This window comes from Mus musculus, chromosome 9 (genome assembly GCF_000001635.26).
Source record: "Mus musculus strain C57BL/6J chromosome 9, GRCm38.p6 C57BL/6J".
Taxonomy (NCBI): Eukaryota; Metazoa; Chordata; class Mammalia; order Rodentia; family Muridae; genus Mus; species Mus musculus.
This window is the reverse complement of record NC_000075.6, coordinates 20,562,064-20,623,011: the sequence shown is the minus strand read 5'-3', so window position 1 is coordinate 20,623,011 and position 60,948 is coordinate 20,562,064. Positions and strand designations below refer to the sequence as shown.

The following is a 60,948-nucleotide window of genomic DNA, read 5'->3' as shown; positions in this document are numbered from 1 at the left end:
AAATTGGCAGAATTCTCATATTGGTTCCCTGAACTGTAGAGTGAGGGCTATTATGGTTGGAAAGGCCAAATGGAAGCCTTTAGAGTTGCCTCTGCCAAAGAAAATAGTGAATCAAAAACAGTATCGTATTCCTGGAGGAATTGCAGAAATTACTGCCACTATCAAGGACTTGAAAGATGCAGGGGTGGTGGTTCCCACCACATCTCCATTTAACTCTCCTATCTGGCCAGTGCAGAAAACAGATGGATCATGGAGAATGACAGTTGATTACCGAAAACTAAATCAGGTAGTAACTCCAATTGCAGCTGCTGTACCAGATGTAGTTTCCTTACTTGAGCAAATTAACACATCTCCTGGCACCTGGTATGCGGCTATTGATCTGGCAAATGCCTTCTTCTCAGTACCTGTCCATAAGGACCACCAGAAGCAATTTGCTTTCAGTTGGCAAGGCCAACAGTATACCTTCACAGTTTTGCCTCAAGGATATATTAACTCTCCTGCCCTGTGTCATAATTTAGTTAGAAGGGATCTTGATCGTTTGGATCTTCCACAAAATATCACATTGGTGCACTATATTGATGACATTATGCTGATTGGACCAAGTGAGCAGGAAGTAGCAACCACTTTGGACTCATTGGTAACACATATGCGTATCAGAGGATGGGAAATAAATCCAACCAAAATTCAAGGACCATCTACCTCAGTGAAATTCTTAGGAGTCCAGTGGTGTGGGGCATGCAGAGATATTCCTTCTAAGGTGAAAGATAAGTTATTGCACCTGGCCCCTCCTACAACCAAGAAAGAAGCACAACGTTTAGTGGGTCTATTTGGATTCTGGAGACAACACATCCCTCACTTGGGTGTGTTACTTAGGCCTATTTACCAAGTGACTCGGAAAGCTGCTAGCTTTGTGTGGGGTCTGGAACAGGAGAAGGCCCTTCAACAGGTCCAGGCTGCTGTGCAGGCTGCTCTACCACTTGGACCATATGACCCAGCAGATCCGATGGTACTTGAGGTGTCTGTGGCTGATAGAGATGCTGTTTGGAGCCTCTGGCAGGCCCCTGTAGGTGAATCACAGAAAAGGCCTTTGGGATTTTGGAGCAAAGCTCTACCATCATCTGCAGACAACTATTCTCCCTTTGAAAAACAGCTCTTGGCCTGCTATTGGGCCTTAGTGGAAACTGAACGTCTGACAATAGGACACCAAGTCACTATGCGACCTGAACTACCCATCATGAGCTGGGTACTATCAGACCCTGCAAGTCATAAAGTGGGACGTGCACAGCAGCAGTCTATTATCAAATGGAAGTGGTATATACGTGATCGGGCCAGAGCAGGTCCTGAAGGCACAAGCAAGTTACATGAAGAAGTTGCTCAAATGCCTATGGTTTCTACTCCTGTTACAATGCCATCTGCTGCCAAGCATGCACCTATAGCCTCATGGGGTGTTCCCTATGATCAACTGACTGAAGAGGAGAAGACTAGAGCCTGGTTTACTGATGGCTCTGCACGTTATGCAGGCACCACCCAGAAGTGGACAGCTGCAGCATTACAACCCCTTTCTGGGACAACCTTGAAAGACACAGGTGAAGGGAAATCTTCACAGTGGGCAGAACTTCGGGCAGTACACATGGTATTACAGTTTGTTTGCAAGAAGAAATGGCCAGATGTACGATTATACACTGACTCATGGGCTGTAGCCAATGGATTGGCTGGATGGTCAGGGACTTGGAAAGATCACAATTGGAAAATTGGTGAGAAAGACATCTGGGGAAGAAGTATGTGGATAGATCTCTCCAAATGGGCAAAGGATGTGAAGATATTTGTGTCCCATGTAAATGCTCACCAAAAGGTGACTTCAGCTGAGGAGGAGTTCAATAATCAAGTGGATAAGATGACCCGTTCTGTGGACAATCAGCCTCTCTCCCCAGCCATCCCTGTCATTGCTCAATGGGCACATGAACAAAGTGGCCATGGTGGTCGAGATGGAGGTTATGCTTGGGCTCAGCAACATGGGCTTCCACTCACCAAGGCTGACCTGGCTACAGCTGCTGCTGATTGCCAGATCTGCCAACAGCAGAAACCAACACTGAGCCCCAGATATGGCACCATTCCTCGAGGTGACCAGCCAGCAACCTGGTGGCAGGTTGACTACATTGGACCACTTCCTTCGTGGAAAGGACAGCGTTTTGTTCTTACTGGAGTAGATACTTATTCTGGTTATGGATTTGCCTTTCCTGCACGTAATGCCTCTGCTAAAACCACCATTCACGGACTGACAGAATGCCTCATCTATCGTCATGGTATTCCACACAGTATTGCTTCTGACCAAGGAACTCATTTCACAGCCAGAGAAGTACGACAGTGGGCTCACGATCATGGAATTCACTGGTCTTACCACATTCCCCATCATCCTGAAGCAGCTGGGCTGATAGAAAGATGGAATGGCCTTTTGAAGACGCAGTTACAGCGCCAATTAGGTGGTAACAGCTTGGAAGGCTGGGGCAGAGTTCTTCAGAAGGCAGTATATGCTTTGAATCAGCGCTCGATATATGGTACAGTTTCACCCATAGCCAGGATTCATGGATCCAGGAATCAAGGGGTGGAAAACGGAATAGTTCCACTTACTATCACTCCTAGTGACCCTCTAGGAAAATTTTTGCTTCCTGTCCCCATAACTCTAGGTTCTGCTGGCTTAGAAGTTTTGGCTCCAGAGAGGGGAGTGCTCCTACCAGGAGCTACAACAAACATTTCATTGAACTGGAAGCTCAGACTTCCCCCTGGTCATTTTGGGCTTCTAATGCCCTTAAACCAACAGGCTAAAAAAGGAATAACAGTGTTAGGAGGGGTGATAGATCCAGATTACCATGGGGAAATTGGATTACCTCTTCACAATGGTGGTAAGCAAGATTATGTCTGGAGTGCAGGAGATCCCTTAGGGCGTCTCTTAGTACTACCATGTCCTGTGATTAAAGTCAATGGGAAACTACAACAGCCTAATCCAAGCAGGATGACAAAGGACGCAGACCCATCAGGAATGAAGGTATGGGTCAATCCTCCAGGAAAAGAGCCAAGACCTGCTGAGGTGCTGGCTGAAGGTGAAGGAAATACAGAATGGGTAGTAGAGGAAGGTAGTTATAAATACCAATTAAGGCCACGTAACCAGTTGCAGAAACGAGGATTATAAAGTAATATGAATGCCCATTGTAAATTTACTAATGCGTTTGCGATTGTACGAGGGATAGTTATATCATGTTAGGCGTATTTACAACCTTGTTATTGTTTCATGTGAACATGAGATATTATTTGTGTCAAGTTGACAAGGGGTGGATTGTAGTGGCTATTCCTGGTTGTCAACTTGACAATATTTGGAATGAACTACAATCCGGAATTGGAAGGCTCACCAGTGACCCTTATCTGGAGGCTTGGAGATCCTTATCTGGATCTTGGTTTGAAGATCTTGAGCCATAGTGGCTATGGATTCCAGAAGATTGAATCTCCGAGTTAAGGAACACACCTTTAATCTGGGCTATGCCTTTCATCTGGGATTAAAGGTGTGGTGGAACACACCTTTAATCTGGGCTACACCTTTTGCTGGAGACAATATAAGGACATTGGAAGAAGGGAGTCTAGCTCTTGCTCTTGCTCCTTCGCCTGCTTGCTGCGTGAGACTGAGTAACTGCTAGATCCTTGGACTTCCATTCACAGCTGCGACTGAACCATTGTTGGGAATTGGGCTGCCGACTGTAAGTCATCAATAAATTCCTTTACTATTTAGAAATTATCCATAAGTTCTGTGACTCTAGAGAACCCTGACTAATACAGATAGCATTTGAAAAATAAATGAAGAAAATATCTAATAAAAAATTTTAAAAAGAGATAGTTATATCATGTTTAGGCATAAATATGACCTGGTTGTTTCCTTTTGGAAATTAATTATTAATTCAATCAGCAGGTTGAATCAATATGGGACTAGCTGGGAATAGTGTGGTACATATTTGCAATCCCAGCACTTATGAGATAAGGCAGGAGGATTACAAGTTTGGGATTGGTCTGGCTTACATATGAAAATCATGTTAGTGGGAAGCCCCCCACCCCCGACCCCGGCAAAAAAGGGTAAACTTTCAGAATATTAATGAATAAATTTGTTGTCTGGAGATTAAAGGAGGACTTCATATATACTATACTAAGCATGCGTTCTACCCTGGAGCTGTACCCACACAGCAAACTTATACCTGCAAAAGTGCTACTCCCTAGCACACTCCACTACAAATTTATAGCATGCAAGTGCACAGCTCTCTTCTGTTTGGGGTTTATTGTTGAGTTTGTTTGAGATAACTGTTACTCTGGCTAGGATATGAATCACAGAAAGAGCCATTGAGTGACACAGCCCTAATGGCCTTACAGGACAAACCCTAATGTTTCAATCATCAGAAATACAGAAAATTGGACCAGTGAGATGGAAACCTGCTAGTGTTGATATTGGTGTCTGCATTCATGGGTCACATCCAGGAATTGCTAGCTATGATTTACAGCACAGTAGAACATGATGTCAGCCATGTTCATTTTGACTAAATTCCAAAGTGTTTCTGTTTCCACAGTATGAAGTACACAGAAGGACAAATCCCAAAGAAGGCTTATTGCCAGTCTCACTGTTGCTTGGTTCATCAACGCAATCTGATTGTTGCCAGTCTGTGGAGTAGATGTAAACAGAAAGAAGAAGATTCAGGGTTCTCACTGTCTCGGCACGGCCTGGTGGCACAGGAGTTTGCATCCTCAGTGTAAGACTTCTCAGGGTTGTGAAACAGGCATTTCCCATCACTGGTACTCACTCATCCTTCCTTCACTTTCCTCCACTTGTACTCTCATTTTTTATCTGCAAAGCCCAACTATGAAAGCATAACTTGTGTGTGTGTGTTGTTTATGATCAAACCTAGGGGCTCATGCATGCCAGGCAAGCAACCTACTACTGAACTATATTCCAAGTTCCCCAAAAGATATTTGAACACCATTAAGAGCTGGACATAGGTGGGTATGGTGGTACATATCCCACACTCAGGAAGCAAGAGCAGGCAAATCCCTATGAGTTGGAGGCCAGTGAGACCCTGTCAAGGAGGAGGAGAAAGAAGAGGAAGAGGAGGAGGAAGACTATTAAACCTTAAATGTGGCTGCGGTTACCTACTTCAGGTGAATCATGCTTAAAGTGTGGCACCTGGAGAGTATATATCATTAAAATAGGATCTGAGGGTGTGGGTACAGCTCCAGGCTAGAACACATGCTTAGTATAGTATATCTGAAGTCCTTCTTTAATCTCCAGACAACAAATTTATTAGTTAATATTCTGGAAGTTTACTTTTTGCTTGGCGCAATCTGGAAGGCACAATAACTTAGTGTGAATGGTGTTGCTACGTAAGTAAAATAGACATCACTTCAGGAATGATTAGGGCAGAATCACGTGTTCAAAATTAATATAAGAACTACCTAAAATGGGGCTGAGGATGTTCCCAAAGGCCTGGTTTCACTCTCCAGTACTGAATAAAGACTTGGGGTAGTAGTACATGCTTGTAATTACAACACTCAGGAGGTATATATAGGAGGATCAAGAAGAGTTAAAGGCCACCCTCTGATACACAGAGATTGAGTACAGCTTGGGCTGCTTCAAAATTCAGAAGGTCCTGCCTTTGTCAGGGTATAGTTCATGATGTGGCCGTAATTTGCATATACCCAGCACTCATTTTCTCTTGGTTATAAACCACCATTTTTATTGAAGGTTGAACAATATGCAGAGAAAATTGAGTTTGTAACCTTCCTTACCTTAATCATCTCCACTGTGAGATGACAGTGAATGTAAAGAATTTAGCAAAATGACCCCTTTTCCATGTTACTCACAACAGTTTCTCCACTGTAAAATCTTACCTATTTAACAAGTCCTCAGCAAGTAGGGCTTTCATATTTGTGACATCACATGGCTCCAGGGGGAGCTTATAAAATAGTGCACTTTAATGACATTCCAGTGACTCTCATGTGTTTCTTAAATTCATGGGCATCTTGAGAACAAGAGAGCTTTTATGTCTTTCAAGTGAGCTGGTTTGAAGGCTAACCCACACTTCTTTCATTAATAAGGCTTCTCACCAGTGTAAACTCCATTATGATGATTAAGATGTGGAGAATTCTTGAAGGGCTTTCGACATTCTTTCCAACCAAAGGGTTTCTGTTCAGACTGATTTATTAAATGTTCCGTTAGCAGATAAAACTTACTGCATTTTTTCCACACTTTTGATACTTAGTTTCTCTATCATGAATCTGAATGGTGACAGAGGTCTGAGAATGTTGTAAAAGCTTTCCCACATTCCTCACATGTGTAGGGCTTCTCACCTCTGAGTCCTTACATGTTCAGCAAGGCTAGAAGAAACAGTGAATCTTAGTCTCACAAGAGACAGCTATATCTGGGTCCTTTCAGCAAAATCTTGCTAGTGTATGCAATGGTGTCATCGTTTGAAAGCTGATTATGGGATGGATCCCCGGATATGGCAGTCTCTAGATGGTCCATCCTTTTGTCACAGCTCCAAACTTTGTCTCTGTAACTCCTTCCATGGGTGTTTTGTTTCCAATTCTAAGCCGGGGCCTAGCAAACACAGAAGTGGATGCTCACAGCTATTGGATGGATCATAGGGCCCCCAATGGAGGAGCTAGAGAAAGTACCCAAGGAGCTAAAGGGATCTGCAACCCTATAGGTGGAACAACATTATGAACTAACCAGTACCCTGGAGCTCTTGACTCTAGCTGCATATGTATCAAAAGATGGCCTAGTCGGCCATCACTGGAAAGAGAGGCCCATTGGACTTGCAAACTTTATATGCCCCAGTACAGGGGAAAGCCAGGGCCAAAAAGTGGGAGTGGGTGGGTACGGGAGTGGGGGGGGTATGGGGGACTTTTGGGGTAGCATTGGAAATGTAAATGAGGAAAATATGTAATAAAAAATATATATAAAAAAAGAAACAGTGAATCTTTACCAAAGTATTTACATTTATAGGGTATTATCCTGGTGTGAATTCGAATGTGCTTATTAAGGCAAGATAAATTTCCAAAGAGATTTCCACATACCTTATAGTCAAAAGGCTTTTCCCCCATGTGAGTCTTTATATGTCCAGTCAGTAGGTAACACCTCTTGTGAGCTTTCCCACACTCCTTACATTCATAGGGTTTCTCTCCAGTGTGAGTTCTCTTATGAACAATCAGACATGAGGCTGAGGTAGAGGCTTTCCCACGTTCTTTACATTTATAGGGCCTCTCTCCAGTGTGCTCTTGTTTGTCCAATTAGACTTGAGGAGACAGTGAAGTCTTTGCCACAGTACTTACATTTATAAGTAAGTATTCATCCGCTGTGAGGATGAATGTGCTTATTACAGCATGCAGAACGTTCAAAAGACTTTCCAACATACCTTGCAACCAAAGGGTTTCTCTACCATGTGAGTTTTTAAATGTTCATGCAATAGATAACACCTTTTGTAGGCTTTGCCACATTCCCTACATTCATAAGGTTTCTCTGCACTGTGAGTTCTTACATGTTTCCGTAGGTAGGAGGAGGTATGGAAGGCTTTCCCACGCTTCTCACATTTATAGGGTTTCTCTGGTATGTGTTCTTAGATGCTTATGAAGATGCATGGATGGCTTTCCCACATTCTTTACTTTGGTAGGGTTTCTCTCCAGTATGAATTCTGAAATGCTCAGTCATATTTGAAGGAATCATGAAGGATCTCCCACATAACTTGCATACACAAGACTTCTTTCCCGAATGTGTTTATACACGTGAAGAAAGTCCTGAGTGCTTAGTAAAAGTGTTTCCATATTCCTTACATTTATAGGGTTTCTCTCTAGTTTGAAGTGTTCAGTTAGACTTGAAGAAGTAGTGAAGAATTTTTTACATATTTTACATTCATAATGTTTCTCCCCAGTGTGGGTTTGCAGGTGACTATTAAGACTTAAAGAATACCCAGAGACTTTCCCACAAATTTTACATTCAAAGGCTTTTATGGTGTACATTTGATAGGCAGAACTCCCCTTGTAGAACATGTAAAATCTCCTGAAAATTGAGTCAATTCAAAGAATTTTTTTCCATTATGGATTCTCATATGTGCCTTAAAATATAACTGATTAAGGAAGTTGGTGCATTCAACAGATTTGTCCCACAAGCCTGTTTTCTGGTGAGTAACATTGGGGATCACATTAAAGTCTCCTACAAGCTGATTCTACAGAGAAAGCTCCTGTCTCGTGGGAGGGTGCACTCCACACTGATGAGAGTCACAGGGGTTCCTTGAGTTTCCAGTTTACACAATGCCTCTTAAAATATGAGTGCTCGCTGAAGATATCCTTATGTTGCATACAACCACAGAGTTGCCAGTCATTGTGGCTTCCTGCCTGTGGAAGAAAGAATAAATATAATCAATGGATTATTCAAAATTAAGGGCTTCAATAATTATGAAGACAGAAATATTATTAAATCCTCGGTATTCTTATTACATATATAAAACTTCTGCTGTTTTTCCAAGTTGATTGATGAAACCCTAATGTAAGAATCATCTAACATCTGTTCCAACTTTGAAATGGTTCCTAAATGCAGATATGTAGATGCATATATGTGGAAATTCTGAAGCCCAGACCTTCAGTTATGGTCTAATTTTCCATTCCCCTGTACTCAATTTATCCAAAGTATTATTCAATCATATTTTTGTAGATTTTACATTGAGAGATCAATAAATCTATTGCCCATGCCACTGGTGCATATTTTCATTGAACCCATGTAGAAATATGTCTATTGACAGTTATTTTTTGCTTTATCATACATTAGACAGGCTTCTGAAACATGTAAGCCCATCCATGGACTTGGAAAATCAAGTTTTAGGAAAGTATATCTCTCTCTCTCTCTCTCTCTCTCTCTCTCTCTCTCTCTCTCTCACTCTCCCACATTTATTTTGAGGTCGTTAGGGTTTTTATTTATTTGTTTTGTTTTATAAAATTATATATTTTTACTTGTTCACTTTACATCCTGCTCACTTCGCCTGTCCTGGTCCCCGCTGCCCATAATCCTTCCCCATTCCCATTCCCCTTTCCTCTGAGTGGGTCGATGACCCCCTAGTATTCCCCCACCCTGGCACTTCAAGTTTTGTGATGAAACCCAAACTTTTAAGCAAAAATTGACAGTATTCACCATATTAAAATATCAAAGACAGATTTCTTTTGTAAAGAGAATGCCATTTCTCTAAATAATTCTCATTTGTGTTAATTTTCTACCTATGAATTCCCAATTCTTTCATATTAATCATGTTATAAAAATGTTTTAAAGAGCTAGGAAGATGACTTAGCAGATAAAATGATTGCCATGCAAGCCTGACAACTGACGATCAATGCCACAAAGCCGATTCAGTAGCATGCATCTGTAATCCTAGCACTTTAAGATGGAAGGCAGAAACCAGAGACTGGTCAGAGGCTCACGCACTAGCAGGTACAAGAGAGCTGCTGTCTCAACATGGTTAGAGAGAATCAACTCCTGACTTCAGCAAGAGGGAGGGCTATGACACACATTTCCCTTGGCATACTTATACCAGTGTGCACGAGTATGTGCATAGACACACAGACACACACACAGACACACACACAGCACATAAATTAATTGCTTTAAAAATTTGATGTCTACACATGTGGAAATGTGTACTTGGGAACCTTGAAGGATTTGGTTTCATGATGGGTTTCACATTGTTGTATTGCGGGTTTCTGTTTTAAAATGCTGCTCCCCCTACCTATACCATCCTGAGTAAATGCTACGTATTTCTACAGTGGAATCTATAGTCTTTGCAGAGTGTGGAAGCTAATAAACATCCTTGGGTAATTTAACCATTTGCCCACGTTGGAAGTTTGTTCCCTCAAAGTATCTTGGATTTCCCATTCTAAAAACAAACAAAACAAAACAATCATGATAACAAAATGAAGGCTTAGAACAGAGAGCCCTGTTGCAGGAGTAGAAAGCAACAAGTCCTGCCCAGTGTGTCAGGACAGTGGCAGGAGACTAAAGCAGGATGGGTGACTTCAAGGCCAGCCAGGCTCCAGTGTGAGAGCCTACCAAAAATAAATAGATAAAATATAAAAAGAAGAAACTAAATATTGATCATTTTAATTAAGTTAAAACTTGCCAAGGGTAAAATTACGAGTCATAGTTTTAAACAGTTTATTACAAATTGGTTTTCTCTTCCCCTCCCCCCTTTTTTCCAGAGACATGGTCTCTCTGTAGCCCTGGCTGTCCTGGGGCTCTGTAGTCCAGGCTGGTCGTCTTGAACTCAAGAGATCTGTCTACCTTTGCCTTTTGAGTGCTGGGATTAAAGGTGTACACCACCACTGCCCAGCTACAAATCACTTTTTTTTTTAAAGATTTATTTATTTATATGTAAGTACACTGTAGCTGTCTTCAGACACTCCAGAAGAGGGCGTCAGCTCTCATTACAGATGGTTGTGAGCCACCATGTGATTGCTGGGATTTGAACTCTGGACCTTTGGAAGAGCAGTCGGGTGCTCTTACCCACTGAGCCATCTCACCAGCCCCTACAAATCACTTTTTAAAAATGAAAACTGATGGTAAACAAGAACATTATCAAGGAGGAGGAGGAGGGAAGATCTTGACATAGCATAGGACAAAATTGTAAAAACAGAAACATAACAGGGTACTTTGTGAGATCACAGAAAAGTCTGGGCAAAGTGTAAGAAGTTCAGAATTCCTTCCGAGATAAAGGACTGGCACCTGCTGAGGTCAGCTCGGTCTTTGAAAGTTTCATTATAGGACTGGAGATACGTCTTAGTAGCAAGAGTGTTTGCCTAGGTAAGTTCAAGGTTCAATCCCCAATACTGAGTAGAGACAACCTTTCTATATGGCTTGGTGTGGTGGCGCTCACCAACAACTCCAGTACCCGTAAGGTAAAGGCAGAAATATGTAGGGGCCAACCTGGCTGACACACTGAAGCCCTAAATCAAAGGAGACCTCTCCCCACTGTCTGTAAATCTTGCTCCAACCAAGAGATCAGATTGGGTTTGATGACTTCACATCCTACATATAAGGAAACAATGTATTCATGGAAGTGGTTCATTCTGTAGGGAAAAAAAAGGAACAATAAATTTAGGACCCCCTTCTCCCTTTGTGTATTTATGTGTACATAATGTGTATGTTGGTGTATGTGTGCATGTGGACATGCGTCAGGTGCCTTCCTTGATAACTCTCCACCTTTTATACTGAGGCAGGGTTTATTGCTGGACACGGAGCTCATCACTGCAGCCACTGCAGCCGTCTACTGCAGCCCAGCTCTTGTGTCTCTGTCCTCTGAGTGCTTGGGATTATAAGCAGCCACTACGCCTGCCCACTTTTCACCTGAGTTTTGAGGATCCAAACTACAATTTTCATGATGGTAGAGGCAAGTGCTTTATCACTGAGCCATTTCCCTACCTCTGGTGTGTTTTGCAAGACAAGGTCTCATCCTGGAACTTGGGATTCCTGATTAAGAATAGGTTGGCTAACCAGTGAACCCCTGAGATGCTCTCATTTCCACCTCTCAAGCATTGGGATTACAAGTGCATGCCAGCACATCAGCACATCCAGTTTTTTGGGTTTTTTTTTTTTTTTTTTTTTTGGTTATTGTTGTTTTTAAATCTGAGATGGTTTCACTGTGTATCTCTGGCTGTCCTAGAACTCACTATGTCAAACTCACAGAGCTTCTGACTATGCCTCCCAAGTGCTGAGATTAAAGGCCTCAATCACTATACTTTTCTGGTACCACAGTTTTTTGAGACACATTCACACTGTACCTGGAGCTCACTAATTCAGATAGACTGGCCAAGAGCCAAGGACACCCCCAGAAATCCTCCCATTTCCCCCACTCCACCGCAGGAGCTACAGGTGCAGTCCCTACACTTGACTTAAAATTGTACTGAGGGTCTGATCTCAGACCCTCACACTCACCTGGGAAGCAATTACCAGCTGAGCCCCAATCCCTTTTTTCCCCTCTAATTTCTTTATTAGATTTATTCTTTTTATGTGTGCTTTACCTATATGCATGTATGTATGCTCACCATGTGCATATGTGATGCCAGAGATCAGAAGAGGGTATAGGATGCCCCTGAACTGGAATTACAGATGATTGTGAACCACCATGTGCTAGGAATTGAACTAAGGTCCTCTGTAAAAGCAACAAGTGTTCTTAATCTCTAAGCTATTTCTCTAACCAACTAATGATGATGATGATGATAAATTTTTATTTTGTGTATGGTGTTTTGCTTGCAGGTATGTCTGTTTACCACATTCATGCAGTATACTTGGAGGTCAGAAGAAGGCATTGGATTCCCCTGGAACTGGAGTTACATGGGAATTGAGTTCAGATCTTCTGGAAGATCAGCTAGTGCTCTTACCTGTTGATCCATCTCTTTAGCTCCCTTCCCTGTTTGTTTGTTTGTTTTTTTTTTAAGATTTTTTTTTTCTGGGTGGTGATGGTGGTACTCAGCACTTGGGAGGCAGATGCAGGTGGATCTCTGAGTTCAAGGCCACCCTGGTCTACAGAGTGAATTTCAGGACAGCCAGAGCTTTGCAGAAAAGTCCTATCTTGAGAAACCAGAAAGAAATATATTTCACTTTTATTATTTATTTGTGTGTATGTATCTGTTTGTGTGTACACCTGTGTGCAAGTGCCACTAAAGGCCAGAAGAGGGCATCAGATCCCTAGGAACTAGAGTTGCAGGTGGTTGTGAGCTGCCCAGTGTGGGTGCTGGGAACTAAAAGAGCATCAAGCGTTCTTAAGCAATGAGTCATTAATCTAGCTTCTGTATATGTGGGTTTTTTCTTGTTCTTCGAGACAGCATTTCACATTAGGTAATCCAGGCTAACCAGCCCTGCTGTCTGAGCTTCCAAAGTGCCAGGAAGAAGGGTGTGTGTCACTGCTCCTAGCACCGAGGAGCTGTGCTTTCTAAAGAACGTACAGGAAATGCTTCAAAGGGACTAGGCATGTAGGTCACGTTTTTCTAAACATCTAGATGTTTATCTCTGAACCCTAAAACCCAAATTAAGGCTCATGCACATACTAACAAAACCCACTCTGAATCAAACAGAAAATAAAGTGAAACAAAGATACTTGTTCTTTTATGAGAAAATCGACACCAGTATCTTAGAGTACTGTGTATCATCTTCATCACAATGGCGTGTTAAAATTTAGAGGCTAGGTGCTGGATGCGGTGATATAAACCTTTAATCCCGCCAGAAGGTGACAGCAAGTGGCTCTCTCTGAACTCACAGCCAGCTTTGTCTATACAGAGAGTTTCAATTTCACTCAGAGCTACAGAGTGAGACCTTCATCTCAAAAGAAAATTAGAAAGCTTAGCTGCTAGGGCTTAGGGATGTAGCACAGTAGTCCAACACTTGCCTAGCATGTGTAAGGCCTAGGTGTAGCACTCAGATCTGCAAAAACAAACAAAAAATATGATAGATATTCAGTAAATCAAAGGAGGAAATGGATAATTTGCATTCCTAACAGGGTGATGGCACTGATAGTGGACCACATTTTGACAACCAGGATACTATATTAAAACTTACAGGGAGGCTAAGGCGATAGCTCAGTGGATTGCTGTGCAAGTTCGATGACCTGAGTTCAGTTCCTGGAATCCACAGTTGCAGGAGAGAATGGACATGCATACACTGTAGCACATGTATGTCCATGATCACACACATGCATCTGCATACATGTAATTATAAAAAGTAAGAAAACCAACCAAACAAAAATATCTAATATGGGGAGAAGGCTTAATGGACAAAACATCTACTGCACAAGCATTAGAACTGGAGTTCAGGAGCTGGAGAGATGGCTCAGTGGTTAAGAGCACTGACTGCTCTTACAGAGGTCCTGAGTTCAAATCCCAGCAACAACATGGTGGCTCACAACCATCTGTGATGGGATACAATGCCCTCCTCTGGTGTGTCCGAAGACAGCTACAGTTTACTCATATACAATCAATCAATCAATCAATCTTTAAAAAACAAAACAAAATTGGAGTTTAAATCTTCAGACTCTATGTAAAGCCAGGCACAGTAATATTCACATACTCACAAATTATAGAAGTCACCTCATACCCACAATATTCATTTCTAAAGGTTAAGAAATTCACCATCAAGTGGAAACCAAAAACACTATACAGAAAATTCCAGAAATAATTTCTACGATTTATTTATTTTTTTTAAATGTATTTATTGTTCTTTGTGAGTTCAAGGCCAGACTCATCTGCATAGCAAGTTGCAGGCCAGCCAAGGCTACATAGTAAGCCTCCATCTCAAAAAGACCAAAAAACCCAAAAGAAGAAAACCAAAACAAACAATAAATGGGACCAATAAGATAGTTCAGCTCAGCTGATAAAACCAAGCCTGATGAGTTGAGCTTGACCCACTCATACACTCCCCATATGGTAAGAGAGAACCAATACTTGTAAGTTGTTCTCTGACCTCTACAAGTGTGTCATGTGTCTGCACATGTACACACAATCACACAAAAAATAAAATTATGATAAATATGTATAAATTACTGAGATCTGAAGTATGGCTAGTCAGGAATTAGTATGTAGGTATAGATATGATTCTTAAAATTTATTTTAAAAAGTGTATCGTTATTTTTTAAATTCATTTAAAAATTTTCTACTGTGTGTGTGTGTGTACCATTTGCGCAGGTATTTTCAGGGTTCAGAAGAGGTCCTTGGATACCAAGCAGAGATTTAGTTGGTTGTGAGCCTCCATGTGCATACTAGGAACTGACTTCGGGCCCTCTGGAAGAGCAGCAAGCTCTCTTACACATCAGCTATCTCTTCTGCCCTCTCATTACTTATTTTTATTGTCTATATTTATTAGTATTTTGCATGTAATGAGTTCAATTAAAATGTAGTAAAAATTAACAAAAACATTTGCCTAAAAATTGAAGAGGTCCTCTTGAATCACTTAAGCACATATATGTACATACAGCCAATATAAATAAAAATATACATAAAATATGTATCTATAGTTTTTTAATTTTGTTGCCAACGCTTGGAGGAGGAATCCAGGGCTCAGCAGAGGCAGAGTACACATCCCCACTCCTGAGCCTAATCTCTCCTCCCAGCGCTCACCCGTGCAGGTGGCAGGTGCCAGGTCCATGATGTGGAAGAACACTCGGCACACCCTTTAACGTGTATCCAACGGCGAAAATATCATTTCTTTGTGATTTAAAAAAATAAGAAGAAAGGAAAATGGTAAAGGTTTGGAGCCTTTGCAGACAAAACAATTGCTGACGTGCGGCAAAGACCGGACTTTTACGACAGTTTTACGACGCTCCCGACCTCGCTCTTCGCTCAGACTGGGCCAGGCGAGCTGCGACGCTGGCGAACCGGGCTCCCTGCGTCCTCCCACGACTCCGTCCACCTCAGGGCCTCTATGAAGAGGAATCGGTGCCACCCGTGCGGACCTCACAGCCGGAACCGTAAAGATTCGGAGTCGCTTGCTCGCGGAGACTGACAGCCAGAAAGCGGGCCACGCTGACGCTACTTCCTGTTTTGCTTCCTGGGCGTCAGGGCGGACCTCCATTTGTCAGGCTGCTCTGCGCCTCCCCTAAGAAGTCCGAGGCATTGTAGTTTAGTCATTCGCCATAGGTCAAGATCGCCTCCGTTAGGGAAGGCGAGGCCGAAGACCGCCTCAAGGAAACGGCCGTTAGGACACGGCCTGTGGCAGGGATTCGCGTGGGACGGAGCTCAAGGGTAGATGAGGCAGGTGAAGGGACCAGCGTGGAGTGGGCGTGCAGGGTACCACGCTGACAAATGCCTCTCAAAGGCCTTTGCATGCTGTTGAGACGGACGGCACAGACTGCCCTAGAACCTAACCCCGTACCCGAGAAAAACCTTGATCATCTGATTCTCTTGCCTCCACATTGCAAGTGTTGGGATTCTACGCAAGCCAGCCACTACATCGAATTGAACAAATCGAAGTCCCTAAAATCACAGTTCTGTTGATAAATCTGGCAATTCATGAAATGATCCTCATACACCCAGTCCAATGTGTAGATTACTTCTTACTTGAATGCCCTAAGAAACTAGTTTGGTTTTCTTTACATTTTCCTCTGTGTGTGTGTGTGTGTGTGTGTGTGGTGGATCGGCAAGTGTTGTACCACTGAGTATGTCCCCAGCCTTTTATATTTTCAACTACACACAATTTTACTATTTTATTGTATAATTTTGTTTGGGGGTTTTGAGACACGATCTCACAATACAGTCTAGGCTGGCCTTAAATTGCATATTTTCCTGATTACAGGCCTGAGCAAATTGTATAGAATTGTAAAAATTTGTAGGTGTGAAGACATGACCTCAGGGTTTTGTGGGTCCTAGACAAACACACTGTTATTGAGCTATACATGTAGCTCTCAATGATATAATTTTGAGACATTAAAACAATGTACACTTTGGATGTGGTGGCACTGGCCTTTCATGCTAGCACTTGATAAGCAGAGACAGGTGGGTCTCTGTGACTTCACGGCCAGGCAGTGCTACACTGTGAGATCCTGTCTCCAATAAGGGAGATATATATGGAGACCAGAAGGCAACCTGTGGGAACCTGTTCTCCTCTTTCACCTTGCTGGCTTTAGAAATCCAACTGAGGTTGTCACTTGGTGGCAAGTACCTTGGCCCACTGAGCCATCTCACCAGCCCTGTGAACATATTTTGTTTTCAAATATCAATGTTTTTGTTTCTAGGTTCTTACCAAATGATTCAGCGCCTCCTGTAGCTTGTAAAATGGCATTGACATCTGACATTCTTTATTTATTAATTAAAAACTACAGATTTATTCACATTTGTTAAGATTCTTTGTGAGTGTGTGTGTGTGTGTGTGTGTGTATTGTCTGCATGTAAGTCTGTGTACCAACTGTGTACTGTGTACCTACTGAGGACAAAAAAGGTTTCAGATTCCATAGAACTGGAGTTAAAGATGGTTTGTTAGCCAGTATATGGGTGGTGGGAGTTAAACCTAGGTCCTCTGGAAGAACTGCTGAGCCATTGCTCCAGTCTTAATACATCCTCATGTGTTAGGGTTCTTAGCAGTTAACTTTTGTATAATTTTGTGGAATTTTACCTATACATAAGTATGTGCAGTGTACACATATCCAGAGAGGCCAGAAGAGGGCATAAGATTCCCTGGAACTGGAATTACAGATGGTTGTAAGCCACTGTGTGGGTGCTGGGAACTAAACTCTGATTTTCTGCAAAACCATCCACTCTTAACTGCCAAGTCATCTCTCCGGCTTCAAAAAATTATTTTTTAACACTGATTTACCAACACATTTTATCAAGAATTCTCATGAGGGGTTGGAGAGATGGCTGCTCTCCCAGAGGACCTGGGTTCCATTTCTAGTACCTACACGATGGCTTACAACTATCTGCACCTCCAGTCCTAGGGAATCCTGTGCCCTCTTCTGACCTCCACAGGCATCAGGCATTCATGTGGTACACACACATACATATAGGGAAATACCCACACATATAAAGGAATTCAAATCATTAATCAACAATTTCTCATGATACTTTACACCAGTATTTATTGTAGCACCATTCATAATAGCTCGTTATAGAAACAATCTGGGTATCTAACAACAGGGATGGACAAAATATGCTATATACACAAAATACAATCCTTTTTTTGTACTTATTTTGTTGGGGGATGAGGGAGGCATGTGTCACTGATTGACATATACAAGTAGGTTCCAGGTATAGACCTCAGGGTATCAGGTTTGGTGACAAGTACGTTTGACCTCTGAGCCAGCTGGCCAGTTTCACAATGGAATCTTTATCAGTCTTAAAGAAAGATGGCCAGGAGATGGCTCAGTGGGTAAAGGCACTTGCTGCCAATCAGATAGTGGAAAGAGAGAGTAACTTCTGTAAGTTGTCCTGACTTCAACAGACATGTTGTGGGGCACATATGCATGCTTGAACACACATGCACACAAATAAGCACATATAATACATGTTATAAAAACAGTTGTCATTTGTAGGAAAATGGATGCATCCAGGGGTAGTCTTATCAAGTAAATTAAGCCAGTCTCAGAATGACAAATGTTTTTTTCTCATGTATAGTCCCTAGGTTTTACATAGATACATAAAATTATGTATATATATATAAGACATGGAGTAGAAGTGAAGCTGTGTAGGGAAACAAAGGGGACGAATATGGGGGAAAGGAGGGTAAAGAATTATGGGGTAGAATATAATCAATATATATTTTATAGTTGTATGAAGATACTTATATAATACATACTATATACTGTGAAAAAATTTAAAAGCCAAAATATTAATGTACATTTTGTAATATGCTTATGCATCCAGAAGTATACTCCTTTGCTTGTCAATATTCAACTGTTCTTTTGGTTAACTGGTTTTGTTTTTTTGAGACACGGTCTCATTGTATCACCCTTGCTGACATGGAACTGGTTTTATAGACAAGGCTGGCCTTGAACTCACCAAGATCTGCCTGCCTCTGCCTCTAGCTCTGGAGTGTTGGGATTAAAGGTATGCATTACTATGCCAGCTTAACTGATTTTTAAAATTATTATTCTTTTACATTTATTTAGTGTGTGGAGTGGATCAGTGTGTACAGGTAGCTGTCAGAGGACAACTTGCTGGAGTTGGTTCTCTCCTTCCACTATGTGGGTTCCTGAGATTAAACTCGGGTAGGCAGGTTTGCCAGCAAGTTCCCTAATCTGCTGGTCCACCTCCACAGGCAGTATCTCAAAACAAAAGAAAACAATGGGCTGCCCAGAGCTCTAGTGTGGTAAAAGGACTTGCAGTTAAGCTTAGCTACTTGAGTTACATCCCTGGAACCCACAGTGGAAAGAATGAACTGACTCCTGCAAGTAGTTCTGCATATGTGTGTCATGGCGCATGTCAACATTCACAAAATAAATATGTAAAAAAGGCTAAAACAAAGCTAAAAGTAACAGACACTTGGTGCATAGATTTATTATTTTCATCTCTCCGGGTTCTATAGTAATAGTTGTTGTGTATTGTGAGTAGTTGCCTTTGTTTTCTTCTAAGTGTTTTGGGTTTAGCTTCTAGTTCCTTGCTGTGGCAAGTTAGATTATCAACTTGAGGCCTTTAAAAATATCTTTGTGGGCTGGTGAGATGGCTCAGTAGGTAAGAGCACTGACTGCTCTTCTGAAGGTCCTGAGTTCAAATCCCAGCAACCACATGGTGGCTCACAACCACCCATAATGAGATCTGATGCCCTCTTCTGTTGTGTCTGAGGTCAGCTACTGTGTATTCACATATAATAATAAATAAATCTTTAAAAAATATATCTTTGTGTGTCTACATAACCAGTGTGTGTGTGTGTGTATGTAGAGGGAGTGATGGAGGGAGGTTGGGGAACCTCTGGTGTCAGTCTTAACCTTCCCTTTTATTTGAGACAGGATCTATTGGTGTTCACAGCTGGTATGCCAGGCTAGCTGGCCTGTGAGTTTCCTCCAACTATTGTGTCGCTACCTCCCACCAGCCCATAGGAATATGGGGTCAGGCAGCCACATCTAGCTTTACATGGGTTCTGGGGATCTGAACTCAGTTCTGAGGCAGGGTCTGGCTGTGTAGATAACTTTTCTTTTTTTCTTTAAATTCGTGTGTGTATGTGTGTGCGCATGAGTGCATATTTACCATGGTGCTCATGTACAGGTTAGAAGACAAGTTTTGGGAGATGGTCCTCTCCTTTCACTGTGTGGGTTCCAGGGACGGAACTCAGGTTGTCAGGCCTAGTGGCAAGCACCCTTTTACCTACTGAGCTGTCACACCAGCCTGAGCACACGTAGCTTTCCTTCCTAATATAAGGATTGGATAGCTTACATACTCACTTAGCTTTGACCACCTCGATGTAATGTGCTGGGTGTTCATTTTGGTCACTTCAAAGTATTTTTATAATTTCTCCTCATACCTTCTTTCTGGTTCACCATTTTAAGTTCTCTGTAAGTTATTTTGAAGTTAGTTTCCAAGTATTTTCTCTGTTCTTTTGTTTTCTTCTTGGCTTCTAACTCCACCTTCAATTTTTAAAAATTTCTATAGGCTTTGTTGTATGAGTAGTCTTAAACATACATGCATGCATGCATGCGATGCCAGTTTCCATGTAGAGTTCAGAGAACAACTTGTGGGAATCACTTCTCTCTTTCCTTCCTATTAGTTCTGGAAGGCACCTTTATCCATCACCTCACCTCGAGCCATCTCAGCAGCCCAAGTTCTTATTATTGATAATTTGAGTGGGTGTGGATGGGTGCATTCTTCTATTGCATGTATGCTGAGGCTCTGTTATAGTGTGTGCTCATGGCGGTGCATGCCTTTAATCCCAGCATTCGAGAGGCAAAGGTAGGTGGATCTCTGGTCTACAAAGCAAGATCCAGGTTAGCCAGGACTACACAGAGAAACCCTGTCTTGAAAAACAAACAAACAAACAAACAAACAAAAATTGTGTGCAGGTTTCAGATACTTCTCCATGATAAATTTTATTTCATCCTTTTTCTCTTTTAGTATCTTTTTATTTAGTTTGTTCAAGGCAAATCCATTCTGTGAGAAGTTGCTATGAATCAGAGCATAAATGCAAATAGAATATACAATCCAAACAGATGTAGGTCATTCAGGTATGAAGCTGAAGGGAGTGTTCATTCACACACTAGGTACGTCAGAGCTTCATTCCTGTGTAGGTTTTGGGCACTGCTGAAGATCAAAGCCAAGGCCTTGTGCTTGCTAGAGGCCTCCAACCACTTCTGCTACTAAGCCACGCCTAGCTTTTATGTCTTTGAGTCTTGCTATGTACCTTAGGATTGCCTCAAAGTCCTGTCCTCTTGAGTAGGGTTAAGGGACTGATCACCACACACACCTATGTTTTTTCCTTCCTTTCTTCCCTCTTTCCTCTCTTTCCTTCCCTTCTTTCCTTCCTTCCTTCCTTTTAGATACAAGGTAGTCCTGGATGGCTTGGAACTCACAGAGATCTACTTGCCTCTGCCTCCTAAATGCTAAGAAAGATTCAAAGCATGCACCATGCCCAGCCTGTATTTGTTTTTAAAGATGGAGGAAGTTCAATGCATCGTCATGCAAAATGAGATTTCAGCACTGGCTGATTTTTTGAGATGGGATCTCACCATGTTGTCTGTGCTGGCTTGAACTCCTGGACTCAAGTAATATTCCTGCCTCCACAGTAGCTTGGACTCTAGGTTTGTGCAGTGTGCTCAGTTTTGAGTGTATCAAAGCATTATTAAAAAATTGACTCCAGTCTGCTGGGCAGTAGGCCAATGCCTTTAATCCCAGCACTAGGTAGGCAGAGACAAGTGGATCTCTGAGTTCAAGACCAGCCTGGTGTACAGAGTGAGTTCCAGGGCAGTCATGGCTACATAGAGAAATTCTGTAGTCCTGTACGGTGTGTGTGTTTGAATGGGCATGTGGAGGTCCCAGGGCAGCATGAAGAGTCTTTTTCACTTCCTCTCCACCGTATTCACAGAGGCGGGTCTCTCAGCTGCTCTTGCTAGCCAGATTGCTTTGGAGATCCTGCCTTCGGAGTGTTGAAATTACACGTGGGCAGACATGCCCACGCCTCATTTACTTGGGTTCTGGAGATTCAGACTTTGGTCCCACACTGTGGGACAAGTGCTTTATCCATTGAGCCATCTCCCACTCCCACTGTGTTCACTTTATACGCTAGGATTTATTCATGATCTGAAAGTATATTTCAATCAATTATTGCCGTGATACATATCAAATACTACATAAGAACGTCAAATGTAGGAGCTAGAGAGCTGGCTCAGTGGTTAAGAGCACTGACTACTTCCATAGCCCCATCCCCAAGTTTGATTCCCAGAACTCACATGGTGGCTCACAAGCATCTGTAATTCCAGTTCCAGGGGATCCAACACCCTCTTCTGGTTGGTCTCCATGAGAACCAGGCATACACATGATACACAGATATATAAACAAGCAAAATACCCATATACATAAAATACACTAAATAATGTAAAGGTCAAATGTAATGTTAAATCCAGACCTGCAGAGGAAGGGAGTTCGGTTTCCAAGACAACAGTGATGGCTTAACAATGTGAAACTTTATACAGAAGCTGTCCACATTAACTTAGTACCAAGGAAGCAACAAATTAAAGTTTTATAGTAACTCCTCAAAGTCCCTTTTAACATACATGTAATTATGGCTGGGTTGTTTTATTTTTCTGAGTCAGGGTCTCACTACTCTGTATCTCTGGCTGTCTGGAACTCATTCTGTAGACCCAGCTGATCTTGAAATCAAGAGATTTACCTGCTGCTGCCTCCCCAGTGCTGGGATTAAAGGCGTATGCCATCACTGCCCGGCAGGCTGTTTATTATTTTTCATTTATTTTGTATGCGTGTGTGTGTGTTTCTATGGTACTTGTATGGAGTTCAGATGACAATCTTAGGTAGTTGGTTTGCTGTTTCCACCTTGTAAGTCTTAAAGATCAAGCTTGGATAGTCAGGTTTGGTGACAAGCACCTTTCCCCGCTGATTCATCTAACTTGCCCTGGAAGCGTTGTCTATTGCTTGTTTTATGGCTTTATTGCCACTTCGTTTTCTAAAGCCTCTTACTTTCAAGATAGAATTATGTTTTGCTTTTGAGGTAGGATTTCTCCAGCCCTGGTTGGTCTGGAACTTACTACATGGACCTGCTCAAAACCTCTCACTTTGTAACAAACTCCAGCAGATTCAGTGACAGCATTTATCATCAGTCAAACCTTCCCACATACTTTCTCCAAACCAAAGCTGGATTCTCATCATTTTCTACTTCAACAAAATAAAGTGTAGAATTTAAAAATTTAACATAGCTGTTTGTCCTCTGCCACAGTATACTCTGTTAGACTTAGAGGATGGGGTATAAAGTTGTGTTTCAGCACAGATTATAAAGGGATCATAAGGGAGCTGACAGTTTGGGTTCTCTTGCTTGGCTCAGTGCTGGCTTTATTGGATTGTGGGCAACAAAAGTATTGAGTAGTTATCTGACTGTGTCACTAGACACACTTGAATAAAACTGTAGAGCAACCCCACTCAGGCCACAAAGGTTCTGCCTGTCTCCACAAGTGCACAGTACGTTTTACAGGATGGAGATCCATGTAGAATCCTTGCCCTAGGTGGACACAAGAGATATGAACCCTGTCCTTTTCATTGATAAACACATCTTTCTTTCTTTCTTTTCCCTCACTTCTTTCTTTTGATAGGATCTCCTGTCTCCCCGGATGGCACTGAACTCTCTATATAGCCAAAACTAGCCCTGAACTTCTCACATCCTGAGTGCTAGGATTACAGATGTGAGGCAATGGCCTGACTACTACCATATATATATACACGTATATATATGCTATATACATATATTATTCATGTATACATATATATACACACATACACATATATACACACATACACATATGTATATGCTGACCTGGAATTTGTGACTGACCTGCCTCAGCTTCCCAAGCACCAATACTGTAAGTATGTGGCACAATGCAGAGCTATAGATTCTTTTTTGGAGATGAAAATGTCGATGTGCACATATACTTCGACCTAATCATGAAGCTAAGGCAGATTCGTTTAGCTCAGGCATTTGTTAGCAAACAGAGGTGATTGAGAACCCCTCCTCCAATAAAAATACACACACTTGGGGTTTGATCCATTATGCAAGTTTCTCTCATTTTTAAAATGACACTTGTTGGGGAAGGGGGTGGCAGGTGCATTATTGCCGTGGCAATTCTCTTTTACCATCTTGTGAGTTCCAGGAGTGGAACTCAGTTTTCCTGATTTGGGGCATGCATCTTCAACCACTAAGCCATTATTTCTCCACCTGTGGGGAGGGGTTGAATGACCTTCCACAGGGGTCACATATCAAATATATATATATATATATATATATATATCTGTATATGTATATGTATGTATGTATGTATATCCCGCACCTCAGATATTTACATTACTATTCATAATACTGGCAACATTAGTTATGAAGTAGCAACAAAAATAATGTTACGGTTGGGGGGTCACTACAACATGAGGAACTATATTTAAGGGTCACAGCGTTAGGAAGGTTGAGTTGAGAACTCTGCACTAAGCCATCCCTCAGTATGCAAGTTTAATGAACTTTCTGTGAGTTGTGGTTTTGATGTAAATTCTAACTTCAAAGCCTTTTTAGGGCAATATTTTGGAAGAAGACAGGAACCAGTAGCAGGGACGATGGGAGGACAAGATAGAGGAATGAGAGTAAACATGAACAAAGCACACCACAGACATGTATGAAGCACACCACAGACATGTATGAAAACACACCACGGACATGTATGAAAGCACACCACGGACATGTATGAAAGCACACCACGGACATGTATGAAAACACCAACACAACCAATCCATCGTTTTGTTGTTTGTTTTTTCAGGGTAGGGGAGCACATATGTGGAAATCAGAGGACTACTTGACAATGCTGGTGCTCTCTTTTTACCATGTGAGTCTCAGAGACTAAATTCTGGTCAACAGGCTTGAAGACAAACACCTTTACATTTAAGGATATTGAGAAAACTTCTGAAATCACAGAACTAGAGAAATTTGGGATGCCAAAATTAAGAGATCCTTAAAACACCGTCACATGCAAACTTGTACAGCCACATGGAAATTGGTGTCAGTTCCTCAGGAAGCTGGGAATAAATCCACCTCAAGACTCAGCCTTACCCCTCTTGGGAATTTACCAAAAGGACACTACACTGTATGCTACAGAGTCAGATATTTGGTCAACCATATTCATTGCTGCTCTATTTATAATAGCAAGAAACTGGAAACAATCTAGATGTCTCTCAACATCTAGAAAGAAAGAAAACGTGTAACATTTCCACAATGGAATATTACTCAGCTGCTAACGATAAATCATGAAATTTGTAGATAAATTGGATAAAACTAGAAAAAAAATCATCCTGGGTCAACCCAGACCCATCCAGAAAGATAAATATGGTATGTATTCTCTTATAGGTGGACATTACCTGTCAAATAAATGATAACCAAGCTACAATCTTAGAGCCAGAGGGGTTAGGTATGGAGGAAGAGATTAGGTGGGGACAATGGGTCTCCCTGGGACAGGGAAATAGAACAGATGGAGGAGAGAGGACAACCACAATGGGAGCATTGACCCCTCCTGACTAGTGTTCACGATGCCGAAAGATGCCATGCACACTGTCAGAGGACAAAGGGATCCTCAGTGTCACCCAGCTGCAGGTCGCTGGTGTGATAGTGGCACAAAGCGTGTGGGAATGACCAGCCAACATCTGACTGGAGTTAAGGTCTACTCCATGAGATGGAATTCATCCCTAGTACTGCTCAGGTGGCCAAGAACTTGAGACTGGACAGGCCATGAACTTGGGGGAAAACTAAATACTATTGTTCTGCTAAAGGAATACAGCAATGAAATGACTCCTAACAACGTTCTGCTATACTTACAGATCAGTGTCTTGTTCAGCCATCGTCAGAGAAGCTCCCTCCTGCAGTAGATGGGAACAAACACAAGGACCCACAACTGTACAATATGCAGAGAGGGAGAGACCTTGGAACGCTCTGTCGTAAACAAATTCCCCCTGAAGATATTGAAGAGACCAAGGAAAGAAGGCCTTCTAGACATAGCAGGAATGGCACACATAAACTCAGACTATGACACCAATCACAGAGTCTGCACAGGTCTAAGCCAGATGGGTTTGTCCCAGCAGTTAGTGGGGAAGTGCACATAAGCCCCCATCTCTAGTCCTGAAGTCATTTCCAATTGACAACTTCTCCCAAAGGAAAAATTAGTTTTCTCCTATGGAATCTCAATGGACACACAAACCACTCTAATGCCCAGAAGTAGATGGTCAACACAAAATGAATTTAATGGCATTACTGGAGGTTTGCCTTACAGGTCTTTGCATTTATATTGGTTTCTGATTTTGTTTTATTTGATTTCTATTATGTGCAAATGTGTCTATGTTTTTTGTTTTTATCCTTTCGTTTTTTTCTTCTGAATGTTTGTTTATATTATATCTTATTTTATTACCAATCTCTCTCCCTCTCCCTTTCTTTGATAGAGTTTCTCTGTATAGCCTTGGCCATCCTGGAACTCACACTATAGACCAGGCTGGCCTCAAACTCAAGAGATCTGCCTGCCTCTGCCTCCTGAGTACTGGGATCAATGTTGTGTGTGCAAACCATGTCCATCTGAGTACATGAGCTCCGGGGCAGTTGGGACTACACAATAAAACCATATTATCAGAGAAGTTGTATGGGAAAATGTGGAGCCAGGGATATAGCTTACTGATTGGCAATAAAAAGAAAGAAAGCAAAAACCAAACAATGTTAACAATAAAACACCAACCAAGCAAAACTCCACAAAACAACCAAACCTTGTAAGTATAAAAACATAGAGGAGACTCCAAGATGGCTCAGATGAAAGGGAACTTGCTGCTAAGCCAGACAGCCTGAGTTGGATCCCTGGGACTCATGGCCTGCTGCCGGCTGTCTTCTGCTATGAATCGTGCATCTGCTGCCTTCTACAAAATAAAAATGTAATAGTGTGGCAGCTGTACCCTAGGTACTTCCCAAAGCACAACAAACAATATACAAGACACTAACTATGAAGAAATGGTTGCTATGAGTTTCTGTGGGAAGTCATAATGGTGCCTGACTAAATGAAGTTTCTTATGCATAGTACTGAGAGAAGGCTCAGTATGATGCACCATCCAGGTCTACCAGAGGCAAAACACAGGGACAGGAGGCTGGGATAGAAGCAAGAAAAGCCTTAGCTACAATGTTTATTGAAATTTCTGCCAAGAAAAAAAAGTATGGCTGGAAAAAAAATGTAAGATCAATAATTTTGAATAATTCTAATGAGCAAAAGTATATATAGGTGATGTCTCTATTTCTCTTCAGTTTTGATCTAGATTGATTAAGAACATGGAACATATGTGTTATGGGTTCCCAGCAAAGGATAGGGTTTGGGACTCTGTATTCGTTGTCTTTTTCCTGTTAAAAGACCTCATTATTTATGTGTTTGTATGTGTGGGTACCCAGAGACCAGAAGAGGAAGAGTCTGACCTCCTGGAGTGTGTGTAAAGGCAGTTGTGAGCATCCCAGTGTGAGTGCTGGGAACTAAACGCTGGTCCTCTCAAACAGGCTGTCTCTCCAGTCCCTGTTTAGTTGTTCTGAATATGAAAAGTATGGGTCAGTGAGCTGGCTCAGTGAGCTAAGGCTTGCCAAGACCTGCCTGACACCCCGAGTTTTATCCTTGGGACCCACATGGTGGAAGAAGGGAACAGATTCCAGTGCATGTCTCATCTCCTCTCCCACTCCCAACACACACACACAACAGAAAACAGCTACCAGTTATAATGATTATAAAACATGTCCCCAGGCAGTCAAGTTATTTATAATCTTGAGGAATTACCAGAAGCCAGGAGGGGTTGTACTATGATTTATATCTGAAATGGACCCCCAAAAGTTCATGCACTGACGGCTGGATCCTCGGGCCGTAGAGTTCAGTGTAGGATGGGAGAGCTATCTAGATCTTGAGGGCTCCGGCTCTATCAAGGACTGATGCATTTATGAATTCCTAGCTCAATGTATTTGTGGAAAGGACTTTGCTAGCTTGTTGCTTATTTATTTATCACCTTTTATCTAAAAGTTGTGAAAAGGGAACAGGAACATTTTAATGACGGTGAGGACTATATCATGAAACTCAGCTGCTGTAAGCTACTATAGGGTAGAATGTTTAATAGTTGGTAAGCCAACAACAGAATCTACAGTACACTAAAACAATGTTTATAGTTCAAAAGTCCTCATAACACCAGCTTACTATCCAGAAGTTATAGCAGCCAACATAAAATGGAGTTCCTTGAAGAAAAGAAAATGTATTATAACTCCAGGAATATATCAGGACAGGAATCAGGGCGAAAGTTCACAATAAATATCACTCAACAGGCCTTATTGCTGCCAGCACACATGGACAAAATTTCCATATAGTTAATTTCTCTTGGGTATGAATTATACTGCTTACTAAACACTGAAAATTGAGTTCATAGTTAACTTTCTAACATTCCTTACCTTCATGAAGGTTTTCTCAACTGTTGAGACAAGTGATTTTAAAATACTTAACAGAACTACAACCTTCAATGCATCTTACATCAGTGATTTCCCCTCATTGTGAAGTCTCGCATATTTAGTAAGGTCTTAGGAAGTAGTGAGGGCCACTTCCTGATTATGTTTCTTTCCTTAAGTTCATGGGTCATTTTGAGTATGAGTTCTTTTCATGTTTTCAGAGTAAACTGTCACAGTTGGGGGCTGTTGCACATTCCTTGACTTCTTAGTAGTGTAAGTCCCAGTCTGACGAAACCAAGACATGAGGGGTGAAGGGTTTCTGGTATTCTTCCTATCTGAAGTGACTGCTCACGGTGAGTTACAAGTGTCTGGCTAGTAGGGAAAATCTACTGTAGGCTTCCCTATATTCTCAACAAAAGGTTTCTCTCTAGCGTGGATTTTTACGTGGTGAATGAGGTTAGATGAGGAAGTGAAGGTTTTCTCACATTCCGAACACTCATAGGGCCTCTCACCAGTGTGAGTTCGGATATGTTCAGTTCGGCTTGAGGAAGTAGTGAAATCTTTCCCACAGTACTTACACTTATAAGGTTTTGTTCCGGTGTGAATACGAATGTGTTTATTAAGGTATGAGAAATACTGAAAGGATTTTCCACATACATCACATTCAAACGGCTTTTCAACTGCATGAGTTTTTAAGTGGTCGTGTAGCAGATTGTACCTACGGTAGGCTTTCCCACATTCCTTACACTCGTAGGGTTTGTCTCCTGTATGAATGGTTAGATGCTTACGTAAGTACGAGGAGTTAAGGAAGGCTTTCCCACATTCCTTACATATGCATGGTCTCTCTCCACTGTGAGTTCTTAAGTGTCTACGCAGGTAGGAGGAAGCATGGAAGACTTTCCCACATTCACCACATATATGAGGCATCTCTCCACTGTGTGTTTTTCTTATATGGTTATGTAGGTATGAGGAATTGAGGAAGGCCTTTCCACATTCCTTGCATATGTAGGGTCTTTCTCCACTGTGAGTTCTTACATGTCTACGTAGATTTGAGTAAGAATGGAAGGCTTTTCCACATTCTCCACATATATAGGGTCTCTCTCCACTGTGAGTTCTTCCTACATGGTTCCGCAGGTATGAGGACGTGAGGAAGGCTCGGCCACATTCCTTACATATGTAGGGTCTCTCTCCACTGTGAATTCTTATATGCTGACTAAGGCGTGGGGATGAAGCAAAGGCTTTTCCACACTCTTTACATGCAAAGGGTTTCTCTGAAGCATGGGTTGATATATGAGTTATAAGGCCTGACCGCTTAGCAAAGGCTTTTCCACAATCCTTACATTTATATGGTTTCTCTCCAGTGTGAGTTCTAAAGTGTTCCACTAGCCTTGAGTAGGTAGTGAAGGCTTTCCCACACTCCTTACATTCATAGGGTTTTTCTCCAGTGTGGCTTCGCAGGTGTCTATTGAGATTTGAAGATCGTCCAAAGGCTTTCCCACAAATCTTACATGGGTACGTTTTTATGGTGTGCACTTGAGCAGACACATCATGATCTGAGTGGGTGAGATGTCCAGTGTTCCATGCACTATGAGTTTTCACATGGGTCTTGAAATATGAGTGCTCACTGAAAATTTCCCCACATTGTGTGTAGTAGCAGAGTTCGTGTGCACTGTGGCTTCTGCCCTGTTGATAAAGGGAGGAATCAGGGTTAGACAATTTCTCAGATTTATTAAAGGGTTCCTCTTATGTGAGGGTGCAAAAAAAGATGATTTTGCCATTTTGACTATAAGCAGGACTCCCTCCTTCCCTAAAGTCCAGAATCATGAGTTCTAATCTTGTAAAGGGCCCTCAGTATTCTAGTAGTTTTGTTAGTCTTTGAGACAGGGTTTTACTATGCAGCCATGGCTGGTCTGAAGCTCTACATAGAAAAGGCTGGCTTCAAAGTTAAGAAATCCATCTGTCTTTGCCCTCTGTATGCTGGGATTAAAGTCATATGCCACCATACCTGACATCTTGCCTCAGCCTTCTATCCAGTTATCTGTCTATCTATCTGTCTGTTTGTCTGTCTATCATCTATCTATCTATCTATCTATCTATCACCTATCTATTGGAAGGTGCCTCTCAATTACATAGCTCTGGCTGTCCTGGAACTGGGTATCTAGATCAGACTGGTCACAGAGATCCATCTGCCTCTGCCTCCCAAGTGTTTGGATTAAAGGCGTGCATTACCATACCTGGGCTTGCCCACACTCCTTACATTCATAGGATTTTTCTTCAGTGTGGCTTCGCAGTATTTCAATGACATTATTTTAAGAATCTCAGAAACCATGAAACATATGCAGGAATGTGTACTCAGGAGGGCTCTATCACTCCAAGTTTTGACATAGACTCTTAAGACATTTCTCTAAATTAGGTAGATATTACTTCTCTTGTGTATTTATCATTTGTGTTGATTTTCCTACAAAATTCTCAAACTTTCCTGAGTGTGGCAAATAAAAAATCTCCTGGTTAATCTCATAATTTATTAAGACTATTTTTTTCTCTCCTGTTGGTAAATGAATGAATGATAAAGTATGTTTAACTTTTTTGTAGCATGTTTTCTTTCAAACTGACTGATGTGACAGTAGTTGCTATTTGATCTAAGCTCAAAAGAAACATTAAGATATACATAAGGGGCTGGTGAGATGGCTCAGAGGTTAAGAGTGCCGACTGCTCTTCCAAAGGTCCTGAGTTCAAATCCCAACAACCACATGGTGGCTCACAACCATCCGTAACAAAAATCTGATGTCCTCTTCTGAAGTGTCTGAAGACAGCTACAGTGTACTTACATATAATCAATAAATAAATATTTTTAAAAAATATATACATAAAACTGCCTTAAAAGCTAGTATTTAGTTACATATTTGGGGTTATATAACTGTGATATCTTTTTAAAAATAATTATGCTGAGTGAGGTAGGCAGAGCTCACTGACTTACAGGTCTTTCTTGTCTAGATAATGAGTACCAGGCCAGCCAAGGCTACTCAAGTAAGACCCTGTCTCAAATAAATAAAACAAACAAATAAGACTGCATTTATATATTTCAGAGGAGAGAGTGTAGTGCATACGGTAGTGTGCATGCAGAGGTCAGAGACACCCTGTGAGAGTCAGCTCTCCCTTCTACAGTGTGGCTTCTGTGGACCAAACTCAAGTTGTCAGGCTTTGCATCAAGAGTCTTTACCCACTGAGACATCTTGCACAGAACGATCTCTTAAAGAACAGGTTTTGTGATAGGTTTGGGATACCTCAAAATTTACTATATTCAAAATACTTCTCAGATACACTGCTTATCCCTCCTGCGTGTATGCCATGTGGTTTGCTACAATGGAATTCACCGTCTTCTGTGAGTGAGGGAAATAACAAGCGCCTCTGGTCAGTCTTACTGTTTGTATTCCACTGGAAGTCTGTCCCCTCAAAAAATCCTGATGCAATGGTGACTCTTGGGTGCCAAGTGGCATTTCCCATTCTGAAGATAAACAGAAAAACAAAATTAAGGGTTGGAGAAAAATAAATGGTCAGTTACAAAGTCAGCAACCATGGGCTTTTTTGATTGTCCCACTGAACCTCGTTCTAAAGGAAGTAAAGTGTGATCATTTTGACAAGGTCAATAAGTTGACTGCACTAAGGATGTGCGTTTTCAATGTTTTATTTCAAACTGACTCTTTGAAAATTAAAACTCATGGTAAATGAAAATCATATTGTTAGGGCTGCAAGGTAGCAAGATCTGATCAAATATATAACAGACAAAAACCATGAAACCTAATAGGTCATTTTGCAAAATTACATGAAAACCTGAGAAGGCAAAAAGTAAGAATAGAGGGCTTCCTTTCTCTCCCAGTACATGGCTCACACTTAGAGCCATTAAGAAATTAAAAAGATTTCACGTTCGAATTGCAAACATACTCTTCACACTCACTCACCTTGGAGATCTTCTCTGTGCAAATCCTCTTCTTCCAACCAGGAGATCAGACTGGGTTTGATGACCTCACATCCTTATACATGGAAAGTGTATTCATGGAGGAATTCATGCAAAAGAGCATTTAAAAATCAGTATAATTTAGTAGCTGCTTGGGTTTTATTTGTTCTGCTTTGGTTTTGGACAGGGCATCACTATGTAATCCTGGCTGTTGTGGAACTCGATATGTGTCTACACATGGACTTCAAACTCACAAAAAGCTGCCTGTGTGCCTCCTGAATGTTTCAATTAAAGACAGGTTCACCACGCAAGACCACGTGCTTCTAATGAAAGCAGGGCAATTATTTCAGAGAGGTTGAACAAGCAAATACTGCCTCTTCTATGCCCTGAGGATTAATTACTGCTGATTTGAGACACTCCAATTAATAATCATATACATTCTAAGAAAACACCAATACTCAAGTCAAATAGAAAGTAAAGTGAAACACAGACAATTTTACTTTCAAATAGCAGGCTACATAGTATCAGACTCTCTATGGGGGGTTAAACTTCCTGCTCACTGGGGTTTTGAATGTCAAAGGACGAGAATGACCGCCTCCTGCAGAGAACACCCAGCTCAACCCCAACTCAATATATTTAATTTTTAAAATTTACTTATTTTGGGAGTTGGAGAGATGGCTCAGCGGTTAAGAACACTGCTCTTCTAGAGGTCCTGAATTCAATTCCCAGCATTCACATGATGGCTCATAAACATCTGTAGTAGGATTCAATGCCCTCTTCTGGTATGTCAATGACAGCATACTCACATATGTTAATAAATAAATAAGTTTACACTTTTATTTATTTTGAGACATGGTCTCATTATGTAGCACTGGCTATCCTGGAACTCACTATATAGTTGGCCTTAAACGCATAAAGGCGCATCTGCCTCTGCCTCCCAAGGACTAGAGCCACCATGCCCAGCTAATAATTGATGCTTCCAACAGGGTGACTGGCATTCATATAGTACAGTATTTTATGAATTACTACAGAAAATTAAAATGCATTAAGAGCCCCACTTATTCAGGTTTTGCTGTCTGTGTTTAATTATATATTACCTACCCTGTCCTGAAAATATGAAATATAAAGTTTCCAGAAAGTTTTCATATAAAATTGCATAGCATTTTGAGTAGAATTACAGACTCACACTACGCCTCTGCTCTTCCCTGGATGTCAACCACCCTTTGCCCATCCATCTTAGCCATGCTGCCTCTGCTACCTGTGTGCTAGTCACTTAGCACCTTAGCTTGCTGCAATACACACACAACTTGCCAGGCATGCTGGCACAAACCTTCAATCCCAGCACTTGCACATGGGAAGCAGATTTCTGTGAATTCAGGGAGCTTGATTTATACAATGAGTTCCAGTTCAGCTGTGGCTACAGAGTGAGATCCTGTCTCAAAACAAAACAAAAAACCAATATAGCAACAAGTGTGCTCATATAGCCCTCATTTTTACTAATGGCCTCAAAACAAAATAGTAGTCATGATGACAATTTAGATATGTAAAGACAAGATGTAAAGTGCTTCACCTAGCAAAAAGTTGATAGTTCTAGACAATAAGGAAAAGGGTGGAAGGGAACTCTATAACCTCTACTTTTAGATGTTTCATTTCTTATTTGAGTGTTTTGCCTTCATGTGTATGTGTCTATGTGTATACAGTGCCCCAGAGACCAGAAGAGGAAGCCGGTCTCTTGAAGTGGAATTATAGGCAGTTATGAGCTGCTATTCTGGAGCAGGGAACCTTTGCAAGATCAGCAAGTGCTCTTTATTGCTGAGCCACCTCTCCAGTCCAGTGTTCATATCTACTCTCAAGCAGTCTCCAGCCAGATGTTGTAGTAAGTACATATCTGTAATCCCAGAAGTTGGGAGGTGGAGACAGGAGGATCAGGAGTTCAAGGTCAATACAACTACAACTGGATCTTGTATGCCAAAATATAAACAAACCTCAAATCTGTGAAATCATGAAAAAGGAATTCATGCAAGTTTTGCTGCAACTCAAAAAAGTTACTACTGTATAATACAGTTAAGTCCTAACTACAGTTTAGGTGTCCACTGGAAACCTTTAATCTCTTGAATCTTCCACAAACAGGTTATGGGTTTAGGACAAAGTCTGTGTGCCTCTTACTTTCCTTGTGTTCTGATCCTTCAGCACACCAGAATATACCAACCCTCCCCTCCCTTGGAAACCATAAGAGAGTGGTGGCAGTCTTACCTGCTGAGGCCAGGTTCTGGTAGTTCTCCAGCATCACCTCTCTGTAGAGGTCTCTGTGAGCTTGATCCAATAAAATCCATTCTTCTTGGGTGAAGTCCACAGCCACATCATCAAAAGTTACTGAGACCTAATATCACACACACACTGTTTGAGTAACAATAACATACATACCAATGTTCTCTACAGTTGAGAGGTGAGAACCAATACCCATACAGAAATCTGAGAGCTTCCAGTGACTGCCCTAGGACTTGGAGGTCCTAGTCCCCCACCCCCATCTGCACTCAACCTGTCAGTCTGCTCCACTCATTTACTACTAACAGCCCTTCTAACAGCTGAGCAGACCTTGCCACGACCAGACCAGAGGCCCTTCTTTCAATTTTTACTAAGTTGCATATACTGCCTCAACAGTAATAGATAAATACTCCAAGAAAAGAACACTAGATCTTCCTTATCATCTGTCAGAATAAGTGAATGGAACTGGACATAATTAATGTGCATTTAGCATTAAGTATATCAAGGTTAGTTAGTAATTATGGAAATCCTGGGATGATTTTCTCCTAACATCTCAACCATATCTGAGGTCCCACTCTCTCAGAAATTCAGCTAGGTTCTCAGTTCTTGAGGGCTTCTGACTTGTTTTCGAAGCTCTGTCCTGAAGGTGTATCTAAGGTAGGGAATAAGCTCTTCACTCAGGAGACACAGTTCTACATACCTGGTAACAATTTGTCAGGCAATCAGCCACCATCTTTTCTACCTTCCTCTTTTTTTCAAGAATGGGGTCTGAGTCCCTACACAGAGTTCCTGGAAAAGACAGAAGTCAAGAGAAACCAGAGTTGCTTTTAGTTCTTACATACCAGGATGCCATTTCTGCCTTCCACAGTGTCCTTTCCTGTTGCTGTGATTGCCTGTTGCTGTGACAAAAGCAAGTGAAGGAGAAAGGGCTTGTTCTGGCTCTCAGCTTCAGGTTGCAGCCCCATCACGGTAGGACAGTAAAGGAGCTTCAAGCCACATCCCAGCCACAATCAGAAAGCACAAAAGCACCGGAGCTATTGTTCACCTCACTCTCCCTTTTATACAGTCCAGGATCCTAATCCAGATAATCCCTCATGGACATTCTCAGAGGCTAACCTTATTCCAGAGAGTACCTCAAAGGAGTGCCCAGAGATCTGTCCCCTAGGTGATATTAGAAGCTGTAGACAATGAATAACCATCACACAGCCCTAATGTGAAATCCGTGTAATCCTACACACCAGAGAAAACTCACGCATATGCACAAACGTGTGCTGCTAAAGCACTGTCTCACCGAGGCCGAGAAACTGGGCTGGTTCACCATGCTATCTATCCACTGGGGAAAATGTCTCATTTTATAGGGAAGACAACTTCAAGTTGGAAAGGTGACACATTTTTTTTATTTGCCCTAGTAATATATCTCATGAGTGCTTTTTTCAAACACACATACCAGGGGCCTTATTTACAATACACACTTTTTTTTTTTTTTTTTTTTTTTTTTTCCGAGACAGGGTTTCTCTGTGTAGCCCTGGCTGTCCTGGAACTCACTTTGTAGACCAGGCTGGCCTCGAACTCAGAAATCCGCCTGCCTCTGCCTCCCAAGTGCTGGGATTAAAGGCGTGCGCCACCACGGCCCGGTTTACAATCCATACTATTAAGCTTTGCATATTGAAATTGTTCTCACAAGCTCATGTGTTTCTCTGTGATAACTCCAGCTGTGTCAAGTTGACACAAAACTAGCCAGCACATGTGCTGACAGGTTGGTAACGCAGCAGTGTTCAGAGGTGCAGCCTTTGGGAGGACTGGATATCGAGACATCTATCACCAATTGATTAAACCATAGATGGACACATAACTTAATGTGCTATTGTGAGGTGGCAGAATTGAGGGTGTGGGACCTAGATGGAGGAAGGTCACTGAAGATGGTGTTTTCTCTATGTTCTTCCTCTTGCTCTGTTCCTGCTTCCAGGCTGCTGTGGGGTGAGCAGCTCTGCTCTGTGGTACCTTTCCACCATGACGTTCTGCCTCACCACAGGCCCAGAATCGTGGCCAGCTGAACCTGGATTAAAACCTCTGGAACACTGAGCAATGATTTTTTTTTCCTTTAAAGATGAGGTGTCAAGTTTTTCTTTGTTTTGAGACAAGGTCTCATGGAGTCCAGCTGGTCCCAAGCTTGATATGTAGCCAAGGATAAACTTGAACTCCTCATCTTCCTGACTCTACCTTCCAAATCATGGAATTATAGTGTGCATACTATACCTGGCTTATGTGGTGCTGGATAGAAACAGGGTCTTTGGGTATGCTAGGCAACTAGCCTACCCACTGATCCTAGCCCTACTCCAATGCCAGGCACTTTATCACAGCGACAGAAAACTAACCCCAGCATTCACTAGTCTATCAAGCGCTCCTAAAGTAAACCAGGCAGGGCAGTGTGACTGTTCAGGTCTGGCCATGGTGCACACTGGCAGCTGCCATGCTGAAGCTGGAATTGCCCATATGCTCCTTTCTCCATGCTAAGGCAGCCTTGCTTAGGTATCTCAAGGGCTAGAGAAACTACACTCCTATGTGGCGCTTACAGGAGCCTTTTCCTACCAATCATCAAGAAGCAGCAGTTCAATATCACACATGAGAGCACTAAAGTGCACACTAAAGACAGTGACCTTGTAATAGACACCAATAACTGTCATTTACTGAACACCAATGCATGCATATGCAATATATTTATATATCAGCCCTTTGTGTACAGAGGAGTGCCCATCTTATACATGTACAGGTCAGAGGTTAACTTGGTTCTCTCCTTCACCACAAGGATCTGGGGAATTAAATCCAGGTCATTTAGCTTGGGGCAAATGCCTTTACCTGCTAAATCATCTTGATGGTCCTATATAAACTTATTTAATTCCCCTACCAACCCTCCAGAGTAGACATAATAGAAATACAGGTCTAGACACTACAAGTAACTGTTTTAATACGATAGTTACATAGTGGTGAATTTAGATTGAATGCAGGAAGTTGTTGCAAAGTTCTAATCTTCTGTCATGTTTTGGTTTCTAAATTTAGAACCAGAGATTCTCCTGCGTCAGTCTTCCAAGTTCTGGGATAAAGGTACGTGCAGCCATGGCTTTGATTTTCTGTGGTTGTAATTCATGCCTCAACATGATCAGAAGTCAGCCTAGACCTGTACTGTACAATATAGTAGTGACTTCCACAAGTATAACCAATCACTTCCAGGACATCAATCTTATTTATTTATTTATTTATCTATCTATCTATTGAGACGAAGACTCATGTAGCTCGGTCTGGCTTTGAACATGCTGCAAGACTGAGAACGGGAGGCAACTCCCAGTCAGGTGCCACATAGGTCCAGGTGAGCAGACTGTGCATATGGCCTGGTGCCACTTCCTAAGAGGACTCCAGATACTCAGAGGCCCCAGGTGCCACTAAGAGGAGCAAGTAAGTGGTAGAGATGGAAGAGAAAGAAAGAAAGGAGGGAGAAAGAAAACACACAAGGAGAGAGGAGGGCAAAATAACAGTAAGGCTGTCTGAAAAAGTTATGAGGAATCATACTATCAACTACTTACCTAAAAAAAAAAATCCTGTAATACACATAACTCTACATACACATGTACATATATAGCTAAAATGAAAATTTCTCTGTTGAGATCTCAAAAAAATTGGCCTGCTGCTACATACTGTAATGCTAAATTCTGTACCCAAAGGTCTAGGCCTACACGTGAATTCTCACATTTGCCAGCTTTCGTTGTGCAAACCTTGCTCCTTAATTTAAAACTATTGGTTAAATAAAAGTGGCTACAGCCAATTACTGGAGGGATGAGAGGTAGGCGGTTTTGAGTTATCTAGTTGTGGGAGGCTCAAGGAGAAGGAGGAAGAACAAGGAAGAGAGAGGAGGAAGCGCCATGAGGGGAGATGGACCACGAGCACATGGCCAGGAGAAACAGCAGGTATCTGGGGCACAGCGCTGGGGATGTAGCCAGGCCAGCAGCTAGAGAAACAGATTAGGGGTGACCCCCAGTATCTGTCAAAGCCAGATAAAATAACCATAGTCTGAGTCTCATTCATTTGTAAGCTTGTCGGAGATAAGTTTAAACTAGCTGTACTATATTTCTCATCTGGGCTGACAATCCTCCCTGCAAGAACCAAAGACCACCTAACAAAAGGCACGAAATGACTTCTTTTGAGTTGTTGGTTGGGCTGTCCAACAGACTTGCAAAACACACAGGCTGTTGCTATTGCCCTCGCTTGCCCCTCAGAGGTGGAAGAAAGTCCCTATTGCTGAAGACACCACACAAGTTTACACATGCATATAACAAGAGGCAATAAATTTGAAAGAGCTCAAGGATGGGCATATGGGGGAGTCTGGAGGAAGAAAAAGTCTTGGAAGTCTCTACTCACATGATCAATAAACCAGACATAACAAAAGTGCTCCTGAGAAGTTTAAACACGAGTACCAACATGAAAAACTTGGTATAACCATCGTGCTCCTGACTGCCTCAGCATAGTTTACCACTGTCCTTACCTGACTTACAGCACCGAAACTTCTGAAAGTTTCACCGGCCAGCGCAAAATTCCCTGAGTCTTGAAGTAAAATGACCAGCAACTAAACACAGGCAGGTGGTCACACCAGTTGTTTTGTCTGAGACATCATTATGTAGCCCAGGCTAGCCTCATGATTCTCTCTGCCTTACTTTCCATTGACCTCTGTTATCATACACAACTTCAACTGGTCTTCAATATGGCATGGACTGACAACGTCAATGTCATTTTCTCCATTCTACTTTGTAATGAGCAGAAGGCTCATCCCCATGGGAGATAGGCTAGTGTAATGGCTGATTTCAGTTCAATTCCCCAGGACTCAAAATCGCAGGATGGAACTGCAAGTCATCCTCTGACCTCCACATGTCTGTTGTGACATCTTTGTGTGCACACACAAATATGTAAGGATAGTTAAAAAAAAATGTCAACTGGAGATTTAGGACTAAGTCTTTCTAAAGGTTCAATGATGGTATGTAAAGACACTCATTGAAGATCTCATTCAAGTTTCTGCCCGTTACGCCAACCAAAACGGGACATCACGCTGAACAGATATTTGAATTTTGAGTGCATCATTTTTAAGATTTGAATGTGCATTAACAAGTCTACACAGCCATCTCCAGGGCCATCGACTGCACTACAGTCAAGCGCAGGCCAGAAAGAGTTACAACTACAGTAGCAGGGAGCTCAGAAAGCAAGGGAGCCTGTCACAGAAACCCAGGAACCTGATCCACCTCCACAGCCACACCCACCATACATGTCTATACAGAAACAGTAAATAAAAAATTTAAACCATATAATACAAAGTTTTCAAGCACTTGGACTCACTCAGCAGATGCAAAGATATCCAAGAGCCAGGCAATGGCTTAGCCTTCTTGGTACTTTGTAGCAAACCGAAGCCTTTTGTGTTCTACCACTGGAGCGCCTCATAATGCCAATGAGTCCACAACCGCTGAGCTACACAGCCCACTCAAGGCACTATGCCCTCTTACTAAGATAACTATCCTGCTTCCGAGAAACAGCTGCCACTCATGACCAGAACATCACAGCATAACCATGGACAAAGTTACTAAGTAGAACTGAGTAATTCTAGACCCTGTGGCCCCGAAGCCTATGTTACTTATTATCAATCCTTACTGCAGCTTTCAAACCTCTCCTTTGGAGCTACTCTAAGTATGTGGGAGTAAGTGGGAAGGGGAACACACTAATTTTTAAATATAACGTTTGATTTCACTCAGAAATAGCAAAACATGACTTTCTTAAAGAACTTGAGACTCTTCAAAAGTTACCTATAGAACCAGGCATGATGCTAGACACCAGAAATTCCAACTCCTGGGAGGTAAAGGCTGGGGAATTAGGAGTTCAGAGTCAGCCTCAATTACATAGCAAGGTGTATGATAGCCTGGGCTACCTGAGACCCTACTTCAGAGAACAAACAGAGGCCATGGAGCCGGGCGTGGTGACGCACGCTTTTAATCCCAGCACTTGGGAGGCGGAGGCGGAGGCGGAGGCGGAGGCGGAGGCGGAGGCGGAGGCGGAGGCGGAGGCGGAGGCGGAGGCGGAGGCAGGCAGATTTCTGAGTTTGAGGCCAGCCTGGTCTACAAAGTGAGTTCCAGGACAGCCAGGGCTATACAGAGAAACACTGTCTCTAAAAAAACAAAAACAAAAAACAAACAAACAAAAAACAGAGGCCATGGAGATGAACCAGCGAGTAAAGGCCAAGCCAGAGAGCCTGATCTCCAGCGCCCAGATGGTGGAAAGTAAGACCAACCCATGGGAACTGATCTCTGAGCTGAGCCAGGGTAATTCCCACTTTTTTTTCTTTTTCTTTCTTTCTTTTTTCTTTTTCTTTTCTTTTTTTTTTTTTTTTTTTTTTTTTTAAACTCTATAGGGATGTACAGGCCTGGAAACTTCAAATAAAGAGAACAGGGTACTCCCATTCTCACCAGTAGAAAGCCATAATCACACAGTATCTGTACTTTATGTATAAAATGTTCAGGGCAAGGGTTAGTAGCTCACTGAATGAGCAGTTCTACTAGCAGTAAAGTCAAGAGGAGGAGAGGTGAAGAAAGAGAAAGGAAATGGAGAGAGTGAGGAAGGAAAGGCATGGAAAATGAAAAAAGGTTAAGATTAAGGAAATAAACATTTAGCAGGCGGTGGCAAAAGCCTTTAATGCCAGCAGAGGCAGGCGGATCTCCAGGAGTTTAGGTCAGCCTGGTCTACCTAGCGAGTTCTGGAAAAGCCAAATAATAAAGATTGACCTCCAAATAGAAATGTTTAGTCCTAGATACCTACGAATACTTTTTCTACCCGAATGTCATGTGGCAGAATTAATCAGACGATGCCAAAGACAAAGCCACACTCTGCAAGGAACAAATCACAGCCTGGGGCGCTCACCCGAGCTCCACAATCGCTGGGCTGTGCAGTGGAGGCGGCGGCTGCAGAGAGATGGCCCGTGGCGGGCTTCTGTGCTGGAAGAGGAATCTGGAAGGCGGCTTCTGCAGAGGGCGAGCGAGCAGATGGAAGCTTGGAGAGCATTCGCCAGAGGGAGGCGGGGTGCCCGTGAGACCCGCCCGTCCTAGGCTTCGGGCCTACGGGGACCGCCCCTCGGCGAGCTGCACACACAGCCACGCCTTAAACTGACCCTCCACGGCCGCCGTCACCCCCCATCCTTGCCTCGGCGACTTCCTAGACGTAAAGATGAACCGGAGGTGAAGACACTGAGAACTACAGGACGCAGCCATCACTAGAAAAGAGTCGGGCCTTTGCAGGCGTCACTTCCGCTTCCGTCCTGGCGTGAAGCCCGGGAGATTTGGGTCCCAGCCACCTTGGATAGAGATAAAATTCTAGGAGCTGGAGAAGGACCCAGGCTGGATTCCCAGTACCCACATGGCAGCACACAGTCGCCCACCAAGCCTGATCTAATTCTTATCTAATCTAATCCCCATCTCTTTTCTTTCCTTCTTCCCTCCCATTCTTCCCTTCCTCCCTCTCTCCCATTCTTCCCTCCTTTCCTCCCCTCTTCCTCCCTCCCCATTCTTGTTTTAGTCTTAGCCTAGGCTTGGTGCCGCTGTGCCTTTAGTCCCAGCATTCAGGAGGCAGAGGCAGGCAGATTTCTGCGTTCAAGGCTAGTCTGAAAATTGAGACTATGTCTCACACACACACACACACACACACACACACACACACACACACACACACACACAGAGAGAGAGAGAGAGAGAGACTGAGAGAGAGAGAGAGAGAGAGAGAGAGAGAGAGAGAGAGAGAGAGAATATTCTCGAGCCAAAATAAGTGACTTTGGCGCAGGAATACAGATTAGCACTTCAAGTTCCATATGCAAATATGCTGTTTCATGAGGTTATTGCAGTAACAAAGAAAATACTAAAGCATATGACATGTTCCCAGACCTTAACACAATTGACTTCATGGTAGAAAACTCAGCCACAAAACTCAGCATGTAGACAGAACCACTAGCCAAAATGAAAACAAAGACCTAATCCATCTAAGTCTGTAGTTCTGGGAAAGTCTTTAAATGTACAAACCTTGCTGTTTGGCTTCTGTAGTTCTCCTTCTGGCTATATGTTCTCGTTAACTGAAACATGTCGCCAGGATATGGTTTTTGTGTTTAAAAGCTCACCCTGAGAAAGGCTCAGTGCTGCACTGGGATCCGGAACATCCAGTGTAATAAAGACCTGGCTAATAAAGACTTTTTACTGGCTTAAACTCATGTCTGAGCAGTCTTTTCTGGTGGATACCACACTATAAGCACAACACTCCAGATGTGTTGGTAGAAACTCAAGTAGGTCTGTTGCAGAAAAAGAAAATCTCTGCTATAGGCATCAGATGCAATTGTAGCCTTTTGTTTAGCAGAGACTACTGCTGTATTATAGACCTAATAGTCACAAAGATGTTAGGTCACACACAGGGCAAGAAATGGCTCCAAGGGTACTCAAGACTGTTTTTTCAAAGGCCTTTGTCAAAGGCGTCTTTTGCAGCTATTGAGATGATCATGTGGTTTTTGTCTGTTAGTCCATTTATGTGACTTATTACCTTTATTGACGTGTTTTTTAGATCATCCCTGCATTTCAGGGATAAAGCCAATTTACTCAGATGTATACTCTTTTTAAAAATGTTTTTTAGAGTTTTTATTAGATTTATTCATTTTATTTTATATGTGTTTTGCCGGCATATATGTCTGTGCACCACGTGTATGCTTTGTGGACATGGAGGTCAGAGAGGGCATCAGATACCCTGGAACTGGACTTACAGATGGCTGTGAATCAGCATGTGCTGGGAATTGAACCTGGGTCCGCTACAAGAGCAGCAAATGCTCATAGTTGTTGAGCAATCTCTCTAGATCCTTTCGTAATCTTTTAAATGTATGTTTGTATTCTATTTGCAATAGAATTTTAAAGAGCATTTTTGGGATCTATGTTCTGTAGCTGAGTCTTTTTGTTGTTGTCTTTATCTGGTTTTGATATTAGAGTGATACTGGTTTCATAGAATAAGTTTGGGGGTGCTCCTCTCTCTCTCTCTCTCTCTCCTTCCCTCCCTCCGTCTTTCCTTCCCTCCCTCCTTTTTTCTTTTAACAATGTAAAAGTACTGGCTATAGCAGTCAAAAAATTCGACTGTGGATTTGAAAGATTGATAGAATTTGGCTATAAATCCATCTGTCCCTAGACTTTTATTTTTAAACTGGAAGACTTTTTATACCATTTCAACCAGGAGTTATAGCCTGATGATTTTGCTCCAAGGTTCATTCTGCACAAATTCTTAATCTGTCCCAAGGAGGGTTTTTGATTGGGTTTGGTGAGTCTGTTGAATTGCTGCTTCTTTTCGACTGGTGAGCTTCATTTTCCTGAAGGATATTTCAAACCCATCCTGATGTTGAGATTCCCATTGTTTCACACTGGGGGATCATATGCTGCTGAGGGATTCACTTCAGTTGATCTGAATCTGAAACAACACAAGCAAAACCCACCTCCCTCCCCATGGGCCTGAGTGCCTGCTAGGCCGCTCACTCAGTTGGGCACCACACCATACAGGAGCTTTCAGACTATCTTTAAATGAATCTCCTGTTTCTTTCCAATGCTTTTCAGCATAGGTTAGTTATGCTCATCCAAGATTTGAAGACTTGAAGTTTACAGAGACTTCATATATTGGTCACAAGGGAAAACTGGATAACCGTTCCCCCCTTTTGCCTCACCCTCCAATCTGCTCTGTGTAAATACATTATATTTGTATTTAACATGACTACAAACATAATTCTGGGTATATTAAAGACAATTGAATTATAAATAATAATCATTAACTTTTATGTTTTAATTGCCTTTGTTTTAATAGTTTATTACAAATGGGTAATTTTTTTCTTATTTTGTTTTTTGGTTTTTCAAGACAGGGTTTCTCTGTGTAGCCCTGGCTGTCCTGGAACTCACTCTGTAGACCGGGCTAGCCTTGAACTCAGAAATCTGCCTGCCTCTGCCTCCCAAGTGCTGGGATTAAAGGCGTGTGCCACCACTGCCCGGCTAAATGGGTAATTTTTAAGATTAGAATTTTATAAATTAAGGTAATTTATCCACACAGTTTTGAATTGAACCTCTTTTAATACCAAAGTAAACTTTAAGCTACAGTCCAAGAAGAAACTGGGAACTTCATTTCCTTGAATTTCTTTATAAGCTATTCTTTATGATGTAAAGTAACTTAAGATATTTTATGTTAAGTAGTTTGTTTTATCATAAGGATTGCGATTACAGGTGAACATATTAAAATTGGATTTTATAAGGAGATATGAGAATAAAAATTTGTGCAATTAGTCTTTACCTTAGTTTTTGTTACAACTTGGTTTTTCAACTGGTTAAAACTTAACAAAGTTACCAAAGACATAAGGGGTTCTCTTAATTATACATACACTTCAAAGTCAGTTTTTATTACCATAAATCATTATAACCTTTAGGAACTTATAAATCCTAGTTTTCAAACATGTATCATCCTTAAGTCTCATCCTCCACAAACTTTGTATAACTTACTTAAGTCTTTAGTCATTGACTGAAACTTTTATGTTTTTGTCTCTATCTGTTATTTTTAATTTTAAGACAAAAAAATCTCATTTTATCATATAAAAACCCATTTTTTTTTTAAAAAAAGAAACAACTCAAAACCCATTCTTATCCAAAACTTTCTTCCTTAGAATATTTTTAAGAAAAGTTAAAAATGTGTATTTTTAACACTTTATCATACCTATTGTACTGATTTGAATTGAATGGCTCCTATAAGCTCATATAGTTGAATGCTCAGTCACTAGGCAGTGGCTTTATTTGAAAGGATTAGGGGATGTGGCCTTGTTGGAGGAAGTGTGTCACTGGTGTGTGTGTGTGTGTGTGTGTGTGTGTGTGTGTGTGTGTGCGCGCGCGCGCGCGCGCTTTGAGATTTCTAAGCCCTGTTCAGGACCAGGTTCTCTCTGGTCTCTCTGACTGTGGATATAGCTCTCAGCTACTGCTCCAGAGCCATGAGTACAGTCATGCTCTCTGCCATGATGATAGTGGACTAAGCCTCTGAAATGGTAAGCCAGCCCCTGATTCAATGTTTTCTTTTATAAGAAGTTGCTGTGTTCATGGTGTCTATTCACAGCTATAGAACAATGGCTATGACACCTATTTATCATTTCTTTTTATTTCCCCAAACAAGAGTTGGGTCAAAATTACATACATGGCAAATTATACCAAATTAAGATTCTCTGTACACATTAACTTATGTTATTGGAAGTTTTAACTAAAACTTTTCTCTTCTTAGAAATTTACAGTTTTTTTTTAACATTCTACTCCCATGCCTTTACAGATCCTGAGAGTAAGAAAGTTTTTGTTTTAACAAGAGCCTCAGAGATGTTAATGACCTTGAATGAAGGAACATTATCTGTAAATAAGACCCAAAGGCAGGAGGTGGGGTATGCATTCAGAGAGCTAAATGTCTGTAACTATTTCTAGCCATCTTCATGTTTATATACAAATCTCTCTTGATTTAAAAGTATTAAATACCATTACACATAAAAATATTAACCTTAAATCTATAATTTTTGTAAGAAATGTTTCTCAAGGGGGTGTTAGGCAATGTCTATTTTTATTGGCCTATACTCAGTACATATAGCAGCCTTCTCAAAGCTGTATAGGTGGGCTCACTTCCTCTGTTCACAGTTTTTAGCCTGTATACCTTAGTTTCTCCACAAAACCTTAGAGGCCCAATTGCATACAAGTGCATGGGAAGAGTGACTGGAGGCTTGGTGAAAGTCCAATGCCCTTGTGCGGCTTTTGCTTTTTTGAAAGAATTAACATTTAACAAGCCTGACTGCGATTATTCTAAGCAGGCTCAGCAAGAGTTACTACTGAGAGATTTTAGATAGAGGGTCACTTACATACTTTGTATGCACAAGCATCTCATTTGCTGATTTTATTATAGACACATTTGAACCAGTAGATAAGCAATAGTAGTCCCTAGCTTACCTACTAGATTGTTATTAACCACACAATGCCTTTTAAAGGTTGCTTTGGTCATCTCTTTTTGCTTGTCATAGAGTCAGGGGACCAGCCTGACTCAGAAAAGGGTCCTTGGGGAAAAGTTTGAAACAAGCATGCTTGGGTCTGAAGTGGGCGAGCCAAGTCACAGGTCCAGAGTTAGCTTTTCAGTCAGCTAAACCAGCATGTGATGATGTATTTTTATTATATATACCCAAAATGCATTTGAGTCAGACATTTAGGTAGTGCCAGTGTCATCTGTGTCTGTTTATACTGAAAAGTAGAAACAAAAAGCAAGATTATCTGGGTTTGGTTGGGCAAAAACAAAGGTAGACCACATCACAGGGCAAGGTAGTAGCAAGAATGGAAAGAATATGCTGTCTCAGAGGAAGTAAGCTTAGAGATGCAATATCATTGCAAGCTTCTATATAATCTGAATTGTCCTTTCTTGTTCAAATTGAGTGGAGAGCCTATTGATATTCTCCATTAGCATGGTCAAAGCCTAATGTCAGTAATAACACCTCTCTGAGATCAGATTGAGTTTCTTCATGCAACCAATTCATGAATAGAAGGAATTCAGCAGGTTTTAAACAAGTCCTGGCAGCTTGCCTCAGTCATTGGGTACTAGACACTCTGATTCAGCTGTCCCTCTCAACAGTCCCATAGCATGTGGGGATGTAACTCTGTAAGAGGAGGTTTATTTAAAGTCTCTGAGTATCTTCTTGGGAGTAGGCTCATATTCTGTATGTATTTTTCCCTTCCCAACAGGAAAATTATCAACTCTGAGTAAAAGGGGTTATAAAGGCACTGGGTCTACAAAGAGGTAAGGTCATATATGCCTCAAGGCCCCCTTCTTTTTTAACTCACTCAATCACTTGGGCTAATACAGAAGCACCAACTCTTACAGATATAGAGAAGCAAGGGTGGGCAAGGGCTATGGCCTAACATAAGCAGCCTGTGCCCCATTACCTGACACAGGGTAAATTCATAAAGAATAAAAGCTGATTCCTCATGGTACTGATTGCTGCAAAACCAAACACTAAGGTCCAAGAGGTTTCAACATCTATTGAGAACACGAGCTCTGCTTCTAAGATAGACCTATTGCTGCACCTAACATGGCAAAAGGATCAGAAAGAAACAAATGCTGTTCTAGGCAAGGTGACATAAGCATTGAGAAGGCTGAGTTAGGAGGATTATAAATTCAAGGCCAACCTGGGCTAATGAGATCTGGTCTCAAACAAGCAAGCAAACAGAAGAATACATACTATGTCTACACTATGGAAGTCATGAGATGTATGAATACTATAGATGCTTTGTCAACAAGTGCCAGAGAATATATATAGGAGGACCAGGTGGTCATCTCTGAAAATCCTGTTAATCCTACCAAATTGAAGAGAAAAAGGACTGCCCCATAAGTTATGCCCAAATCAAAACAAGCTCCAAGATGGCTTGGGAACAAGGGGCCCTATGATGGTTTGTATATGCTCAGCCCAGGGAATGGCACTATTAGCAGGTGTGGCCCTGTTAGAGTAGGTGTGGCCTTGTTGGAGTAGGTGTGTCACTGTGGGTGTGGGCTTTAATACCCTTGTCCTAGCTACCTGGAAGCCAGTATTCTGCTAGCAGCCTTCAGATGAATATGTAGAACTCTCAGCTCCTCCTGGCACCATACCTGCCTGCATGCTGCCATGCTCACACCTTGATGAAAATGGACTGAACCTCTGAACCTGTAAGCCAGCCTCAATTAAATGTTGTCCTTTATAAGACTTGCTTTGGTCATGGTGTCTGTTCACAGCAGTAAAACCCTAACTAAGGCAGACCCCAAGAGCGGCCTCCCTGGTTGTTTTATTTGAAAAATTGTTCTCCTAGGTCTGGGGGCTAATGTTCTTTTGACATCCCAGCCAATGTTTAATAGCCAGTTCAGCTAGCAGCCAAATGGCCTCCAGCAGTTGGATGTTTTTCTGTTTGTTTAAAATATTCTTTTTCCCTCTGAGGTTAGTAGGGCTCTTGTATATCTGACTGTGAGAATTAGCTGTGGCAAAGGTTCTGTCTTAATAGCGTTCTCACACCCGGCCAGGAAGAACACAACAGACCAGAATCTTCTGCGGCAAAACTTTATTGCTTACATCTTCAGGAGCTAGGAGCGCAAACCCCCAGCCCCAAAAGCGAAAGCCACCCCAATAATGAAACCGAAACCCCTTCCCTATTTAGGAGAGTTATATTTCGCCTAGGACGCATCACTCCCTGATTGGCTGCAGCCCATGGCCGAGCTGACGTTCACGGGAAAGGCAGAGTACAAGTAGTCGTAAAATACCCTTGGCACATGCGCAGATTATTTGTTTACCACTTAGAACACAGGATGTCAGCGCCATCTTGTGACGGCGAATGTGGGGGCGGCTCCCAACAGTTCTGTGTAAATGTTCACTCTTTTTTACATGGCCCACTTTGTTGCCGGGATCTGGGCTATTATTTCTGCTCTCTGGGCTGATGTACCTTTAGATTAAGTTTATGCCAAATTTAGTTCCTTCAGGCCTGTGACCACCACGGTTCCTGTGTACCATATTCCTTCCCAGATGAAGCTGCTGCCATTAATGTAGAAGTCAATGTCTCTGACAAAAAGGGAAATATCTGTCAAAATTAGTCAAATACTTTGGAAGACATACAGCATCTCCAGGTAATTGTCAACAGGTTCTACTGGGTTGTCATCTGGGAGAAGAATGGTTAGTGGTCTGTAAGATTTATGTTTATCCTAGAGAAGGGCCTGGTATTGGGTTAAGTGGTATTAGACACCCAGCAGTCAGTCACATCTCTCAATAGGGTCTCTATCACATGTGATACCATTAGAGTCAAAGTCTGTCCCAGGATAAGTTTGTTTGCTTCTTTTACAAGGATTGCGGTAACTGCTATGGCCTATAAACAAGGAGACTATCTAAAGGCCATGAGATCCAGTCTTTCTGAGACATAGGCTACCAGCCTTTTCTAGGGACCTAGGGTTTGGGTCAGGACTCACATGACAATGCTTTCTTTCACGGATATAAAGATGGAAGGGCTTGGTGACATCAGAGAGAGTTAAGGCAGGGGCCTGTGGGAGACCTTTTTTAAACTCTTAAAAGACATGTTTATGTTCTTCAGTATACTCCAATAGGGTTGCCACTTGCCATAGTCAAGTACAAGGGCTTGCAATTTCAGTGAACCCACGTTTCCATAAGTAGCAATACCCAATGGCAGCAGGAGTTCCCTAAGTGCTTAGAGTAGGGATTTTTCACTATGGCCTTTATGCAAACCCTTGACAATGGTCTTTTTCCTTCTTTTAATTCATAGCCAAATATATGACTTGGTGTGTATAAATCTGAGCTTTCTCTTTTAGAAACTTGGTAGCCTAATTGGGCCAGAGTTTCTAAGCGACCCTAAATAGGGTCTTTGTCAGATCTCCTTATCCTTGGCTGCCAACAGTAAATCATCTACATATTGAAATAAACTAGCTTCTGAGTACTGTAAAAGTGACTTTAAGTCCTGTGAGAGCTTTGTCAAAGATGGTAGGGGAGCTCTTAAACCCCTGGGGTAATGCAGTCCATGTTAGTTGCCCTGATACCCCTAGTTTAGAATCGCCCATTCGAATCAGCTTATTTGAATGCAAAGATGGGCTGGCTTAGTTTTGACAAAGGGATGAGAGGAATGCACACTTTAAATACACTACAGTATAAACCTTATGTCCAGGCAGTAACATGATCAGTGTATGAAGATTATGAACAAGTGAGTGAATAGTTTCCACCCATTTGTTCCCTTCTCTAAAATCTTGTACCTGTCTATAGTCTCCAGTTCCCAGCTTTTGAGCAAGTAATAAGGGAGTGTCCCAGTCTGATTGGAATGGAGTGAGTGAGTATGCATGTCTTGAGGAGGCATTTGATATGGGCCTTGATCTCATCTCTGGCTTCTGAACTGATGGGGTACTCTTTGACTTGGATATGCATAGCTCCATAGTCCCTTTTTACAACAGCTGGTGACACATGCTTGGTTAAAACAGAAGGATTGCTTTCAGCTCAAATGCTTGGAACATCCCTGATCAGCTGGTTTTTAAATTCCCTTTCAAGGGTCTGAGTTGGGCATAGGAGGAGGAGTTTTTCCTCACTCAAAGGACAGGTGATGGTCAGGGCTTTAGTGGGGCTCCCCAGGTAGAGTCTCTGTATATCTCCCAAGAACAAGATAATTGCCTGGAGTTGCAGGGGGGGGGTGTCTTCCAAGAAGGGGAGACATACATTCAGGGATAATGATGAAAGAGTGAGTCACTCTCCCCTTTTTCAAAGTAACTGTTTATTCTGTAGTCCATTTGTATTTTTTTCTGACTTCCCCTGTTGCTCCCTGCACGTCTATAGTTTAATTAGTGATGGGCTCCAGGGGTGTCTGTGATACCACATGTGAAGTCCCCATTTGGACTAGGAAGTCCATAGGTTGGCCCCCAGTTGAAAAGGTTGCTATATCTCTCAAGGACCCAATTTTAAAGAGCCGTGGACCCACTATTCTCCCAGAGCTAAAATTGGTTTTAGTCAGGCAGGGCCCACCTATTGTCTTTGAAAGCATTTATTTGTCCAGTGTCCCAGTTCCTTGCAGTATACACACTGTTCTCCTTATATGTTTTTTTTTTCTTCTTATCCTAGGGTGTATGGACAGGGTGAAAGGTGCTGAGGGCTCATAGGCTAGCCACTGTGCCACAGTTCATCTTTTAATAAACATCTCTTCTTTGCTGTCTCAATTGTTGAACATTTTCTGGGGTATCCCTAGAAGATCTGATATATTCTTCTCTTAAGGTTCATCTATTTATTTGTATCTTCTTATGTATACTTGGGGCTGACTAAGCAACAAAGTCCAGGTTAACTGTCTTGAGATTTATTGATCAATGGGAGTATATGAGTCTCTAAGAAGCACTCAAGTGGTTTGTCTGGGCCTTGTTTTATATCTGATACCTTAGATAACTTGATGGGCTTCTAGGCTGTCCATTTCAATCCTTCAATAGAGCCTGATGGTATTCACTGGGCAGCATACTAACTTCCTCAGTCCTATAGTTCCAGCAAGACTCTGTCAATTCCATTTGTCCTCTTTGCTGGCCAGCATATCCATCCTAGGGAGTACCTTAGCTGACTCAGAATTCATCACCTTTCCTCCATATTGAATAGGGTATGTAAGACTTGTTGGCAAACATCCCAAGTAGGAAGGTTATAAAGAAGACAGAGTCTGTTAGAGAGATTAAGGAGACTGGGTATGTGCTGAAGGGGTGTGTGTGTGTGTGTGTGTGTGTGTGTGTGTTTCCAGTTGCATAAATCATTTATAGAAAAAGGAACATAGACATATCAGATATCAAGGAAAGGCTGGTGTAAGGAAAAGATAGGGGCTGGTGTTGCTGCTGAAAAAGCTTCAGAGGGACCATATGGAGTCTCTGGTGTGTGTGTGTGTGTTTAGAGGACAGACAGGAGGTAAATGGGGTATGCTGGGAGCTGCTGAGTTATTGGTTGAAGTTGGGGCTGAGGAGGTGGTAGCAGAGGAAATGAGACATAGACATGAATATATGGAGAAAGGAGGGAGTATTGTGGATGGGCCTGGTGCTGTTTGTATTTTGATGCTAATTTCACTCTCCTGGGAGGGGTTGAGGACAAGGAAGGTACTCAGGTGTCTTCTTGTGAACCAATCCCCTAATGAATAAAGGAGCCAATCACTGGTCAAGTAGGAGGGTCCTTCAGGTTAGACAGAGAAAGAGAGGAAGCAGGAGAGAGTTAGGTCCTTTTTGGACAGGGATAGTGTGAGGACAAAATATAGCTATGGGTGTCTCCTGGTTTCAATGGAAGATCTGTCAGGATTCACCATCTGAGGATTTAGATTTAACAAGGCTTAGAAGGTTAGGATTTTAGTTTCTGCATCCAGCGATTGAGTTACCATCTCAGAGTTCGGGTTCAAGAGAAAAAGGTGTACAGCAAAGGTGGGCTTGCCTGAGGAGCACCACAAAGGCTGGGGGTAATTTGAAGCACAGGGCTGGTGTGGTAGTGATCTGCCAGTGGAAACTTGGCAAACTGGGTGGAGACATTTCAGGAGCTCCAGGCCAGATAATCTCCATGAGATAAAGACAAGTTGGCCATTGCCCACCAGTGCATGACAGGGCAAGCTGCTGGGGCAGAGAGTTTCTGGCACAAGTGTGGGAATGTGCCAGTTTGATTTTTAATATTTCCCACAACAAGGGAGTATTCTGATGACTCCTGTAAAGTGTGTGTGTGTGTGTGTGTGTGTGTGTGTGTGTGTGTGCGCGCGCGCGTGTAGGGGGGTTGCTCTGAGCCTCCATTGAAGGTCTCCAAGAGGCCCTTCTTGTGATGACCAAATTGTGGCCACCCTGTCCATTGCAGACTTTACAGACCTTCATCCATTGAGGTGGATTGCTTCTGCTCAAGGAAAGATGTATTCCATCTGATCAGGGAGGCTGGGGTTGCCCAGAGCAATATTTGCTATTGCCCATGCCAGTTGAGAGTTGAATGTACCCTCTGATGGCCATTTGATGCCAAAAGTGGACCATTCAGATTCACAGAAATTGCAGACTAGGTAATTTACTAAGACCATCTCAAAATAAAAATTTAAAAATAAAAATTTTTGAAATTTTCATTATATTTAATTAATTATGGAGGGTACGTATACCATGGCATGCATGTGGAGGTCATTGGACTACTTGAGAAGGTCATTTCTCTCCTTCTACCATGTAGATCCCAGGGTTGTCAGGCTGGTTGTCAGGTGCCTTTATCCAATAAGACATTTTGCCAGCCCCAAAATAGAAATTTTAAAAGGCTAAGGATATATAGGTATATATCAACGAGATAGATAAACCCCTAGCCAAACTAACTAAAGGGCCCAGAGGCAGTATCCAAATTAACAAAATCAGAAACAAAAAGGGAGACATAACAACAGAAATGGAGGAAATTTTTAAAAATCATCAGATCCTACTATAAAAGCCTATACTCAACAAAATTGGAAAAATCTAGAAATGGATGGTTTTCTTTTCTTATTTTTTCAAAGATCATGTTTTTTTTTAATTTATTGATTTTTAAATTTTATATACATGAGTACACTGTAGCTGTTTTCAGGCACACCAGAAGAGAGCATCAGATCTCATTACAGATGGTTGTGAGCCACCATGTGGTTGCTGTGAATTAAACTCAGGACCTCTGGAAAAGCAGCCAGTGCTCTTAACTCCTGAGTCATCTCTCCAGCCCTCATGGATAGTTTTCTAGACTGATTCCACAAGCCAAAATTAAATCAAGAGCAGGAAAACTATCTAAACAGGCCCATATCAGATAAGGAAATAGAAGAAGTCATTAAAAACCTCCCAACCAAAAAAAGCCCAGGGCCAGATGGATTTAGTGCAGAATTCTGACACACCTTCACAGAAGACTTGATACCAATTTTCCTCAAACTATTACATAAAATAGAAAGAGAAGGAACACTACCTAACTTGTTTTTATTAAACCACAATTACTCTGATACCTAAACCACACAAGGACCCAACCAAAAAAGAAAACTTCAGACCAATCTCAATTATAAATATCAATGCAAAAATATTAAATAAAATTCTTGCAAACTGAATCCAAGAATACATCAAAACCATCACTCACCACAATCAAGTAGGCCTTATCCCAGGGATGCAAGGTTGGTTTAATGTATGAAAATCCATTAATGTAATCCACTATATAAACAAACTCAAAGAAAAAAAAAATCATATGATCATCTCCTTAGATGCAGAAAAAGCATTTGACAAAATACAACACCCCTTTATGTTAAAAGTATTGGAGAGATCAGGAATTCAAGGCCCATACCTAAATATAATAAAAGCAATTTACTGCAAACCAATAGCCAATATAAAATTAAATGGAGACTTGAAGCAATCCCACTAAAATCGGGGACAAAACAAGGATGCTCACTCTCCCCATATCTATTCAATATAGTACTCGAAGTGTTAGCTAGAACAATAAGACAACAAAGAGATATCAATAGGATACAAATTGGTAAAGAAGAAATAAAGGCATCACTTTTGCAGATGATATGATAGTATACATAAGCGACCCCACAAATTCTACCAGAGAACTTCTCCAGCTGATAAGCAACTTCAGCAAAGTGGCCAGATATAAAATAACTCAAATAAATCAGTAGCCTTCCTTTTACATAGTATTAACAGACTGAGAAAGGAATTAGGGAAACAACTCCCTTCACAATAGCCACAAATAATATAAAATGTCTTGGGGTAACTCTAACCGACCAAGTGAAAGACTTGTATGACAGTAACTTCAAGTCTCTTGAGAAAAAAACAAAGATCTCAGAAAATGGAGAGATCTCCCATGCTCATGGATTGGCAGTATTAACATTGTAAAAATGGCCATCCTACCAAAGGCAATCTATAGATTCAATGCAATCCCCATCAAAATCCCAACACAATTCTTCAATGACATGGAAAGAGCAATTCTCAAATTCACCTGAAAAGGGAAAAAAAAAACAGAATAGCAAAAACAATTCTTAACAATAAAAGAACAGCTGGGGGAACCACCATCCCTGACCTCAAGCTTTGCTACAGAGCAATAGTGATAAAAACTGCATGGTATTGCCAGGCAGTGGTGGCACAGGCCTTTAATCCCAGCACTTGGGAGACAGAGGCAGGTGGATTTCTGAGTTCAAGGCCAGCCTGGTCTACAGAGTGAGTTCCAGGACAGCCAGAGCTACACAGAGAAACCCTGTCTTGAAAAACAAAAACAAAAACAAACAAACAAACAAAAAATAACAAACAAACAACTGCATGGAATTGGTACAGAGACAGATACATTGATCAATGATCAATGGAATAGAATTGAAGACTGCAGAAATAAAACCCCACACTTACAGTCACTTGACCTTTGACAAAGATGTCAAAAACATACAATGGAAAAAAGAAAGCATCTTCAATAAATGGTGCTGTTCTAACTGGCTGTCTGTATGTAGAAGAATGAAAATAGACGAATATTTGTCACCTTGTACAAAGCTCAAGTCCAAGTGGATCAAGGATCTCAACAGAAAACCAGATGCACTGAATCTAATAGAAGAGAAAGTAGGAAAGAGCCTCAAACTCATTGGCACAGGGGGAAGTTTCCTAAATAGAACTCCAACGGCTCACACTCTGTGATCAAGAATCAGTAAATGGGACCTCATGAAATGGAAAACTTCTGTAATGCAAAGGACATAGTCAAAAAGACAAATCAGCAACCTACAGATTGAGAAAAAACTTCACTAACCCCACATCAGATAGAGGGCTAATATCCAAAATATATAAAGCACTCAAGACGTTAATCACCAAAAACCCAAACAACCCAATAAAAAGTGGGGTATAGAACTAAACCGGGAATTCACAACTGAGTAATCTCAAATGTCTGAGAAGCACCTAAAGAAATGCTCCAAGTCCTTAGTGATCAGAGAAATGCAAATCAAAACGAGCCTGAGATTCCATCTTACATCAATCTGAATGGCTAAGATCAAAACCTCAGATGACAACACATGTTGGTGAGGATGTAGAGAAAGAGGAACACTCCTCCATTGCTGATGAGATTGCAAACTGGTATAACCACTCTGGAAATCAGTCTGGAGGTTCCTCAGAAGATTGGCAATATATCTACCTGAAGACCCAGCTATACTACTCTTGGGAATATACCCAAAAGATGCCCCACCATGCCACAGGGGCACATGTTCCACTATGTTCATAGATGCCTTATTTGTGATAGCCAGAAGCGGCAAACAACCTAGATGTCCCATGACAGAAGAATGGATACAGAAAATGTGGTTCATTTACACAATGGAATACTGCTCAGCTATTAAGAATGAGGACATCCTGAGTTTTACAGGCAAATGGATGGAACTAGAAAATACCATCCTGAGTGAGGTAACTCAGACCCAAAGGGACGTGCACGGCATGTACTCACTAATAAGGGAATATTAGCCAAAAAAGAAAGAAGAAAAGAAAAGTGTGGGCTACTATGGAGTGTGGGGGAAGAGGGGTAGGGAGAGAGGCCACGTCCGGCCAGAGCTCCTGTGCTCTGGGCAGGCAGACACGGGAGGACTGCCAGATGCTTTCCACTCAGCCTTGGGTGGGCATCTAAGCCACTGACCCCACTTGGTGGGGGGTGGACAAGGGGCAGCCCCTGATACTAGGGGCCCCGGGGCGACACCCTCAGCCACGGGGATACAGGAGAGAGGGCAAAGGGAGAGAGGTTCCCATGCAGGCGAGAGTCCTTAGTCCAGGCCTTGACTAGAGCACAGGAAGGCCTTCCATCAGGAGATTAGAAATGGCTTGTTAGGAGAAAGCCTATCCCATCATCCAAGCACAGTGGGCCTTGATCAACAGAGACAGTCTATGGTTTTAGGGCTTTATTGTAGAAAGGCAGGGGGAAAGAGAAAAGGTAGAAAAAGGGAGAGAGAGACCAGCCGTGGCCAAGAGGAGAGAAAGGGAAAAAGGAGAGCGAGAAGAAAGGCTAGAGAGTAAGAGGGAGAGAACAAGAGGGAGAGAAAGTAAGAGAGTGAGAAGAGAGAATGAGGAGAGAGAATGAGGAGATCATGAGGAGAGGGTGAAGTGGGGCCAAGCAGCCCCTCTTATGGTGGGCTGTTATCTTACTGTTGCTAGGTAACTGGGGAGGTGTGTAGTCTGAAGGTCAGAAGCTTGGGACATTGTCTACGTGACTACTAGCCACACACTTCTCTTGTGTGTGTGTGTGGGCGGGGGCTGTGTGTGTGTGTGGGTAACTTTGACAGGAGCCTTGAGTCCAGGAGACATGAGGGAACACCTACCATGCCATGTAGGTGAATTATCACTACTGGGTTTCTCCGGGGTTCAGATCTCAGCCAGACTGGAGACCAGCCTGTCTGTGAATAGCCCATTGCCCCACAGAAAAGTACAGAATACCCAAGATACAGTCCACAGAACTCAAACAGGTCAACAAGCTGAAGTGCCCAAGTGAGGACTCCTCAGTCCCACTTGGGAGAGAGAAGAAAGCAATCACAAGTGGGGAAGGAGAGAGGGACCTGGGAGGGAAAGTGGATGGGGGAAGGGGGGAAGGAGAGGGAAACCTGATCTGGTATTAGGCAAGGGAAAAGGAAGGAAGCCCTGAGGGCCAGCAGAAAGAATGAAAACAGGCAACCTTGGGAGGTAGGAGGTTGGGGGGGGGGGGACCCTCCAGAATGCATCAGAGACCTGGGAAGTGATAGACTCTCAGGACTCAAAGGGAGGGATCTTAGATGAAATACCCAGCAGTAGGGAGAGGGAACTTACAGAGCCCACCTCCAGCAGGAAGACAGGACATTAAGTAGGGATGGGGTTGCCATCCCACAGTCACATCTCTGAACCATAATTGTTCCTGTCTGAAAGAATTACAGGGATGGAAATGGAGAGGTGCCTGAGGAAAAAAAGGTCCAGCGACAGGCCCAAAGTGGAATCCAGCTCAAGGGGCGGGGGGGGGGGGGGTGTCCCAAGTGGGTCCCAAGGTCCCACTATTACTGAGGCTATGGAGCACTCACAAAAAAAAGGACCTATCATGACTGTTCTGTGAAAGACCCAACAAGCAGCTGAAAAAGTGAGATTCAGATATTTGCACCCAAGCAATGGACAGAAATTAAAGAATTTTTAAATATGTTTTTAAGCCAGGCATGGGGTCACAGGCCTGCAACCTCAGAATTTAGGTAGATGAGGAAGGTGGATCATGAGTCATGGGACAGCTGAGGGAAAGGGAACATGGGAAGAGATACTGCTAAATGCCACCACTAGAAGGAAAAAAACGTCCCATATAGCAAAGTTAAAACTATATTTATACTTTTACCCAAATATTTATCTTGAAAATAAGCTAACACAAATGTTTAAAATATAATTCTATCCCCTTAAAGTTTTTCATGTATACTCAAGTAGTAGCTAATGGGGACCAGGTGTTCTAACCATCAAAATGTCAACCTACAGATCATTCATTTATTAAAAAAGAAAAGTATTTCAATTGCAGTTCTCTGTTGCTCAGTACTCTAAGCAACTATTAAATGTTGCATCACTACAGTTAATCGATAACTTAAGTGGGTATCTTAGGCTAGATAGGGTGGCACATTTCTTTAATACTGGTACTGTAGAGACAGGAGAATCTCTGAGTTCAAGGCCAGCCAGGGGCAGATAATGAAACCCTGTCTGAAAAGAAAAGTATGTATTCCTGATTAAATATAACTGCATGAACATCATATATAAAATATTTTGTGATTAAGTGTTGGGGCTCAGGTTGTGGAGTGCTTGCCTAGTATGCACAGAGCCCTGGAATCAGTCCTCAGTCCTACATAAATTGGATGTGTGGTGTACAGCTGTGATCCCAGTACTCATGAGGTGGTGGCAGACAGTTACAAGGTAAAGATCATCCCTGGCTACATACCGAGTTGGAGGCCAACCTGGGCTACATGGGGTCTTTTCTCAAAAACACAAAAAAGCACATATAGATATAGATATCATTTAATTCCTTAAATGCCATTTGTTTTTTGTTGATATAAGACCTTACTGTGAAGCCCAAGGTGGGCCTGCAATTACAACCCTCCTGCCCCAGCCTCCTGAGGGCTAGGATTTCAAGTGTGGACCACATCTGATTTTTAAATGTCTATAGTTTTCCAGCTTTGTGAGTTCTCATGTGATTGCCCTGACTTGAGGAATATGAGAATACTTTCCCACATACCTTACACTCATAAGACTTCTCCCCAGTGTTGGTCTTCTGATGTACAGAAAGGTTTGACTAATGATCAAAGGCTTTTCCACATTCTTTACATTCATAGGGGTTTTCTCCAGTGTGGATTCTTAGGTATCAGCGTAGGAATGAAGATGCAGTGCAGGTTTCTCACATTCTTCAATTTATAGGGTTTCTTTCCAGCATGAGTTTTTACATGTTCAGTAAGACAGAAAGTTCTAATAAATGCTGTCCCACATTCTTTACTAACAAAAGTCTTTTCTCCAGTGTGCATTCGTATGTGTGAAACAAGGCAAGAGGATGTAGCCCAGGCTTCCCCCATTCCTTACACTCACAGGGCTTCTCTCCACTGTGAGAATGCACAGTTCAGTAAGGCCTGAGGACTGAGTGAAGGCTTCCCCACAATAAGTACATTTACACGGTTTTACTCTAGAGTGAATTCGAACATCGTTCTTAAGGTATGGGGAATTTCCAAAGGCTTTTCTACAGTTTTTATTCAGAAAGTTTCTCTGATTGTTGTTGATTGTGGATTTAGTTTTGTTTGTTTGTGTGTATGTGTACTACTGTGTATGAATTTGGCTGTGTACATGCCATAGTGTGTATGTGTAGGCCAGAAGAAAACCTTGAATGCCAGTTCTTGACTTCCACCTTATATGAGATAGGGTCTCTGTTTTCCTACTGCATTCACCAAACAAATGGGAGAATCCCCCTGTCTCTGCCTCCTATCTCCCCATCGGAGTGATGGGATCACAGGTGCTTTTGTGCCAAGCAGCAGACTTTTATGTGGGTTCTGAAGATTTGAACTCGGGTCCTCATGTTTGCATGGTATGTGCTTTTATTTGAACTATCTCCTTAGCCCTATGCATGTATTATTTAAAAAAGAAAAGGGAGAGGTAAGAGCGCTTGATGCTATTGCAGAGGCCCTATATTACATTCCCAGCACCTACATGATAGCTCATGATCATATGTAACCTGTTCCAGAGGCTCCCACAGTGATGCATGAAGTACACATATACACATGCAGGCAAAAATTCATATATATAAAGTAAAATAAAGTTTTTTTTTTTAAAGAAAGGGTTTATTTTGGCCAAAGTTTGACAAAGCAACATATTTTATGAGCCACTCAGGGAATCCACACAGACAGAGAATTTCTCCCTCCTGCACGGATGCTATTTCTCCCAGAATGTTCAATCTTTTCTGGATGTAGAAAATAAAAGATCGGATTTATCAATCTTACCACTTGTACCACATTGTAAGTTTGTTTCTTCAACAACTCCCATTGAAATGTAGACTCATTGTTAAAAAGTTACATTTTACATTCTAATGGAAAAACCAAATGGGATTTAACAAAAGATATGGTTGAATTCAGTATTGTATTTTTATTAGTGTATATGTAGGTATGTTTGTGTAAATGTATGCCATATATCTGTGGTGCCCACAGATGCCAGAAGAGGGCGCCAGACACTTTGGGGCAAGTGTTAGAAGTAATTGTGAACCTTCTAACATGGGTATTGGTCTTGTGCGCGCCCAACTCACCAGCAAAGCAGACGCCACACCAGGATACTTCTGCACACGTTTATTGGGAGAGCTTGATTGCAGAGGTGAAAAGACCCCCAAGCCCAGAACTGGTGCTGCTTATATAGGCCTAGGAGAGGCATGTCTCACACCCGGATTGGTTATGCTTACTACCTCATTTGCATGTCTCACATCTGATTGGTTAACATACCTCATTTGCATGTCTCACATCTGATTGGTTAATTCTCA

General features: G+C 42.0%; 1 protein-coding gene, 2 long non-coding RNA genes and 1 pseudogene across 6 annotated transcripts; 2 read left to right on the top strand and 2 right to left on the bottom strand.

Moving 5' to 3' along the window:
- Window positions 1-3,706: 3,706 nt before the first annotated feature.
- LOC115487209 lies at window positions 3,707-6,401 on the top strand. Its single transcript, XR_003948289.1, has 2 exons — window positions 3,707-3,746; window positions 4,602-6,401. It is a non-coding gene; the product is annotated as an uncharacterized LOC115487209 (long non-coding RNA).
- Fbxl12os (F-box and leucine-rich repeat protein 12, opposite strand) lies at window positions 5,741-15,537 on the bottom strand (annotated as a pseudogene). Its single transcript, NR_033729.1, has 3 exons — window positions 15,382-15,537; window positions 7,105-8,418; window positions 5,741-6,625 (listed from the first exon to the last, which is right to left on the bottom strand). The product of NR_033729.1 is annotated as an F-box and leucine-rich repeat protein 12, opposite strand (transcript).
- Window positions 15,538-17,607: 2,070 nt separating this feature from the next.
- On the bottom strand, window positions 17,608-41,713 carry Zfp846 (zinc finger protein 846). 3 transcript variants are annotated; one of them, XM_030244362.1, is made up of 7 exons: window positions 41,334-41,422; window positions 35,089-35,177; window positions 34,377-34,503; window positions 33,454-33,555; window positions 32,128-32,199; window positions 31,591-31,673; window positions 17,608-29,851 (listed from the first exon to the last, which is right to left on the bottom strand). In XM_030244362.1, the coding sequence occupies exons 6-7, from the start codon at window positions 31,663-31,665 to the stop codon at window positions 28,541-28,543; spliced, it is 1,386 nt and encodes a 461-aa protein (XP_030100222.1). In that variant the 5' UTR covers window positions 31,666-31,673; window positions 32,128-32,199; window positions 33,454-33,555; window positions 34,377-34,503; window positions 35,089-35,177; window positions 41,334-41,422; the 3' UTR covers window positions 17,608-28,540. The 3 variants fall into 3 exon arrangements, 2 of the variants coding, with proteins under 2 accessions (XP_030100222.1, NP_766507.2); XR_003947898.1 differs by lacking the exon at window positions 33,454-33,555 and having other exon boundaries at window positions 25,944-26,625; window positions 28,175-29,851; window positions 41,334-41,713; NM_172919.2 differs by lacking the exon at window positions 33,454-33,555 and having other exon boundaries at window positions 27,819-29,851; window positions 41,334-41,684.
- Window positions 33,555-42,662, top strand: Gm51704. Its single transcript, XR_003948290.1, has 2 exons — window positions 33,555-33,999; window positions 37,446-42,662. It is a non-coding gene; the product is annotated as a predicted gene, 51704 (long non-coding RNA).
- Window positions 42,663-60,948: the final 18,286 nt, after the last annotated feature.

Excerpts from the sequence above, each read along its gene's own strand:
- Zfp846 (NM_172919.2), bottom strand. The coding sequence starts at position 35,121 with ATGGTGGCTGATTGCCTGACAAATTGTTACCAG. Across the intron at positions 34,504-35,088 it reads GCCTGACAAATTGTTACCAG|GTCTCAGTAACTTTTGATGA; the intron begins GTATGTAGAACT and ends GTGTGATATTAG. Across the intron at positions 31,674-32,127 it reads GCACAGAGAAGATCTCCAAG|AATGGGAAATGCCACTTGGC; the intron begins GTGAGTGAGTGT and ends GTTTATCTTCAG.